Source organism: Apus apus, chromosome 3 (genome assembly GCF_020740795.1).
Source record: "Apus apus isolate bApuApu2 chromosome 3, bApuApu2.pri.cur, whole genome shotgun sequence".
Lineage (NCBI taxonomy): Eukaryota > Metazoa > Chordata > Aves > Apodiformes > Apodidae > Apus > Apus apus.
Window position 1 is genome coordinate 45,054,568 of NC_067284.1, and position 71,405 is coordinate 45,125,972.

Sequence of the window (71,405 nt, forward strand, 5' to 3'; positions counted from 1 at the left end):
CAATATAATGTACCTTTTTCCCCACACTGTTGTTACACAATATAATTGCACACAGATATACAATTATACTGTGTTCCCATACGTGTTCCCATAGCCTTTCCATTAAATTTAATAAGCCTGTATTTATGGGTCCAGTAGGAAAAACTGGATAAAGGAAAGGTTATAGAATATCTTTTATTAGAAGTTTTGAAGAACAAATGAGATAAAAATATGTCAAGGACAGTCTAAATATACCTTTGCTAAACAGAAAAAATGGACTGTTCTACAGCTTCTCAGGGTCTGCTCGTCCTACAGGCCTATCATTTCCACAAAGAAAAAGGCCTTTGCACCAATTTTCCAGGAGGTAGCTTGAGATCAGCGTTCTCTTTGAGGTCAGATTTATAAAAACAGGCTAGAATTTCCTTTAATAGATGCAATTATTCCCTAAAACAATGCCTTCTAAACAAAAATTAATGTATTTACCAAAAGATAAATAAATCAAAGAATGCAGTAACAGAACAACAATGGCATTCTCCAATGTGAAGTTTAATATCCTAAAGATTTTGGAATTTCAGACTTTCTTGTTATTGTGCAGACAGAAGACAGCATTAGACACATCAAGATTCAATCAGAACAGTTAACAGAACTGCTTTCCTCTTGATTTTATATGTTTTTTTTCAAGGCCATTTTCTCCAGAGGAAAGTATTTACAAGTTGTGCTGTTACTATAATGTTGTATTTTGATGGCAGAGTGGAGTTAGGCCGTTAAGGGCATTAGCCCCTTAATGCAGGCTTTAGTTAGACTGATTACATGCAATCCAGTAAAATATTCATGGACTGACAAACATTGTTCAGATACAGGGCTATACTTGGACTATAACTGTTCAATATTTCTGTTCTAAAGACACACATAGAACAAATGGTTTTATAGGCTTAATTTTATACTTAATGTCTTCAGATAAGATATAACTTCTAGGAGGCATTAATAAAGAAATAGAAATTATATACTAGCATATTTTTTCCAGATACTTGTGGTAAATGAAAAACTAATCTATCTATTAGTGCAAGAATTATTTCATGAAAGAGAATGAAGATACTTCAGGCTTTGTGGTTTTGCTGCATTAGGCACGTGAGTGGAACCCACTGATGGTGAAAAGGATTTGATGCTGACATAAAGAATTCAGTGCTACACAGGGACCAGAAAGGCTTGATACAATTTGCTTGTCAGTATATACATAAAGCAACGAACCAAGAGTAAGTAAAAATGTCTGGTATAGGAACTTGTACAGAGAAGATAAAAAACTAAGGAGTAACAGCTCCTTTGTGAGTCAGCCAAGAGAGCATTTCCTGCTTCATCTTTTGTGTTATTAACAACAAAAGCACTAAGTCAAATGTTCCCGCTGACATCTAGTAACAGAACATAATAATATTGGGCAGTTTCATAGGAGGTGACAAAATGATTTTGATTTTAGTGGACAGAATTCACTCACATTTATTACTCTAGCAATTTTTCTTGTAACTATGATGAAAAGCTTTTTTATGAAACAGATAGAAAGTGAAAAATAAGATTACTTATGCTGAAAGAACAGGCAGATTTTTCTCAGTGCCAGAGCTGTGTGTCAGAGATATCTCAGCTGACATTAACAGAGACAAGCATATTGCTACCAGAAGCAAGAAAAGTCAGATGTTCTCGGCATGTCCTACAGTACAGCAAAGTGCCCTGATACATAAGCATATGATGCAAAGAACAAAACTGTTGTTTGTATTATAGCCTCTTTATCACAACTAATCTCAGCATCAATAGTGATTAGAGAAATTACAAGACTCTGAAAGTTTCAAATTAATTCTGCTGCGATGTATGCATTGAGAGCTCTCCAGTATGATGTACAAAACACCCCGTGTCTTGAAATACACACTACCCTTTTTGAGAAGTCACATCCGAATGTTTGATGCTCTTCAGTTTACAAGCATATGTTTTGGTTATAAGTTTTTACCTACTTTATTCAAAGGAGGAGAAACATAAAACTCCAGGATTTTCTGGTCTGAGCCCACCCCATTTATTTCTCCAGTTTTCCAGTTTGATTTCATATGGCGTGCTTGTAACTTCTCATGTGAAGTCATCATCATCAGGGCTTTTCTAGTACAGTAGTGGGTGGAAGAACAGCTGACCAGGACTGCAGGGGGGCCAGGGCAGCAAGGGCATGCAGCCGCACATCCCTCCCACTTACCTGACACTTGTCACATCCGTGTGCCCAGCAGGAAGGGATCTCTTCCTTGTGGGTATACTCACATCCCTCACTTGCTGGGGATGCGAAGGGGAGAAGAGATTACTGTGGTGCAGAGACTTACACTAGTCACATGGCTGTGGCTGCAACTGCTGCTGCGAAATGGGGCCCCAGCATGTTGGATGGTTAGGTCAAAGCAGCCTAGGAAAAGATAACACGGATCTTAGCCAGCCTTATCAGGATGTCGTCAATAATACTTGTGAGTGAAAAAACATGGCTGGAAGACCTCTGTGTGTGAATGTGCCGACTTAGAAGACCGAGTTAGCAAGAATGAGCATGTCACGTGAAAACTGCATGTTCAAGTATTATGAAAACATCCTGCTGGCTGATTAGCTAGATCTGTTTCTGTATGGATATAAGAGAGGATGCACAGAACAATAGATTAGTTGCTTTGCACTGCAAGACGGCTCGTGCCTTTTCTTTCAGCTACGTCAAATGGTGCCCTGTGTGAGGCTGCTGCAAGAGGATCCAGAGGTAGCCCCATAACCTGACATAGAGACATCCTAAGTGGCCACTTCACTTAGATGCTTAGGAATCAGCTCTTGGGTAGGAGCCAGTGATCCTTGTGGAGCACGTGAGGTGCGATATCGCTTAGACAAATTCACTCTCAGATATAAGAGCCAGCAACCCCTACGGAACGGGTGAGTTGCCACATCGCTCAGACAAATCTGTTCTCGGGGAAAGAGCCAGCAGCCTGTGAATTGTGAGGTTACGGCAGAATGGGTCAAAGTGCATCTCTGGAACATAAGTTATATTTATGAGTTTTGTGGTGTTTGATAGATGCTTCGCGGTTTAAACTCTCAGATGCACAGATTGTTCAATTATTAGTCTGGGTTCAAGAGGATTGTACATAGTTTCCAAAAGATGGAACGTTTGACAGAGATATATGAAAAAAGGTTGGACAGGAATTACAAACAAAGAAAAATTTGCAAATGACTGTTCCAGATGATTTATTGGTTACTTGGCAAGTACTATACACAGTGCTTCAAGCCTTACAGCCTGCTGAAAAAGTAATGCAGGGAAAAGAATCAGATCCACAAAAAATTGCGGAAAATATGCATGCAGATGTTACAATTGATTGTGGGGAACCTGAATTGACTGTATTATGAAATAGAGATAACCCTGTTGGACCATTTTGATCCAGGGTCAAAAAATCCCAAAAAGGAGCTGGATCTCTATCCATCACTTACACCGGTAAAGGCAATGACAGCTACTGCTCCCACAATTTCAGAGCTATTACATCCTGCTACAACAAATCCCTGTTTCAGAGAAACTCAAACTAATTTCCCTGCAGCCCCTGTAAATCTTGGAGAGCCAGCCTCTGTATATAATGCTGGTTTGTCTGCATCATCGACTCTCACTTTTATGGATAAATGTTGGGCTGCAGCAATTCAAAACAGGGATTTGGACTTGCTAAAAGACTTTCCCTTTATATATCGTCCGCAACAACCTCCACAATATGATGGACTGCCTTATAGCATGATACAGGAATTAAAACAGTCAATTAAAGATAATGGATTGCAAAGCTCTTTTACAGCGGAACTCATAGATGCAACTGGGAATATATATGTAATGACTAGCTCTGATTGGAAAATATTGTTTAAAACTGTACTAACTACTGCACAATATTCAGTATGGCAAATGGAATATGATGATTTGGCAATGGAACAAATATAGGACAATCTCGCAGGACCTCAGGAACCTTATGTTTCTATTGTGGATAGTTTGCACCTCACAATTTCTAGACAGGTTGAGAATGCTGAAGCTGCTAAAGTGCTGTTGTTTCAGATGGCTTATGAGAATGCTAATGCTGACTGTCAAGCTGCGCTAGCACCGATTCGGGCAAAGGCCACTGACATAGAACAATTTATTAGGGCATGCCAAAATGTAGGAACTGAGAGCCATAAAGCTCAAATGCTAGCGGCAGCACTTGCTCGACAAGGCACAAAGAATACTAAGTGTTTTCATTGCGGAAGACAGGGGCATGTAAGGAGGGAGTGCCCTGATAAAAAAGGCAGCAAACAGCTACGACCTTTGCAGCTATGCCCCAGACGCAAAAAGGGTTATCATTGGAAAAATCAGTTCTATATTTGATAGCAACGGCAGTCTATTGTCGGGAAATGCCCGGAGTGGCATGCAGCCTGGTGCCCCACAGTACAACAGAGCTTATACAGTTATGACCCCTCCAGGACAAGCTCCCTCAGTAAGCCAAAATGAGCAATTTCAGAACTTCAAGCAGCCACCCCAGGCAGCACCAGGCTGGATCTAGCCATTGCTGTAACTATGACAATTTCTGATACAAAAGTAACTTTGGTTCCCACAGCTGTATTTGGTTCTTTTTCTGTTGAATATGTAGGACGTGTTTTGGGGCAATCTAGCTCGACTATTCAAGGCTTATTGATTTTGCCAGGTTGATTCTGTCTTTGAAGGAGAAATACATGTAATGGTAATGGCTCGAATGATACCCTGTACATTAATGGGAGGACAGCGAATTGCTCAGTTATTGTTGTTACGTTACTGGGTACCTGGTACTCACAATCGAATCAGAGGAGCTAAAGGATTTGGTAGCTCTGGCCCGGCGTGTGTTTCGCGGGCACAAAAAATTACTCAAAATCAGCTTCTACTGCAAATTCAGATCAATGGATGGGCATTTTGTGGAATTGTTGATACTGGGGCAGATGTGTCAATAATTTCACAAAATGACTGGCCAAAGGATTGGCCTTTGGAGCCCGCAAATGTGAAAATTACCGGTATTAGGGGTACCCAATTGCCTATGTGAAGCACAAATGTGCTTATTGTACAGGGACCAGAAGATAAAATTGGACTTTTTCAACCGTATATGTTAAACAGTCTCCTGACTTCTGCAACAATGGCACCTGTCACTCGCCACTGAGAAAAATTTAGCAATATGGTCACTGATCTAAAACCCCTGCTCAAACTTACTTGGCTCACAGACAAGCCAGTTCGGGTTGATCAGTGGCCTTTGAAAGGGGAAAAATTGATACCGGCAAAAGAATTGGTGCAGGAACAATCACAAGCAAAACATATTGAACCCTCAACCAGCCCTTGGAACACCCTGATCTTTGTAATCCCAAAAAAGTCAGAGAAGTGGAGACTATGGCAAGATTTAAGAGCAATTAATGCTGTCATGCAACTGATGGGAGCAACGCAACCCAGTGTCCCATCGCCGACAGTGATCCCTATGACTTGGCTTATACAGATCATTGATCTTAAAAATTTATTTTTTACCATTCCGTGACACCCTGAAGATGATAACATTTTGCATTTTCTGTTCCGGAGATTAATAACAGCAAACCAGTGCAATGGTATCAATCGGTAGTGTTGCCACAGGGAATGATGAACAGTCCCTACAATACGTCAAATTGTTGTAGATTCTGCCTTAGCCCCCACACGACAGGCTTATCCATCTGTATTGATTTATCATTACATGGATGACATTCTTTTTGCAGCTGCAAATTCTGACATTAACTGATGCAGCAGCTCACGCCCTCTGATTTTTAAAAGTTTGCCTTACAAATTGCCCCAGAAAAAATACAAACAGTATCCCCATGGAAATATTTGGTTTGGGTAATATCTGAAACAGATCTGGCCACAAAAATTAACCATCTCTCCTAATATTTCAACTTTACATGATGCCCAGAAGTTATTAGGTACTATTAATTGGGTCTGGCCTCTATTTGACATAATGACCCATGAATTTTCACATCTTTTTGCAGCACTGAAGGGGGATTCTGCCTTAACATCCCCTTGTACACTATCTCAGGATGCTCAAAAGGAGTTCCAGGTGGTGGCAGAAAAAATACAACATCAATCAGCAAGCCACATAGATTTGACACTGCCTGTACGCCTGCTAATTTTACATTTGAAATCACATGTGTTAGCAGTAATTGTTCAAATTCGTTCAGATAATGTGTTGTTTCTTGAATGGATCTTTGTACACAATTTACAGCATTAAACCATTCTGACAAAATTAGAGCAACTCCTGTATCTTGTTCAACAGGGTCGCCTATGGGTACAACACCTCATAGGGCATGATCCTGATCAGATATTTGTTCTGATTACTAAGGATCGATTTGAGTTCTTATTGGCAGAAAACTTGGATTTTCAAATAACTTTTGCTTATTATCTTAATCCAATTGATCATCGTTTACTTGCAAAGCGTATTTTACAATCCTTACAGGAACTGAATTTACAACCTATAAAGGTTATTTCTTGGATTCCTATAGAAGGAGCATGAACAGTATTTGTGGATGGATCAGGCAAATCACACAAAGCTGTTGTTGCATGGCTGGAAAATGGCCAATGGCACACCATTGGTCAAACTTGCTACTGACTCAGCTCAAACTGTAGAACTTAAGGCAGTTTTGAGAGCTTTGAAGCTCTTCTCTGAACCTCTTAATATAATTTCTGATTCTCATTATGCTGTTATGTTAATCACACGTTTGCCTTTTTCCTATGTTAAGGAGCTTGGTAACTACCACCTGTTTACCATCTTCCTGACCTGGCAGACTTTGATCTAAAAGATTTATCGGATGGCTTATCACATTTGTAATTTCAGCTATAATTATAGCAGCTACTGCCACTATAACCACAACCACATTAGCAGAGTCTGTGCAGACTCAGTAGCTTCACTGTTGACTAATATAACCAATGAATTAACTATGCAAGTGGATATTGATCAGCAAATTTTAGCTCATTTAGATGCTTTAGAAGCAGCTGTGTCTTGGCTTGGGGATAGACAGGCTGCTTTTGCAGCTCATATGCAATTGTTATGTGATTGGGAATTTCAACACAAAGGGCTCCCTGTTACTCCTCTTCACTGGAATCAAACAACCCGTGACTGGCAATAGATAAAGAGCCATCTGCAAGGCACATTCATAGTCAGTGTGGATGGGGAGGTGCAGGATTTGGCACAAAGCCTAGAAGGACAATTAAACCAAATTCAAGAGTTATCCCAACAGAATGTTCTAAAGGAGTTATCAGATAACATTGAATGGCTCAATCCCAAAAACTGGTTCACAGGGCTAAATTTACGCACGTGGCTTTTTACTGGCTTTGGTATTATTGTGTTTATGATTGTGTTTGTTGTACTCAGACTGCTATGGAAGATGATCATGGGACTGCAGAAGAATGAGGCCGAGGTGCTGGTTGCCTTAATTATGAACCCTCTGCAAAACAAAGAACAGGGAAATGTGGCTGCTACCGCTGCTGCGAGAGCAGGGGCCCCAGCATGTTGGATGATTCGGTCAAAGCAGCCTGGGAAAAGATAACACGGATCTTAGCCAGCCTTATCATGATGTCGTAAATAATACTTGTTGTGAGTGAAAAAACACGGCTGGAAGACCGCTCTGTGTGTGTAAATGTGCCGACTTGGAAGACTGAGTTAGCAAGCATGAGCGTATCACATGAAAGTTGCATGCTCAAGTATTATGAAAACATCCTGCTGGTTGATTAGCTAGATCCATTTCTATATGGATATAAGAGAGGACTCATGGAACAATAAATAAGTTGCTTTGCACTGCAAGATGACTCGTGCCTTTTCTTTCAGCTGTCTCACAGGGTGACTTATTTTCTAAAGCCATTAACTATGCAATGTTACAAGCAACAGGCTGTGGGGAAAAAAGAACAGATTTTTGAAAAATATTGAAGATACAAGCATTATTTTGGCCAGTGCAAATAGAGCTGACACGACACAGAGTGACTGCTGGGAGCTACTAAGCAAACTTAAAATGATGCTACTCCTATGTAATAATTTAGAGCCAATTGTATAAACACAAGTGAATGTACTTTACAATCATGTAAGCCTGAATTTTTATCTAGATCATGTGAACAATCAAATCTGAAGTAGCTGTCCTAAAGCAGACAAGTAATAGTCTCAGACGACAAAACTGGCTGGAGAAATGGAAGCACTGATAGTGTAAAGGGAGTTAAAGTGATCTGCAAAAGGAAAAATCAAAGGCTCTCCACTGCAGTATCTTACTGAAGTGATTAAATTAAGCACAGATGATCAGGTATTTCTCTGTAGTGATGAGAGCATAGAGTTGTTACTGTTGATATGAAAATAAATTAGTCTGCACCCAGCACTGAACCCTTATGCAGGTAAAATCTCATTAATGTCTATGAGAGTTTTTCTTCAGCAAGAACAAGAATAGAGCCTGATGGAACTAACTGGAATGATCACTGTACCACTTGTTCTTTGCTTGCATAAAAGCCCCCTCTAAAAGGATAGATTTAAAAGAGGATAGACAGAATTAAGAGAGTTTTGGTTGGTGGGTCATTTGTTTTTCTAACTTACCAGTAACACGCACAAGTAAAGCAAGCAGTCACCCAATGTTAGAAGAGAATTAAATGAAAACATTACCAAATTTTTTTTTTAGTCTTTCAGCAGTGAAACAGGTGAGGACAATGACCAAATTACGTTACTTTTGGTGGAGAAAAGGAATGAGTCCTAAATACCAGCCCTAACAAAGAATACCCAAGCAACTCAGCTTTAATGTAAAGTCTTATATAGTGCCTTTTGAATTACTTCCTAATTCTTACACCTTAGGGTGTTTACAGAATTACAAAGTTACAAATTATGCTGAGTTACCAGAGTTCCCATGAGGGCCCTATGGTTAACATTTTAAGCTCAGGTATCTGGAATTAGAGAACTAGGTGCAACAGTTAACAAGGAATGTACAAGTTATTGTTGGCTATGCAATGCCGTGAGAAAACATGGCTTAATGAGAGCTTTTCCACCATCCAGGATCATTGTCCACATCTTTATTGTTACAGAAACCAGGTATACAAACCCAACTTTTATTGTATGGTAAAACTGTGATTGACTGAAGAATTATAAAATAATTTGAACTCTCTGGTGAGCACCAGGCCATCTTAGATGAGGTTTCTTAGGGTCTTGTCCCATCACATCCTCATTATCCCCAAAACCATGGGAAGCTACAGCCTGGCTGGGCTACCTGTTCCTACGCTCCACTGCTCTGACCTTAAAACTGTCAATTAACGAACACCGCAATTAATTACCAGTCCTTTCGGTTCTCAGCGCCACTGAGCACACGCGTGGGTTCACGCCAGACGGGCGCTGCCGGCCGCTCCCTGCACAGCTGATGCCCCCACCCCGCCACCTTCCTGGCACTCGGTGCGACTGACCCCGGCCTTACAGCACCCCTGCCGTGTGCCACGGGCATGCCCGCCTTCCGCCCCCGGGGCTTACGGCGTCACTTCGGCGGCGATGCCGCCGCGGGGGTGCCGCGCTAAGCCATTACCTCCCAGGGGGCCTCGCTTCCACTCCCATCTCTGGATACCTACTACGTCTTGCTGCCGCCTCACCGGCACCTCCCGTAGCGCCGTGCGCTGAGGACACGCAATACCGCGAGCGCAGCCCTCGCCCCTCTCGCTCCCCGCCAGCGCAGCGCAGCCGTTAACGGCCGCTAACGGCGGGCGGCGCGCGGCCCACGTGACGCCCGTTGCTGCGGCGACGGGCGGGCGCGCTCAGCTCCTCCCCGCGGCGGCCCCGGCGATGGCGGCAGAGGAGGCGGAGGGCGACGTGGAGTGGGTGGTGGACACCATCGCCGGGTTCCTGAGCGGGCCCGCCTGGTCCATTCCCATCCTGGAGTTCATGGAACAGAAGTGCGAGGGTGAGCGGCGGGGCGGGGCCGGGCCGGGGCGGCCTCCCTCCGGCTGGGCGGCAGAGCCGGGGGATGCCCTCGGCTGAGGGGACGGGACGGGGCTGCGGCCTCGGCGCGGGTGCGGGGCTGCAAGGCAGAGCCGGGAGGTTGCGGGGCGCAGTGTCACGCCAGCCCCTGCCAGGTCCGTGGACCCCCACCCGGCAGCGGTCAGGGCCCGCTCTGCGGCAGCCCCGCGGTTCTGGGCTGGCGGCTTTGGGGACATCGGGCTGGTGGGGGTGGCGGTCCCCGCTGAAGGCTCGCCAGGCCTTGCATAGCCAAAGGCTGCCCTGCCCCACCGCTTTTATGGAGTGGGTGAAAAGTCGGTCTCCCCTGAGTAAGCCAGTTCTCGGCATGTGCCAGTTTGCGCTCATTAGCTCGCACAGGGGATTATGGCACAAGCTTACAGTGTGATACCTAAACGAGTTGGCTCCGCTGCCTCTCGTAATGCCCTGACCTGGCTGGAAGGCAGCTGGAGGCCTTTAATACTTTCAACAGCTAGATGCTTTTCCTCAGGAAACGGGACAGCACACAATTAAAATTGAAGTTTGGCCAGCAGACCAGAATAGAAAGCCCAAAGTTTAATTCCTGCAATTTTGTGAATGCAGGTGGTTATGAGATCACACAGAATCTCCAAGGCTGGAAAAGGCCTTTAAGATCATCAAGTCCAGCCTATGACCTAGAATGAGAAACCGTAAGTCAGTACAAACTCTAAGTTAGTACCTCTCAAAAAGTAATAGTACTAAAAAGTCAGCCGTTATTGGTTCTGTTTTGGAGGTGGTCCTGTGAGTGAGTTTTGCTCAGGAGCAGCTCCCCTTTTATTCCTCTAGAAAGAGCTGAGGGAATCATGGAATAATTTGGGTAATGCCCTGGGTAAACTGAAGTATAGGCAGTGAGAGGTGGACTGGACTAGACCTGTGCCTCTATGTAAAGATGCTGGAGGACTGTACATACGTGGTGAGGAAAGGACAAAATCGACTTTCTGCAGTAGAGATTTGGCTAAATTAGTTCTGCTACTTAAAGAACAAATTTATTACTGCCAAAGAACACCTGGATCATTCCAGTAGCAAAATAATTACAATTTGAGCAAGTGTTAAAACATTGCCTAAGACCTTTAGAAAAAAATGAAGCTTTCCTTTGTGAAAAAAAGGTGAGAATATGATGGCCTGTGATCCGTCCTGGCTTTGTAGACATTCATGCAAGTATTATAGCATGTAGCCATGGACTTAATTTAGAATGATTTTCTGTGGCTGCTATAAATTAAGTCTGTTCCTTTAGTATCACCTGACAGGATGTAGGATTTATTAATAACATTAACTTGAAAATACTGAAGTTGTAAAACAGAACAGCTACAGAACAGCTTCTGTCATGGTTGGTGTCAGTGGGGTCGGCCTTGTCTTTTCTTGTGCAGTTGTTCTTGTTAGGGTCCGTTAAGGACTTTTATTTCATATTCAGTGAAACAGTCACATCTGACAGCTTGCAAACCAGTTGTTTCTCAGTTATCCTGAATTGTTTCTCCCCTTCCCAAGCTTTGCATGAGGAAAGATCATTGTGAGTACATACACCTTTCCCTAGTACACTGGGAAATGAGAAGGGTAAAGCTGCTTGATTCCTTACAGCTAGAAAGCAACAGAGAAATCAAGGCTTAAAGTTTTCTCTTGGAAAGTCTGCCTAAACTGGAGGTTGGTTAAGCATTTTGATTGTCATACAAAGGGCTTGGGTTTAGGAATCAGGGGAATCAATTATCCCTCTCTAGAGCAATGATCTCTCTTTAGAAGGTTGAGAGGAATTTACTGGCAGTAAGAAGATTTATGGAACCTCTGTAAATTTCCATGTAGTGTGAGACAGGCTTATATAATGGTTGCCTCCTGCAAGTTTTTTCCTCCATAAGAAGCTGGAGGGAAAAAAAAGTAGAGAAATCACTTGCAGTAAATGATCTTCCAAGGTATCATGTATGCTACAGAGTGCTGTCAGACAACTCTCAGAAGCTACTGAGGAAAAAAAAAAAGGCTAAAGAACTGTAACTGTGATGCTAGTGTTGCTAAGCAGCACAGTTATAGAAATCTGAAGTTTTACTTGCAGATATCTGTGCTATTGCTTTTATTTTCTATAAATGTACAGTGCTGATTCCATTGCCTTTTTTTGTCCTATTTTGTCTGAGATATTTTGTCAGGACAGAATTTTTTGCCTTCTCAAAACATTTAGTCTTTGAGCTGAAGAAGCAAATTAGCAACATTTTGATTAACTGACAATAATTTGTGATTCCTAAGAAATAGATTTTAAGTGTTGGTAATTGGTATGTAAGGAATTTATTTTTAAACTCTAGTTACTTGTGCCAAGTGTTTGCACTTCAACTTACAAACAATCCTAATGGTTTTCTGTCTATTGATAATTGTTTGCTTTCTCTCTCTCCCATTTTTGGGGGACTTCATTCATTTCTCATGACTTGATTAATTTCCTTTTATGTGTCTTTGAAGCTGCAGTTAAATCTGTGGATAGGTATTTAAGGCCAGAGGGCTTATTCAGGTGTTCCAAAGTACTAACTGAAACATCATTTGGACTTAGATAAGATTGACAGTAGTTCTGAGCACCAGAAGATAAGGTGCAGAAGAAATAGACAGGTATTGCTGCCTCTGACTCCTCTCCCTCCCAGCACAGAGCCATCTCACCAGTCAGTGGGGACAGGGGGAGAAAGAGGAGAGTTCCCTCAGGTTTGCTTACCAGCTCTTGTTCATGAGGTGAAATGAGTCAGTAGCTCAGTCTAGTAGGGAGAACTCAAACTTGACTTAACACCCATCCCCTTTGAGGGGTCTTAGTGAAGATTTTCAGTTTTAACTGGAAAATGATGAGTTGGTCTCCCAGGAAATCTGGGTTCCCTGGCTTATCTTGATACAGTGGTTCCTCAAATCTTTGTTCCTGTGACCAAAGATTTTGTGCCAGAATCTTTAGGCAGATAATGATGACATGATTTAGGAGCCCTGACTCAAGAAAATCCAAGGTCTCTATTCAAAGTACTCCTTAATGCCACTTAACTCAGAGGAGATGCTGACTGCAGCTTGCTTTACTTGGCACTTCATCCTCTTTTTGTTCAGAGCCTCAGAACAGAGAGCAGTTTGTGCTGGTTTTCCACGGTGCTTTCCATGTTGTCCTGCAGCTGTGGAAGGAGGAGGAAGACTTGGAAGCATCCCCTGGCAGTGTGAGGCGAGCTGTCAGCATGGACACTGACTGAGGAGTAACATCCCTGTGCCACCCCTATTTTGGGTGGCCTGGGAGGGAAAGGAGCAGCAGGAGATAGAAGGGAGCAGAGAAACCAAGACAAAGGTTAGGGTCTGCAAGAGATGTTGGGGAGGTTCCCCAGAGGGGATGAGATTCAGAAGACAACAGAGACAGCTAAATGTCTTCACCCTCTTTGATTTGGTAATATGGTGGTCACCATAGGAGCTGAATTTTGTTAGAGGAAGATTTCTGGTACTTCTACCATTTGAATTTATTCCTAGATATTTTTAAAGCTTTTCTTTTCTAAATCCCATCACTAAAAAAATTTCCCCAGTGCAAAAAGGAAAGAAAAGTGAGTACTGTTTTTCCAGATGATGTTACTGAAAAAGCAGGATTCCCTTGCTTATTTAGAGGGTCTGAACTGTTTCATTAGATTTCCATTATTGCATTGCTGTAAGCTGTTAGAAAGCGATGCAAGTACTTTCTGTTTTGGGAACACTAAGATTACACTAATTCTATGTGCATCAGCACTATCTTCCATCAGAGCTGTCATATGAATATATGAAGAATAAATTGCACTCATTCACCAATTTAAGCAGAATTCCCATTCTTCAAATAATTTCAAAGTGTGCAGATGGGAAGTTACTTGTCCAACATATAGTGGCTAATCTTGAAGGGGACTGAGTGAGTCTTAATTCTAAGCCTCTGCTTTAATTGCTAGGTTTTACATTACCTCTGTACATTGTTGACATGATAAAAATATAAATTACCCCCCCCAAACCCTAGTTCTCAGATCCTATTATTTTCTGCTTCTTCCATCTGTTTTGCAGTGTAGAGATGATGAGCTTGATATTTCCAGTCAAGAGTTCTTAACACAAACTAACATGAATATGATTAATGTGGCCTATATTATACAGATGCCCATTTGTCTAAATTAGGATAGATATAATTAAAAAGTACATACTTCCACCAGATTTCCTCTTTGGGGTTATCAGTTTTTATTCAGGCAGGGTCTAATTTTCCTGCATCACCTTAGTTTCTCACTAAATGAATGGCATTTAAAAAAAATGTGGTGTAAGTCATTAATACATTCTCCATGTAAATACATGGAGAAATTTCCTGGTTTATATATGTCATCTGCCATCTTAGAACAACCTTACACAAGTTCATGTTCATGCTCTTATATTAAATCTTACTTTTTTGTGTATGCATCTGCTGAATTCTCAGCTTGCTTAGAAATCTGCTTCTTTTATGAAGATACGTTTTCCCAGTATTAATTATGAAATTTAGTTACCAAAAGTACATGCTTAGCCTGAGTATGTGGAAAAATACATTATTATCCATCATGGCCTAGATTTTCATAGGATTAACTATATTACCTTGTAATGGTTCATCTTTCCCTTTAAGACATAATTTAATTTGTAGTGTGTAGTTAATGTGCTAGCCCTTAAACACCAACTCCAAAATGTGTGTGTTGTTTTGTTTTTTTTTTTTCTCTCCACAGTTTTTGATGATGAAGAAGAAAGCAAGTTGTCTTATACAGAAATTTATCAGGAGTACCAAGCTTTGGTGAGCATTATTCACTATTTGTGGCAGATTTCTGAAAAATCTCTACAATGTTAATGTAGTATTTAGATGAACTTCTACTTGTGTTGTCTTTGTGTGTTAGAATTTTATAATGCTGCCTGTTTTAAGTGTTATTTAGAAATCCTTTGAGTCATACTTGTCATATGCGTTTTTATGCTTAAACACCATATACATAGAGAAGAAACTTTCTCACAAAGTGATCCCTCTTATGCTGCATTATGTATAGTTCATTAGCATTACTATATGTGCTAGCTAAAATATTGTACTTAAAAGCTTGATAATGTGAATATTTTCTGTCAAGTTAAAACAACAAACAGCACGATGTCTGAGAACGCGTACAACTTGTGTTCATTAATGCGTCTGGTACATCTCTTTGAATTAACTTTCAAGTTACAGAAAAAACTACAGGAGATCTTTGGAGCATGCTTAAAATACCTATAAACCAATGCACACAAATTCCTAATTGGTTTTCCGTTTTTTTTTTTGTTTTGTTTTGTTTTTTGTTTTTTGTTTTTTTTTTTTTTTTGTTTTGTTTTTTTAAAATAAGGCTTGGTAATAAATATTTGATATTAAAAAAGCATCAATTAAATAAATACAGACCAACATCCAACCCAAGGGGTTTCAGGCACACAGTGTGAAGCCTTTTATCTACGAGGCAAAAAATGACGAGGAACACCAGTCAGGAACCTGGTGAAGAGGTAGAGAAGTGAGATTCTTGGAAATCAGAGAAACTAACTTAAGTAGTAATCAAATTTAGCAATAAAAATGCTTATTTTTAACAGTTCATGAAAGTCAGTAAAACCTGACCTATTGGAAAAATCAGTTACACTACTGCAGTGATTTTTCTTTGAGTTTAAAAAATACAATGTCAGCAGAAAAGGATAAACAATTATTTAAATAATCATATGATTCTTAGGGAAAAGCCTCTTAGATAGTAATACTTTCTTACAGGTTGAAAAATTATTAGAAGATTATCTTAAAGAAGTTGGAATTAATGAAGAGAAATTTCAAGAAGCTTTTTCATCTCCTCTTGCAAAGACACACACTTCACAGGTAATTTTTCCTTTGTTTAGGGATATATAGATGCAATTCTTAGCTTTATATCATTACTAATATAGCAGAATGGAGATGAAACTTCAAAAAGGTTTTTTGTTAAAACTGTAATTTTCTAAAACATAATGTATTTGTTTATATTATGAACTTTGACCAGAAAAAGGTGCATCTTGAAATTAATGACAGATGTTTTTGTGGTGTTGAACACCTTTTGAGATTCATCTTCTATTTTCTAAAACAAACCTCTAAGTTTAGGCTATTTCTGCCACCTTTATTTGCATTTTTTTCAGTGCTATGTTAGTCTTTGGTCCCTTTACAATAGCAGACAAACTTGAAAATTTAAACAGTAGACATTTTTCCATAAAATAAAATACGTTTTCCTCTGGTTTTATAACAAAACAGTAAAATCTGTAAGACAATCATTGATCTTGAGAAGACAAGGCATGGTTAGGCAGCCCTTCACCTGCTCAAAGGTAGTTTTCAGAACTGTCTCAGTTATATTGGGCAGAGGAGTGGGAGATTCTGCTGCCAGTTTACATTGAGCTTTGCTGACAGATCTTCCCCTAGGTGTGTAACAAGCCCCTTCATAGTGCATATTCCTCACTCAAGCGTATGAATTTGTTCAGGAACTCAAATGAGCTGCAGTTGTAAACTTACACTGGGAAACCCTCCAGGTTTTGTGATAATATTATTGTAGGCACATTGTTCCAAGACATAAACCATCCAATTCTGTTCATGACTATTAGCTCAACTTGTATGTCTGGAAAAATAAACAGATAGGAGAATTAAATATAGTGATTAAAAATGTACTTCACAGGTTTTAAATCTTAATACAATTTCAGGCATACTGAGATGGTTATGATTTCTGCAGGGTTTTAAATTTTGTGCATATCTTCCCTCTTACAGGCCATTTTGCAAACAGTGTTGGCAGCAGAAGATTTTAGACTATTTAAAACAATGATGGTACAGAAAAATATTGAAATGCAATTGCAAGCAATTAGAATAATTAAAGAAAGAAATGGTAAGAAGTGGTAAATGTGGGATTTCACTTTTCTTGATCTTTTTTGCATTATTTTGATGACTATGTAATCCCTTCATAAGTGAGTATAGAATACTGGTTCAGTTCCAGTTCAAGTTAATGGAAAACATTCAGTTGATTTTACTGGGTCTAGGATTTCAGTACTTAGTCCTTGGCTTGTATTCTCAGTGAAAGCTGTCTGTATTACTTTATATGTTTTCAGATACTTCAGTTCTGGTTTTATATCTAAGTTTTTCTGTGAAACTTGACTTAGTTTTTTTTGTCAAAGAATTTGGGTGATGATTTTGAGTGTTAAAGCAATTCTAGCAGTTCATCAACAATGACAGTTTGAATTATGCTACTTGAATAGCAGTGACACTGTCCTATCTGCTGTGTTTACTTTGCAAATCACAATGTAGAGCTGCATATAGAAAATCCATGTAGAAAGCAGAAGTTAGGGCCTTCATCTTGGTCATACATACACACTTTTAAAGAAGAGAAAATACTTTACACCCAACTTTGCTGCTCTGTTGGTGTTGCTGAAGGGATTTTCTTTTACCCACTCCTTTCTTCCATGTCTTTAGTTTTGCCTTCTATTTTACTTTCTCCTCTCTGCTCGAAGAATGATGCCAAACGGAGGAGTTAATTTTCTCATGAGTAATGCATAAATTTTGCCATCTTTTTCTTATAGGTGTGTTGCCTGAGTGTTTGACAGAGGGTACTGATGTATTCAGTGAAGTTGAACAAGAAGAAATGAAAATACTGAGGGAGGTGCTCAGGTAAAAATGAATCAGTTCTGCTTCATACATTATTTTAAAATAAAAAAATGAAAGTATGAAGGGCCTGACTCTTCCAGCCTTTTTCAGGAAACTGCCTTCATCTTACAGATGACATAGATGTTCTTGTCAGAATCCTGCCTAAGAAAAAATTAATGGTGCTAGACGGTGGGTGTATTCAGGAATATTTAAAGACTGAGACATAACGGCTCCACCATGAGGAGTGGTCTTGGTGATGCATGGAATGAAGTGCCATCATTGCCCTTCTCCCCTGAATCTCCCAGCAGACCTAGAGTTAGATCTGGGCAGTAGGAGCACACTCACCTCAGTCCTGTGAGGGAACACCCTAAACATTAAAACCTTGGAAAAGCCAGTTCTGCTTTTGTGGTAGGCTTTAATCCTTTCTTTATTCCTTACATTCTTAGTTGTGTTCAATGACTGTTGCTATGATCTAAGAAGATGTGTGAGGACTGATACAACTTCTATAGATTCTCCTGCACTCCCAGTTCACACATGTATAAATATAATCTTAAATAATAGCAGAATAATCCATTCAGGTTATATTAAATTATGCTATTTTCCCTCTGTATTCTGGAAATACTTCCTGTCTCTAAACCAGCAAACGGAAACATGGGACCCATAAGCCCTGGAAATTCTTACACAGTTATATTTGCACAGGGAATGGTAGACTGAGGATGGTGGGTTCTGTGTGCTTATTATAATTCTTTATTTCTTTTAAGAGACCCTTGTAATTCAAGTTATGGAAGTATTCAGGAGACTAACAAATTCACATTACCTTGTAATTGTTTTGATAGTGCTCAAATATTTAAGCAGTGCTAAATTTACCTAAAAGTTATTGATGCTAAAAATGTCTTGAATATTTACTTGTATTTTGTGTTACAGGAAATCAAAGGAGGAATATGACATTGAGCAAGAAAGGAAAAGGACTAATGAAGTGAGTATCTTACCTTTCCAGATGAATTATGCTGCTGATTAAGAAATACTCTGATATCACTGTCCTGGATTATCAACTGTATCACTCTTTAGGGCAATGTGTAGCAACCATCCTAAGCAAGCAAAAGGTCTGTCAGGAAGGTCTTACCAATATTTCTTTTTGAAAGGTCTGTTCTGTTAATGTTTTTTGATGGTATCATTGACACTAGTGCTACACATGATACCACTGACCACCAGCCATGTGGTGGAGCTCATATGATAAGCATATTCCCTCCTCAGTATCTGAATTGTAAAATCCTGGTAACGGATGTCAGCCTTTCAGACCCAGAGAACATCTGAATTACTAATATTGTCAAGATCAAAGAGACTTCGAAGTATAAGCTTCTTAGAGATTACAGCATTCATAATCCTTCAGGAATTTTAAGGATCACGTCATCCTCAGTGTAGTTATTAAGTCTGCACAGTACTGTCAGAACCTAATCATCAGGAACCAGAAATCCTTTCTGAGTTAGACCATCACTTGGTCTCCACCAGACTAAGCCCTGTAGAAAGGTAACTGAATGTAAATGGGGACTGGCTGAATTGCCAGTTGTTCAGCAACTGAGAAAGAAACTGAAATGGAAATTAACTACAGTGGAATCGTGGCAGTAAACCCTTTCACTGGAAAGACAAAAATAGCTGGATTTGTAGGCTTTTCAAAGGGGAACAGAATCACTCTTCTGTCATTAGGAAACTGAGCATACTGAATCTGAAAAGAGAAAGGGCTGTTTCTGCAGCCCGAGCTGACAAAGGAAACCACTTGGACACCAAATGTAGCTACTGCAGAGGTCAACACTATTTCCAGTTCTACTCCCCAGTTCAAACCCCTGATAGGTGCAGGTGACAGCTGTGCTGCTGAGTGCAAGTCCTGAACAGTTGAGGTATTCTACCAAATTAAACCTTGCCCCCAGAGTCTGACACTATAGAAAAGTGGTGACAAAACTCTTATTTCCCATATTACAATGATAGATTCCAGGAAATGAGTCACCTGCTCTACTGGATTTCTTACAAATCAACAGGGAAACCTGAGCTTTGGCTTATTTTAAGAATTCAAGTTCTTTTTAGATGCAGGCTTATCCAAATCTTTATAGACCAGCCAAGAATATCAATATTCTTGACAAACAAGCCAGATCGATAGGCCCCAGTCAAGTTCACCTGGACAGAGAAGGTAACAGTTATTGTTCAATAATATGTTTTTGTTAGAAAATGGTTTAATACCATTAAGATAATGGTAATATTTTGATGAATGTTGGGGGGGTTCTGATGTGAATTAGATTTTTGACGAACAAGCATAGACATTTTCTGGGCAAATCCCATCTAGCTTTACTACTTTCAGATGTGGGTTGCATGCCAAGACAAGTGTAGAAGTGTAACAATAGTGTCAGAGATTATCCAGATCCATTATTTCCATTCAGCTGTTTATTTGTCTGTTTCTGTGGTAACTTCAGTGTATGCTACTGGTTCTCTTATTGTATGATATTTTTCTGGTCGACAGACATCTAATTGAAAGTCACAGGCAAAGTGTGACAAAAAACCCCTTACATTATCTATTTTAGCTGGGAAACAGAATACCAATTTACTTAATATTCTAAATTTTCACTGTTGATTAGGGAACAGGTCTTGGACTAAAAAAAAAATAAAATTGCTGATTTATGACTAGATCTAGTAAGAACCTTCCTGTTAGTAAAACAAAACAAGTACTTTGCTTTTGTTCACTTTGACACAGCAATATGTAGTGTAAACAACACAATTTTAACTGAAAGTTCTTTTGGGAGAAGTTGTTCTTTATGGAGCTTTCTTTGTGTTGACAGTTTACTGCCTGAAGTACAGTGCCAGGAAATGTAATGCTTGGTTTTGTTTGTTTTTTAAATTTAAGGCACGTGATAAACTTAAATCATCAGATGTAACCCACAGTTTTCCAGGAAATTCAAGAGAAGCTGTAAAAGTAAAGGCATCCTCTGAGGGAGCTGGTGGTTCTGAAGAAACTCCAAAAGTTTCATTAGGTAATTTTATGGGGAAGTGCAGTGCTGAGTGTGGAATATCATACTATTTTCCAATCATAGAAGAGTCCGTTCATATCAAGATTTTCAGAACTTGGCTGGATAGGGCTGTGAGTAAACAATCCTAGCTTTGACATTAGCCTTTGAGCAGATGTTTGCAAAGGGTGACCTGCCAAAATGCCTTCAAACCTGAGTTGGTTTATTACTCAATGATGTTATGAGTCATCTCCAATTGGATGAGAAATACAGGAGTCTAACAGCAGTTTTCAACTTTCAATTTACTGTGCTTATGGTGCTGTTGCTGGTATGAACCCTATGTTCCCAGTAGTTCCCTTTTGAAATTATGCTTTCTCTCCCTGTATATGGCCTTTATAGATTTAATATATAATTGTACAACATTTCTTGATAGTAATCAAGTATTTCTGAAGGAACCAAACTTAAACTGTTAGTATTCATTCAAGCTGAATTTTCAGACCACCAAACTGAATCTTTTTGCCTTTGGTTCACTCATTTTAATATTTTAATTTTGCATTTTTATTTTTGGGTAGGATTGTGACACTTAAAAATTTAAAATACCGAATAGAGCTCTTTTAAGTAGTCTTGAACTTAACCCAAGTTATGTATTGAAAATTGTCTGAATTGTTTTATAAGTGATTATTTATGGGAGAACAAGCCAGTGCTTTTACAGAGAGAAAAAAGGAATCACTGATTGTGATGGAGGTGCTCTTGGGATGTTTGTGTTGCAGCTAAAGCACAAGGGTGCTGACCTGATCAGCAAAGCAGGAAAATTCTTAGGTGATAAGAAGCATGTATATGTGTGTATACATGCACACACATCTAGGTATATATGTATATATACAGACATGTATCTATGTCTATAGGTTAACATAGGTAGTCTTCAAAAAATGCTTGCATCTCAGTGGGATTTGCTTTCTTACGAGTTTGTGAAAACATTGTAACTTAATTTTCTAAGGTCACTACCAAGAATATAATTCCGATGTTGGGAAATAGTAGTCTGGGCTGGTTTTAGTTGCAATTTTTTCTGTGTACAAGTCTTTGTACACATCCACGCTGGGAGTTTTCATATCACAGACACTTGAGCTGGGTACTTAACAGCCTTGGTAGTACCTTTGGGGCATACTTGCTCCTTGGTTTTTCGTTTGATGGCCATTAACAGATGAAGTGGTTGTAGGAACCTCTGTTCTTTTGAACTGCATTAGTGTCTTTCTCATTACAAACATTAAAAAGAATAAATTGTGTCACTGATCTTTTAAGTATCTTTTTTTTTTTTTATCCCTTCTGTCATTTTGCTGAGATTCTGTTACATTTATTTGAGCTGTTCTTCTCTCCCTTCCACCCTTGGAAGCATGCAGCAGGCCTTGTAGGTGTACTCATCCTTCTCTTCTCCCAGCCTGCTTTTACTCCTCTTATTTTTGCATAGTTGTGCCACCTTGCAGCGGCACCACCAAGCTACATCTATCCTGCAAATACTCTGCCTGCAGGACTTAATCCTGTGCTTGAGAGACAGGAGATCTTGGCTCTCAGGACTCAAGCCTTCTCAGCAGCGAGTGCAGCTCTTCCATGTTGTCCAAGTGCCTGCTTGCCTGGTGCTCAGCATTCCCTTGCTCTTTAAATAGCAAATAGGACACAAGTCTATAAAAGTTTAGCTCCTTGGAAATCTTCATTGACCTTATAGAAATGGCACCTTGAGGCATCGTAGCTGTCTGTCCAAAGAGGGTACTGAGAAAGTTTGTCACAGCTTATCCTCTGCTATCACCTTTTAGAAAAGTGGTTTTGGGTAGTGATGGCAAAAATAAAGAAGTATCTGTTCTAGGAATCTACTTCTTCCATACCCTTTTCAAATCAAGGACCAGCCTTCAGACCAGTCTGTTACTGCCTGCTTCCAAAACATGGGCTCCCAAATAAAGGTTAATCTTGAATAATGGGATCATGTCCTTTGCTTGACTTGCTTCCTCTTGATGCTAGATACAACTCTGGAAAAAGAAACAGCAAGAACTTTCTGCTAACACTTTGTGACCCTTTGGGGTGGCAGAGGATCTGCTCTGCTCTTACCTCGCTGGGTCCCTGACCCTCCCTTCCCACCAGACCTGTGCTCAGATCCCGGCTCCATGTTCTCACTCCTTGGGTTGTGTTACCAAGGAACAGGACAGCTCACCTTTCTTGACCCAAGTGTGTGGAGGAATCCCATATCTAGGGAGTGTCAGCTGTCTCAGCAACACAGCCCTAGCGTGAACCAGTTCTCATAGTCAGGAAAAGGAAGAGCTTTTTTTCTTTGTTTTTCATTCCCTCCAGTCTGGCATACATTTTTCTTCCTTCAGACACACAGAGGTTTCATTATCTTTTGCTCTTTCCCCTTCCTCTTCAGACCCAAGATTTCAGTTTGTGGACCCCTTAAAGTTTTCCACTCTATAATAAATTCAAATTTAATGGTAGCTGCCTTGATTTTCTTAATTTCAGTTTGGTGAGCCCCTTACAAATAGTTCGTAGAATAGAGCTTGCAAACCTATTTCTCCTGTACTTTGACCACCCAACTTGCTGCACTACAGAGAAAGCAGAAGGGGGAATTTCATAGTAAAGGTAATTCTTGATCTTTTCAGCATCCTTGGAGAACACTTCCTTTCCTGATACCTGCAGAGCTGCTTCAAAAGTTCCACTTGTGTTTGCAAGAGCTGCATGTATCTCATGGAAAAGAAAGATGCAGCATCTGCTGGAGTCACCCTGCTTCTTGTATTTTGAGAAGATTCTGAAGTAACTATCCTCATGTCAAAAAGTGTTCCTTAGTCACCTGCAGTGTGAATGTACATATGGACAAATTCTCAAAGGAGAAACAATGTTACATGGCAGTAACTAATTCTTTGAACTGCGTTGTCTTTTTGTACATTCATTGTCCACCCTCCTTCCCTTCTCTTCTCGGGAACTCTGCAGGTTCATGGGTTAAGTGACACTGAGGGTGCTGTGGTCACAGCTGCAGGTACTGCTAGGACACAGACACCTCCAGCTTAAGTGTTTGCCATACAGACAGCAACAGTGTAAATTCACATACACACCACACATGTCAGAGAACTGCTTTCTGGTAAGTGGCTCTCCTGAATCATCACGTTGGTGATGGGGTAGGTATTTGGCATGCAGTCTGTGGGTTTTGGATTTTTTTCCCCTCTGCTTTTTAATCAGACAGCCATAGTGTGAGGATTTTCTCTATCAGTTTTAACTCTGACTTCTCACAGAGCCTCTGAGAACTTTTATCCATCACACAAAGACATTCTTTGGAGCATCAAGACTTCCAGCAGTTACATATCAGTGAAATGCAGATTTTCCATCTTGACCTTTGTTTTACTTGTCCTGATTTGTTTTCCATTCTTTGAATAACATTTCCTCTCCTTTGCTTTTCTCCCTACCTTTTCAGGGTCATGTGTCTTGTAATTTTCTGTACTGAAGAAAGCAGCAATGTTGAAACAGCTAAATGTATATCCCTTGCTCTAACTTAAAGAAACAACCAAATGGTATTCACCCTGCACTAGCTCCAGTAGAACCACTTTGCCATCTATCTGGTAGAGACCAAGGAGAGTACTCACACCTTTATACTTATGCAAGTTATTTCTCAGCATTACAGCAAAAATCCATAGTCTGGCACTGTGGAATTGTAATCAGCTGCACCCTGTTACGTGGATCAACTTGGATGTACAGGATAGGCTCAAACTTGACTGACACCGTAAAATTTATATTTCACTACCTGTATTCTTGGATATTTTCAGGCATATTTTTAAACAGTCAAAAGCTGCCTCATTTTTACTAAAAGTATAGTAGGAGCAGCAACTTACCTTACTCAAGCCAAGGCAAGTTGTAGTAAAGTTCTGAGAAGAGACCCAGCTTTACAGTCTGGTGAGGGGAGAGGCTGTGACTCTGACGTCAGTAATGGTGATCAATGCCACCGCAGACACCACGGAGTTGAGACATGAAGGGCACAGCTGGAATCGGTATCAGGCTACTTTTCTTTGTCAGCACAGGCAGCATTGGTCCCAGAAAGAAGCAAGAGTTGAACAGGTTATCATGCAGGACTGTTGTCTTGCACAAGGTGAGAGGTTTGGTCGGCAGAGGGAGGCACCAGAAGCTGCCCCATCCTTGTTTGTGCCTGGAGCTCCCCTAGTAGCCACCAGCCTGCCCCTCTCGGGCCCTGAGTCCTGCCAGTGTCCCAGACCTGCTGGCTCTGCTCAAGAGCTCTTGAGCTTCCCTTCCCCTCTTCTGTACAAGTTCACTTACAGTATCTTTTCCATTCCTTTGTTGTGAAGCTGAACCAGGATACTTGTATCTTGGAGTTGGCCAACATGCATCTTACGGCTGCTGCTGACTGGCTCACCTTGCCGAGACAGAAATTGGAAGTACTATCTCCATAGGAATTGACTGTTGGAACACCAGATATGAAATTAGATTCCAAGAATTTAAAAATTTATAATTCACTGCAGTACAGGCACTTACAATGTAAAGCATTATTTAATTGCATTCACAGTGCAAATACAATATCTATGTTTTTTCAACGTTTTATTAATAAAAACATGATATATGTGATTTTTTTGTTTGTTTTCTGTTTCATCAGAGGAGACATCTGGCTATTGGAATAAACACCAGGTTTTGGGGGTTTTTTGGGGGGATATTTCTATTATTTCTAAATGTTTTCTACGTAAAATTGTTACTTAGAGGCATCTCAGAAGTCTGTGAGAGACGACTTAAAACCACTACGCCCATCACCAAAAGGAACAGAAACCACCCCTCAGCCATCTTCCACCCAAGGGAAGGAAGACAGCAAGAAAAGGTCAGCTGGAAAATGTTCAGAGGACGCAGCACAAAAGTGTGGGATGAAAGGACCTGTAAGTTGGAAACAAACAAACAAGAAAAAAAAACCCCAAACATAGAACTAGAATGCAAAAAGACAGGATTACCTTTGAACATATATTTTCTATTATTATAATCAGGTGGGGTTGGTTTGGGTGTTTGTTTTCTTTGTTGCTTTGTTTTGTTTTTTAAACCAGCATGCAAACACTAGTTAGTATTATTCACCAGTTTAATGTTCATAAATTCAGATCATCATTCTAGGTTTAGAATCAAATCCAGTTTTGTCCTGTGATAATTTCTCAGCTCTGGCTTGAGACTTCCATGTGGACTTTTTTTCTCAGCTAGTAATTTTGGAGGCAAACATGATGTAAATTACTTTATCTCACATAACGTGCACACCAAAGCTTAAATTAAAGATGTATTTAAAAAAAAAAATAATTGCAGGATTTATCAGAACTTGAAAAACAGGAGCTGAAGCAACGAGAGGAATACCTAAAGAAAAAACGAGATACTCTGATGGCTACAAAGAAAGAGTCAAGAAACAACGTCCTGTTACCAGCAAACACTGACCAGAAGGAAGAGGAATCATCTCCAAAAGAGGTGAGGGATTCAAACGTTTTTAATTATCCTGGCCATTTTAGGAAGAAACACAGGTGATTCAGTGAAGATGTCAATGTTGCCACTGAATATTGTGGCAAGATAAAATACAAATGGGTGGGGAGGCAGAGGCAGTATTTCCCAGTTACTGTTTTTGCACAAGCTTATATAGGTTAGAAGTTTTAGTGACTAAGTTAGCATTATTTTGCTTCTGTGTCATCAAATCCTCATGATTAATTTAAGTTTATATATGGCTAAAATGCTGGTTTTCATCTCATCTGTGACCCGCTGTTTGGATTCCCTTAAATCTCTGGCATTTTATTTTTTTTCTCCAGCTGAAATGGAAAAAAAAAACATTTTTCTTTCGCAAAGTCTTATTTTAGGTAAAAAATTTGTTCTTTTGTTGTCTTTTGAGAGCTAGTTTGGAAAAAAGGATTAAATACTATTGGGGAAAGAAAATACAGCCATTCAAAAAAACCCAGAATCCTATCACAGGATAAAGCCTTACTGCTGTAGAGGTCTTTATCAGAAAAAAACCAAACCTAAAATCCTTTTTTTTGTTAGTCATTGTTATGGTTAATATGACTTAATACATTTACCATAAATAGGTCTGATCTATGTTTATATGAAATGAAATACTTGAAAAGGCAACACAAATGAGGAAACTAGTAGAAGGCCTTAAAACCCCCATGAAACAATTGACAGTTATGTTTAAAACAAAAAAGTCATGACTCTTGTTTAGGGAGCGTGTACAGAAGAGCAAGGACCTTCTGTTCCCTCAGGGACTTTTCAGAGTTGCAGAGCATTTTCTTATGCTCAGAACATGCCCAAAGTGCTGTTAATGGGGAAACTTCCAGAACAACTAAGCACCAGCAGTTCAAGCAGCTGAGGTCAGTCCTCTCAAAAAGATGGCTGCAGTGTGGCAGAAAAAAGGCCAATTGATGTAAAGAGGAAGTTGTCTGCATCCTGGGATCCACTTCTCAGGAAGCGGAATAGTGATACTTGAAACAATTCTGGAGAGCATGTGAGGTTGCATGGCTGGCTCCCTGTTGGAGAAGCCGTGTGTCAGCTGGGTCTGGCTCCCACGCTTGGGTAGCAGTCAGAGTGGGAGGTCAGGGCACCTCCAGGACAGCCAGGCAGGGCACTGCAGTGTCTGTTCACTTTGTTTTTTAGGAAATGTCAGAAGAGAAGCAAAGATTGCTACAGAAGAGGAAAATGCTTGCAGAAAAACTAAAAGAAGAAGTTATTAATAAGCGGTAATTTTCAGCAGCTCATCGCAGTATAGTTTTAGAATAAATTACATAATCAATAATTGAATGGATTTGTTTTCCAATATCACACTTAGTTTTACAGAAGTTTCAGACAAGCATCTCTGTATTTTATATAAAAATATTTAAAATTACACTGCAATACACTAAACCCACTTACTTTTTCAGAATGCTGGAAACTCACTGACTTTCACAGGGACATGTTTGACAGTCTGGTCATTAATCACCACTGTGGCAAACAGCTTTTCTGAACTACTGGCCTCAGCCACTTGACAAAGCTGATACTGAGACCTGTTAAAATAATATGTAAACAGTTTTGAGTTTTAATTTTTTTATTTTAAAAATTATAGAACTCTGTTTCTTTTATTAGAATGTTATTAAAAAAACACTATTTTTCAGCTGTGCAATGTGAATAAAGTCTAATTTCACAAGGAAGTACAACTGTGATGCTCTCTTTTTGAGAAACAGGTAACGCAGCTTGAAGCCAAAGCATTAACACATCAGCTCTGGATTGTTGTTTTATATACTTTTGGGGCACTTTACTGAGTCCTTAGGTCCAGTTTTGCTATAAATGCACCTTGAAGTAAAAATAAAAGTTGAAATTGGCAGTATTTCCAAGTTTGTTTTCGCACAAGCTTATAGGCTAGAATGTGATTAAGTTCGCTTTATTTTGTTCCAGTATCATCAAAACCTCATTATTAAGAAGAACTAAAATGCTGTTTTTCTCCTTTTTCTCCTCATCTGTGACCTATTTAGACTCCCTTAAATCTGTACTATTTTCTTCTTCCACCGGAAGTGGGGAAGACATTTCTCTTTTACAGTGTTATTTTACAGAGGTTAACAGATTTACTCTGTTGAAAAAGCTGAAATACTTCCAGTTGCAAAGTAGCTCAGGATGTCACCAGCAACTCATTTTCAAAGAAGAAATCTTTAAGTCCGCCAAAGCCAAGCCAGTCAACAAGGCTTTTAAAGTGAAGCTACTTAAAATGAATGAGGGGCTCCTCTGCATGATGATGTAACACCACTGAAGGCAACACTACACCAACATTACAAGAAAACACCCAACCCATTCAAGTTTCATGTAACTTTTTATTAAAATAGCATTTGTAACTGATACATGTTGGCAGATGTTCCGTCCTTTTCCAAAAAGAGCGGGTGCAGGAGGAGCCCCAACAGGGAACACCTGCAGGCAACAACTCCAGGCCAAGGAATAGCATTGAGGGGGGCAACAGCCCCAGACAAAAGCCAGTTAAAAAGAGAGCTGCACGTCACCTTCTACAGGGATTTTAGGGGGGTTTTATTGGTTTTAAAATGGGACATCTATGCCACTTTACAGTCTTTTTCTAGTAACTATAAAAATTCATGACATTCTTGTTTTTGCTGTAAAAAAACCTTGTGTTGGTCTGAATGTGTTTTTAAAATACTTCAGGGAAGAGGTGGGGTGGTGGGGAGGAGTAGTTGGAGACCCTCAAAGACCTTCTTTTGGGTGGCTGCTACAGAGAAGCAGGACAACTCGGATCCACAAACCAGGGGACAGCATTTCAGCCCCAGGGGAATAAAGGCACATACTCTTAACTCGCGTGAGTGGCGTGTGCGCTGCTGGAGGAAGTTACTCCTGGTTACCAATGGGGAGCAAGGACTCAGCAGGAAAACCAGATGTCAGTGGAAGAGTGAGGAAATGCTTCCTGGGATCCTCTGCGTTGGGAGCGGATGGGGCATTCCATCACACAGATGAGAAACACGAAGTCCCCTTCTTGGGAGCCCACCACAGGCAACACCACTGTCCCCAGGTCCACGCACATCAGCTGTCACTGTCCTCAGCACGCTGCTGTCGAGAGAGCTCGGGCCTTCCCTTTGGGATCTCGTCTAGTGGTATACAGTGACTTTTAAAAGCATATGGATAACTAGTCTTAAAAAAATCCTAAAATGGCCACATTTAAAATTCTGAGTTAACTTACCATGTACAATAAACCAAACCAAAGCAATAATTATGGAATTACAGGGTCACATTTTAATTCCTGAATTTTACAGTTCAGCATTAATATCACCACATGTATACAAATGGTGTAAAACAAGTACAGTGGTATTTTTAATACAAAATAAACTTCTGTTTTATGGAAAAAACTATACTTCATATCTACACAGACATCCCATCTTTTTGCAAACAATAGCTAAAATTAAAATTACCTACAAAAATCTCCAAAACAGAGAAACTGCTTCAGTTTAAACTATTCCAGGAGAAATGGACCCATAACACATATTACAAGAGTGATCTATGTGGTGGATTGCAGCTGGTTTCGAATTTTAACATTTCTGACACATTAATTGTCATTGGGACATTTCCTCTCACTTTGCAGTGATCTCAGATCACATATGGGCAAACTAACATTAAAATATTTACAGTTCACTCGCTGCTCTTGAAAATAAAACCTGGACTGTTTGCCTCTATCAACTCACCTATTTATATTGCAGTTTGCTCACCTACTATGTGGAATGTGCTTTTGTTTTTTAAAAAAGCAGCTTTCGTGTCACACCCAGACTCAGGTGCTGCTTGTTGGTTCTGCCTCAGAGACCGATGTTCTGTTAATTCCAGCTTGGTCCAAAATTACTTTGGTGTTAAAACGCCCTAAATTCACTGTTACGCAAAACTCATTAGTGTTTCTTATTATCACCTCAATGAGGCAACTGAAGTTCAGGAGCAGGAACTTTCCTTGCTGCTCCAAGGAGACAGCTCATTCCACAGCACAAAGCAATTCCAAGGTGGTACCTTCCACCCTAGGAAGCCAAGGGCCAGTCAGATGTGCCAGGTACAGCACTGCTTGGACACCAGCAGCTCCTGGAGAAACTATGGAAGCCATTGCTCCTTGGCATAGATCTTACTGGATGTCTAATAGAAAAAAAAACAACAGAAGAGCAAAACCATCCGTTTGAAATCCAGCTTCCATTTTCTCCTCTTGAAAAAGACAAAACTTATTTTTAACTGTTTTAAACGACTGAACATGCACTATAACTGCAGTGTCCCTCCCTCCAACCATGAGAAATGCGGTTTCATTGGTGATAAATGGTCCCCAAAACTTGGATTGTTCTTATGCAAAGTTAGTTTTCCCTTAATTTTTTTTAAAAAGAGGCATTGCTAAAATAACAACTGACAGCACCATTACAAAATTAAGATTACTGGGTTCAAAATTTAAGCTTGAATTTTTTTCCTAGTTCTGTTAAACACTGAGGAAACCCTGCAATATTTTTTAAAAAGTGTTTACCATACCTTTCCCTCCCCCTGCCCTCCCAACACCTGAGACTTTCCTTGCTAAGAAGCCATCATCCAGGTTCTGTGAATACTAACCCACTTTTTTTTTTTTTTTTTTTTTTTTTTACAGCCCGAATGGCAGACTCCTTACTTACTAGAAAGATATTAAGTTCTTGGAAGCTTTGTGTTTACAGAACTAACCCTTTCTAGCTGATACACCGAGTTTCTTTTGCTACTCCTTGTATTATCTTATATACTCTTGGGAGAAAGCTTTCAGAATCAGACTCTTTTTAGCTCTTAAAACAGTTGCAGCATTTGAAACCCCATAATAAAAGTGTTTATTCCAAAGTTTTGGTTTCATTTATGAACCCAGACGAGGTCTTTTCCTTGGAGATGTCTCCTCCTCTTCATCATCATCTTCATCATCAGGATAATCCACTAGGCCAACTAGACTTCCCTGCCAATTAAAAATAAAATTAAAAAAATCTCACGTTGACAAACCCAGGAATGTGCAGTTGTAGTACAGAGCCCCCCAGCCAGCCCATCCAGGACATGCCAGCCTGCGGAGGGTTTCTTGGTGATGCCTCTTCCATGCAAACTTGTCTTCAGAATGTTTTTGAACTCCAAGGTTAAAAAAGTACTAGAACTGCCTTGCTCCTCTGGATCTGGCCTCAGAGTTACTTAAAAATCACTTTTTAAGCCCCCAACTGGACAGTTGCAAAAATGTACCATGATTCACTGCACATCCATTTGGCTGGGAAGTATTAGCTGTGTGCAGCACAACTTTTGACCACACTTCTCCACAGCCTTTCAGGAACTCGCAGGCTAAAGATGAAATGAATGCATGACCAGGTAAGCCATAACACAGGCACCACTTACTGTACTTCATCTGCTTAAAAAGACCTTATTAATTCCCTGATGTGGGGAGGCACTAACATAATTCAGAAAAAAAAAAAAAATCACACACACAGCAGCAACTGGACAGTTAAAGCTGAGGAGTGGGAGCAGTTAAATTAGGAAGAGGATGCAAAATGAAGCCAATGGATGTCAGTCCCACCTGATACTTCCTTAGACCTTCCCCAAAACTAGTAAGGGATTAGATAAGTTTATAAGTAAAGAAGACACCCTTCCTAGAGGCTAATGCTAACTACCCGAGCACCACCCGTCAAGTCTTGGGACACCGCTGCGCTGCCCAAGCCAGGCCAGCAGCTTTTGTCCAGGTTCTCCCACCTTGGTGGCTGTCACTGCTGTGGTCAAGGTGGTGTTCTTTGAGGAGGAGCCGTTGGAGCTTGCTGGTGACGTCTGAGCTGCCACGGATTTACTGTTTGCACCGTTTGCACCATTGGCTGTGCTGGCTGAGTGGGAAAAAGTGAATTTGAATCCCCCAGCTGAAGTCCTTTTTGGAAGATTCTCTTTGTCTTCACTCTCCTTAGCTGAGGGACAAACATTTTCATACTTAAGTATCAGCTGTACACCAGGGAGTACAATCTACAGCACAATCACAGAGTAAAAGCTGCCTTTTTTAAAAAAAAAATAAAAAAAATCAGTTTAAACTAAGAGCTCACCACCTGACCTCATCCACAGCTCGCCAGCATTCCAACGAAGAATGGGACACAAGTACACAAAGTTTTGCTTCTGAATGTCATCTAAACTAGATGCACATCTGAAGCAATATAACTTGTTATTTTAAATCCTAAACTAGCTTGAAAAGACATGTGAGGAATTAATTACTTACTGACATGGAACACCCTTACTCCTGCTTAGGATACAAAGCAGAAGCAACTGGTTTCTTTATGTAACACTCCACATATCTAGCACAGAGCACTGCTGCTGCTGACAAGCTGGAAAGAGTACACACCTTTTTTAGTTTCCATAAATTTTTCATAGCTATCTGGAAAATCATCCTCCTGTTTCGACTTCTCAACTGGAGGTACAACAGCTTCACCTTCTTCCTCTTCGTCTTCATTGAACCACATTTCTTCATCTTCCTCTAAGGCTCTGGCATCTCTGCGGAATCTATTGCTACGCAATATAGATGGAACACTGTAAGAGACACACGACACGTCATTCACATTTTGCTGCTGGCTCAGACTCACCCAGGGGTCAGAAAGGTTTTCTAAGGCTTTGAAGGGAATTCAGAGTGTCTGAGAAGATGGTCCAGCTCTGTCCCTGCTTCTACAGACAATGTGAGCTGCCCCCAAGAAGCCCAGCTGACAACAAGGCAGGCTGAACACCAACTCTGAACAACAGAAGAGGATTCTGCTGTTCCTAAGCTGGGAGTTTTCCAAATGAAACATTTAACACCACAGAATACACCAACTGGCTCATACCTGTTCAGTTTCTGGTTCTGTCGGTCTTTTTCTTGCTCATATTTTGTCTTCAGTCCCTTGAACGTCTGAACATATTCAATAGATTCAAGTGCATTATAAAAGTTTTCAACTATATGTGCAATAAGGGACTTAATATCCTCCTGTGTAAGAATAAAACAGTACTTCAGTCTTGAACACTACCATGCATAAGTTCAGCAAGCTTCAGAGTTTAGTTTTAAAAGGAACTGATTCACTGTTCAGTCAAAACATTGTAAAGAATAAATGTGAAGTCAGAATTTTCTTTAATAAAAAAAGCTGAAATCTCAAAATAATTACTGAATTTCCTACATAGAGAGAGAATACACTCAGTACTGTCTCAGTTCTATTTGTGATAGTTTGACTGAACCAGGATGCGTGCTGTCTTGGGTTAAGCCTTCTTGAGACAAACAGGAGTGTCCCTGTGCCCCGCTCTCCCCACATTTATGCTCTTTCTAGTCCTCAGCAACAATAGCAGCACCCATGTGATGAGGCACCTTTTAGCCAGTCTCCCTTTCATGAGTCTCACCCTATCTCAGATTTCAACTTCCATACCCCACTGGCAAAAGCCACCTGGAGACACTCAGCATTTTCTTCCTGCTGGAAAAAGACAGCTGTTATGACATCCTATGACTACAAACTGCCCTTCGTTTTCACAGACCAAAGATTCCCTGAGAAGACTCCCACACATCAAGGCATTTACAGCGAGGAGCTCAGGAGCTGTTGTAAGTCCTTGTTTTCTGCCTCAGCAGTACAACAAACTGGGCGCTCCTGCTTGTCCTGTCTGTCCTGTCCATATAGACACTGTTCCCACAAACTCTGCCTGTGGAAAAGCAACTGATCCAAAGCAGACACTGTCCGAGAAAGCACGTGTGGGTAATTTTAAGGGACAAAGATAAATCAAATTTGAACTTAAACGAGTCTCATTTAGACCAAATAATACCCAGATTTACTCACATGTAAAACATTTCACTTAACTCCTCACTTTTGAGTTTAGTCCAGAAACACTGTCAACCACTTAAAAGACATTAACTTACAAACACCACCTTTTTCACAGATGTAAACAGAGCCCACACACTCTCTGGAGGGACAAGCAAGTCAAACAAGCATGAAGCAGCTTACTGGCTCGTTTCTATTTGGATATTCACCTATGGGATTTTTAGTTTGTGATTTTAAGTAGTAACACACTATTTCACGTGACAGATATGCATTTTGTGTTTCTCCCTGAGATGCCACAGACACAGGAGCTGACGAAGCTGCTTCACTCACCACTCTGATGAACTCAAACAGCTCAATCACAGCCGAGTTGAGCAGATTGTACCTAGTTCCATTATCCAACAGAGCATTTATAACTGGTTCGAATAGGTTGCCCTTGGTGATGTAACGGTTATAAAATTCATCTTTTAAGCCAATTATCCTCCTCATAAAGCGAAGAGCACCTGGGTGAAGAAAGAAAGGCAAGTATTTAATAACTACGTGCCAGGGCTCCAATCTGCTTCTCTTGGAAAGAACTGAAAAAAACCCCTGATGTTACTGAGAAGATGCACCCAAAACCCATGAGCATTAAAAATCACTTCCTGAGAGTTGAGAAGGAACATTTACTGGCAGGAAATCTTCCTTTTAGTCTCTGCCTTTTCTGTGTATTTGAATGTGATCACAGACCCTTAATTTCTTTTTGAAACCCAGTAGCAATAAACTTCAGTGCACGTGAGGTTAAATTATTTGCTCATTCCTGTGTTCTTCTGCACCTCCCAGAGACAGCCCCTGTTCTTTCAACATCATGGTCCACAGAGTTTCATCCCCTCTCCACAAGGAGCACTAGATTTATGGTGTAATTTAAAAAAGACAGTATTTCCATTTAATGGAAGCTGATCACGACTGATCCTTACTGTCATAAAGGCTTGAAAAGATGACTGTGGACTTCAAAAGATTCAATTCTCCTCCCACCATAAACTGCACTGGTCAACATTAACCAACATCTGCTACCTATTTTTTCATAATTACTTAATAGCTACTCATTAATAAACAGGAAATTAACATTTATTTTTCATTTAAGCATACATCTCTACTGGTACACATTCCACACAGTGCATGCAAAGCCCTGAAGACAGAAATCACAACAGCTCCATACTCACACAAGGCCAGAAATGTGTGTTTTGAATTCATCAAGACCAGTACTCTTCTTAGCAAATCTTTGTTCATAATGTAATTCTTGATGTGATATGTGTGGTGTTCCACACAAAAAGTAAGCAGCTCCAAAATTAAGGCAAGTAGTTGCGCTGTTTGGTAATTATCTACAAGAAAAAATAAGGCTTTAAGTTACACTATAACAAACAAACCAAACCAACAAAATAAGGACTGTCATACACCAAATCACCACCAAGTTCAGCTGCCATTAGTTTCTGACATGTTTTGAGTGTCACATGGGGTTGCTTTAGGAAGCAGGACACTGGGGCAGAACAGAACACGCACAAATTTGGCTTTTCCCCTCCCCAGTCACAATCAACACCCTGGATGGGCAGTGGGGCTTCTCCCAGGAGCAGCCAGTTAACTAGGTATGGCAACCCAGATTAAAGGTATGTAGTTAAAAGAAGAAAGCCAGGCCTGTATTCATACAAGCCTAATTAGCAACGTCTTTTCATAAGAATCAAAAAACCCCAAAATGTAAAAGATCAGCTGTGGATCTTCAGTACATTTTCCACTAACACAAATTTAAACTTTCAGCAGCAAGATAGGGGGAAAAAAGTGAAACCCATTAACTCAAAAGCAAATAAGGATGCCCCTTCAGCTTCCTTTTGTCTTAAACAAAGCAAAGCACCTACTTCTATTACAATAAAATAATTTTAAAAAAGACCTAATTATTATTTTTTTAAATTAAAAAAGCATACACAGCACTTGAACTTTTGTCAGCCCTTGAGTGGTCAGGCAGTTGGCCTAGATGATCATTGTAGGTCCTTTCCAAAGGAAATATTCTGTTCTATTCATTCAAAACAACTTTCAAAACTCAAGGTCAATTAAAACTTACCTGGACAAATTGTATTACTTTTAGTGGACCCAACTACTGCATCTGATAAATAGAAAATAAAAACAAAAATTAGGAAAGGTTCCCAAAGCACTGTAAATATTTAAAAGATGGGGATAAACAATCAATTCTACCAGCTGTCCAAACTTTTCATGAAATCAGAAGTTTCTGCAAGCTATAGGGAAAAAGCCACGCAGCAAGAATGTGTGCCAGCTGAAATTTCTATATTCAATTTATACGACAAAGTTTCCAATTCAACTAGGTGAAAAGATGTAATCTAATACTTAGGAATAATCCTAGACGAAAAGAAAGTACCTATTCTAAATCTTTGAAATTAGTATTACAGCTATTCATCAAGTTTTATTTTTGTATAAAACACAACATTTTTATTTATTTTTACTGAACACTTAATGTAAGAGCTGGCTAAGATGAGACAGTTGCTTTTACCAAATATGGATTGGTTTCCTTTAGCCTCTTGAAGCACTCAGAAAAAAGTTTGACTCAAGAGTTAAAATTCTGTTTCCACAGCACTAGAGACAAACTATTAAGAGTTAGCTGTGAACTCCAAGGGGAGGTTTCCAATTAATTTACTGTTACCAAGAACAATAAAAAAAGAAACAAGATAAAGGAGCTCCAAGTTGTATTTCTTTGAACAGGTATCTTCCAGCATTTCTATACTGCAGCCAAGTGAAAACTAAGTCTCTGGAGTCAACGACCCAAGCACTCCCGATGCCTGGAGTCATGTAAACACCAATTAATATAACACTGCTTTTGTAAACCTTTGAAAAAAGTAGCTGCCAACTGGTCACTCTCTGCTTTACAGCAAATACTCTGTAAAATTATACTAGCAAAACTAGTACACAATTAACAATACAAATCAAGCAGATGCGCATTTTACAGCATAAAGATAGATACTCATTCAAAACTGCAATAAAGGGCTACTAAAACTTCTGTCCATAGAACCTCCACCTCTGGGGGAATAACAGCTTTTGGCAAGCATATTCCCAGCTTGCACCATAGCCTTGTTCCTGCTACCAGGATTGCCACTCACTGGAAAACACTGCAAGACTTAAAAGGGAAAAAAAACCACATTAAAAGTTAATGTTACCTTTTTCACATTTATCTTCTGATGTATTGGCCAGAAGTGGTGCAGTAAGAACATGCATACAATGGTTGTAGAAGAAATTGAGAAATTCACTTTTTTCCGTTTTCTAAAACAAATATAACTTTATTAAATACTCACAGTTGTGTATTTCCTTTTAAGTAAGAAACAGTAGCAACATAAAAGATAGTCTACAAACAATTCTATCAACTCCCTCAGGTCTGCCTGTATCTTTTTGGTTGGTCCTGCAACTTTATCTTCACTCAACTAAGACAAATTTATTACTTTAGGGAAAATATCCAAGACGCATCAACCCAACCTCTCTCTTTCACCAAAACCCCCCCACCACGCTGCAGACACGCCGTTTCCCTGAAGCATAGGACCGCTCAGTTTAATGAACACGTGCACAATACCACACACACACACGCCCCTTTTATTATCATCAAAAGTTACTGACTATTTTAGCTTATTTTTTTGCTTAAGTTCACTATCAGACCATACAAAACATTGTCAAAAAAGAATAAAAACATCTTTTGTTATCCTCCGATCACAACAACAGCAATAAATACAAGGCTTTTATTTTTGCTGAGACAGTAAAGTGTCTTTACCCCTTTGCATTTTCTTACATTAGCTGTGGCCAACATGTTCTCTGGGTCTATCAGCGTGCGCAAGAGCCCCATGAGCTGAACGGCTCCCCCGAGCTCAGGGTCAGTATCACAGATCATCTGCTCAATCACCACGTTGATGAGGAGAATATCCTGCAAAAAACCAAACCAGACCCAAAATAATCAGACACGGTTTCAGCAGGGGAATGATTTCATCAGCAAGACCTAAGTGACATTGAAAAATGGGAAGAGTTGTGTTTAGACACTGAAGTTGTGTCAAGCACAACCCTCCTCAACCAAAATCCCTGTCAGGCAGAGCTACCATTTTATTCCTGTAAACTCATGCAACACCAATATGCTCAGAAACTACAACTTAAATCTACTTTTTTCCTGTTTCTACTACCAACATTTTTGGGCTAACTGTATTCCAAATGCTGCAGAGGTTTATGTTGCTGGTTTGTGGGTTTTTTTTAATGTTTGCTCTAAGATGAGCACATTCAACAAACTTCAAAACATTTTTACTTACATCATCACTCTGCTGAGCCTCTTGCATTACAAATTCTCGGACCATGGATGGACTAAATTCTACTAGATAAGAAAATATATCTGTAGCAGCAGATCTAACTTGCAGATCATCCATTCCCTAATTAAAACAATAAATAAATAAATATATTGAGTAAATAAAATTCTGAATTTATCATCAAGTAAAGCTGCAAAGAATAAGGAGTTATAAGTTTTGAAGACATTTTATTACAAAAGTTTCTGTGAGAGACACAGTAATACAGAAGAAAAAAAACCAAACAGCAAAATCTTTTCCTCCCCGTTTCCCTCCTTAAGAAAGAATTCAAAGCTTTCTGTGAATTTGATAGCCCTAATTTAGGCAGGAAACATTTGTATCATGCTATTTGTTAAAGTCTCTAAGACATAAGTGTTCTGTATGTGTTATCCAGTTTATTACTTTGTATAAAAGGATCAACTATACAAACCAATTTGTACAAAAAATTCTGTACTCACTTACAGGCAACACGATATAATCATTTTTATTAAGGTTTGGAATGTTCTCTTGATAACTGTACAATTTCTAAGGAGAAAATATTAACCTAACTGGAACTATCTGGACTGGCCTAACTCTAGGAAAGAATAATGAGATTAGGGTTCATCTAATTACTCAACATCTATATGACTTCTGTGCCTCTGTAACAGTCAGTGCCCTTCGGTGAATTCACAGGTTGTTACTCTAGAATATAAAAAGTCCCTTGAATTTGTAATTTCTGAGTAACAACAGGACTGACATAGGAATTGCAATGGTCAGGCAGCAACAGATGCTTCAATCAAAGGAGTGAAAAAACTCATGTTTTCACATTGCTGATTAAGACAGATTAATCTACTTTATGCCTCTGAAAGGACAGGATTATGTGATCTTTCAGATAGCAACAAGCTAACAGTTCAAGATTATCTAAAAATACTTCTTGACACTGGTCCAACTACAACAACAAAATAAAAAAAATGGAGCAGCCACATGAAAAAGACCATCTTTCAATTTTTACACTACGTTGTCAAAAGCACTGCATTGGCCACAGACTTTTATCATGCAAAATAAAAAATACTACAGCAATAAAGTCAGGCCGCTTCTGAAAACTGTGGACATCTTTTGGATCCTGAATGTTACAATAAACTTCAGCTTCCAGCAGTGCAAAGCTGTCCAATCAAACTTACACAAAAATGCTCAGCACATCTGAAAAGCTGGTTATATGGCTGTGGGGTTTTAAAAATTTTATTAAAATCAGCTTTAAGTTTTCACTTACCATTACAATTTCAAGAGCTGGGAGAATTCCCAACTTTGCCAAAGTTTTGAAAAATGCATCTCTGTTCTGAGGTTGTAACGTCTGAGAAAATGCACAGAATTCCTTGAAAAAGTTAACCTATGGGATGGGAAAAAAGATAAATTAAGGTGTATTTGATTCAGAAAACCCTCTGGAAGTAGGAAACCGTTCCAATTTGTATCAGAGTTTGTGTATGTGCTGGTATGTGCTTCCCTAGAAAATTATATTAGTCCTTTCTCCTCCAACCATTAGCAATACCAATAAAGCAAAAGGAAGTAAGAACAAGCAAAACAAACAAATTCAAAAGGTTGAAATTTACCTCAGAAAGACATAGTCACCTTGTAGCTATTTTATCACACCTAGCACATGAAGGATTCATAGTCTCATCTGGTATGCCTACTGTTTGAAAGAACAAAGATGCTTCCCTTGCTGAAAGCAAGATTTGAACAAGGCAATTTTAACTGATAAATATATTCCCAGGATAAATAATGATTGTTAGATATATGTTAAGGGACTACTGGCAACCCTTGGTCACAGGACTGAAAAGGTCTTTTTGAATGAGTAAAGCACAGTGAACAAAAGCAGTGTTTATATGACAAATATAAGTGATATGGCACGTTAAAGAGTACTTGAAAGAAAGTGTACCTTCAAGTCCAGGGTATCAGCTCAGTACTAGTACTTTCTCAACAATAAAACAATTATTTAAAACAAATAAATAAGAGCTTACCTTGCAAGAAGTATTTAATGAGTACATAAACAAAGAAAGAGCTACAATGGAAATTATTCTAGGGTTACAGAAATACCTCAACAACTGCAGAATCAACAGAAGAGTTTTAATATTTCTACTCAATCTCTGTGGTTTAAAACACTCAAAGAACTACCAAGACCCCTGACTTACCAATTCACATCGTTTGTCATCATCTGTAGCTTCATCTGTTAATTGTGCAAAAACTTCAGACAAAAATTTCTCATCTTCCTGTGTAACACAAGAAGAATATGACTTACACAATGCCTCTTAAAAGTAAAAGCATCCATCTTTATTGGCTCCCACAGTCAAACTTAATTTAATCTTAACTACCATGCTTAATTACTGGCTCACTTGTTAGAAACAACCATGCAACAGCAGATTTGGTAGAAAAGCCTTTTTTTTTTTCTTCTCTTTTCTTTTTTTCTCCACACCTAGACTATCACAAGAAAGGGAAATGCAAGAGTACACATTCAGGAGGGTAATTTCCAGCATACTGTTTCAGTGCTTATTCTGGGCAGCAGAAGCAGGCCCGGGAGAGCAGGACCACATGATACACTGAACATAGCTGGTGATCATTAAATCTGCTTTCTGGACAACCAGTCTCCGAAGAACCTGTCACTTCCACCTCTGGTGATGTACATCACTTCCCACCCTGCACACTCCCCGTATGATCTGCCACGTATCCCAATTAATCAAAATCACAGAAAACAGGTCCTTGTTCCAGGCACTGGGACATTCCCTTTCTTGTTAAGCATTTCAGTTACACCATTGCTTAATACTCAAGAGGTACAAAAAAAAACCAGGGTGAATATCATCATCTCAACTGTTTGGGCACTTCCTGCCCTCTCTCTGCATCAACTTCTCTGCACTCATTAGCATTGAAAACAGGATTCGCATTCTCTCAAATCAAATGTCTGTTACCTTTTAAATACAAAATAAATCTTAAAGCAAATCATAACACTATGCTACACCATTACAAAGTTATGCATCACTGTACTGATTTAACTCTCTAAACTTTACTTATGCATTGAACAAACATGAACAGGATAGCGGCCGTCCCAATAAATATACATATAATCATTAAGTTGCATAATGTAGAGGGTGTTTACTTCTCTACTTTTCTGTGTGCTTTATTAGGCCAACATTATACAGAATTTTTACAGTTACAAGAATGCCAGCAAAAGGCTCACATAATTTCTTTCCTGACAATTTTAGGATGTAGGGAAAGAAGTGCTTCACAAAAAATAATACCTGGAATGAACATTAGAGAGAGTATAACATACATTCGCTTAGCAGTTTATTCTAAGCTTCGCTGGCTTTAACAGCTTAATTAAGCCTGTAAAAAAAAAATAACTGTACCACAAGTAACAACAGATAGGATAGAAAACCCCCACTACAGAACACTGGGCACCAGAGAGATTTCCTGCCTGGCTAAGGCTGCCACAGTGTAGTCCTGATGTCCTGAAGCACAGGATGGCTCTGGGACTGTTTTCCAGGTTCCCACGTGCTGCCCTTCATCCACAGCAGCACTGGGATCTCCTGCTTGGGGGCACATCTAAAGGAGCTTTACTGCAGTAGTAAACACAAGCTGTTACTCCTGTAACTGCACTCTTGAAGAGAGCTTTGCCAGTGTATTCAGGGTAACAAGACTCCCAACATGTTCACCAATCCCAAAGGAGCTTTAGAGTTGTGCCACAACAAAAATCTGATTTACACCAGAGGACTGCAAAAATGGTCCTGAACCTGAGGTCCATGCTACCATGGATTGTACTGAGTTTAGACGGTTCAAACAGTCTGCACTGATAAAAAGCTTCATTCCTAAAATTAATTAAAATACATTGTGTATAAATCACATAATTTTGTGTGTCGCCTATCAAAATAGCATGATTCTCCTGAATGTCTGGACACTTAATACTGACACAGATAATACTTTTACTTGGTGGTTGTCATTCTCCCAACTGTGGAAGTATTCAAGGGCAAGTTGAATGGGGCCCAAGCAACTTGATCTAGTGGGACACATCTCTGCCAATGCAGGGGGGCTGGATCTAAATGGTCTTTCAGGTCCTTTCCAACCCAAACCATTCTATGATGATGGTATTTTCCTCAAGCATGCTATCAACATCCCTTCCATATACGTTTCTTTTCTTAGTTTGTAGTTCTCAAGACAGCTCAACTGATGGAAGTATCAATGGTATTTGTAAATCATCAATTACAGTCTTTAAAACAGAGAGGCAAACCTATGTGCCATCAGATACTCCCTCTACTATGGCAAAGACAGCAGTGACAGAGTAGGAAAAAACTGTCAGAGGATTTCAGAACTTTCTTCAAAGAGTACTAGAGGTAACAGGAAACTGCAGTTTTCTGTTAAGGCGCAATTAAATTTTCAGTACAGTAAAGCCTAAATGAAAAATAAAAAACTTTACAACCTTAAAAATCTCTAAATAAAAGAGGAGTGTGGCCTCAGGAGAATCATACTGACATTTTTCTTAGTTTTTGAAAATATGTGCAAAAAAGTAACAAGGAAATCTGTATTTAACGCAAAGTAATTAATTTTGCAAGTGGGATTTACATTTTAGTTTCCTTCTGCTGTTCAACCAAGAAGAAAGTATAAAGGAGTCAAAAAGCTTATTCATGCAATTCTCTGCAATTCCTTCATGTCGACTTTTTTTCCTAGTCCTCTATTGCATTCTTTAGAAATATTCCCTATGGTAATGCTGTTTCTCCAGTGCCTGTATCTTTCCACAGTCTTAACTACCCTCCTCTTCTCGATACCTCTTCCTATTTTGGAGACTACCCACACTCGACAGGTTTGCGATGTTCTGTTCTATACAAACATACCATTTTCCTAAGGACACAAGTCATGAACAAAATAAACCACATTGTTATTCATCTGCACAACAAAACATGAACTGAAAATACCCAAAATGTCATGAAGTTCATCCAGAGCTCCTTACCAAGGCTTCTTCCACAGTCCAGCTAGGTTGTCACACCCAACGACTTTTAAGCCTGCTTCTGACTGCAAAGTACCCAGTAAGTTTTTTTATATAGTAACATGTTGGTTATTAATTATTACTTTTGGATATCAGTATGAAGAAAAAGCTCCAAATTACTTACTTTATACTACATCATGAACGTTTGACATAGCAGTGTAACAGGAATGGTTCTGAACATGCTCTTTTGAATTACAGATTAAGAATTTTTTATAAAGATGCCACAAACATCCCTGATAACACAAAAAGCTTGTTGTGAATCAAGAACAACCTTCAGCTGTTTACAACCCATTTAAAAATATGAGCATACTCACCTGAAATGTCTAATTTTAAAACACAAAATAAAAAGTATCAGAATAGGAAACATTCAAAACATTGTGCAAGTAAAAAGCATGTATGATTACCCTACAGAGCATTAAAGATCTGTAATCAACTTTGAAACTACAGCTAGAGGTATCTGTACACAATCCACCTACACCACATTAAAAAACACTTACCTGCAACATACTGACAATCTCAACTTTGTTGAAGAAAATAAAGGAAGTGAGGGTAGAAAGAAAATTCTCTTCAAAAACAGATGGTGTTGGCAAGATGATGTCCTGAATATATTGTACCCTGTAAGTCTGGTGTATTTTTTGCCTGAGTTCAGAGTCTGTTATAGGAATAACCTCCTTAAATTTTGCTGTTTTGGTCAAGAACTCCCTGTGCCGTTTTGGCTGAGCCAAAGAAGGATCGTACTCAAGGCATCCAACAACATCCATAATACACTCATCAGAAAACATCACCTCAAACAGAGTTGCTTTGTTGAGGAACAAAATTCCTCTAATGATTTCATACAAATGATGCAAGCCTTCGGTGTTCTCTAAATTCTCACAGACTTGGAAAAGCTGTAGCAGTTTTTTAATATAGCCTTCATTCTCCAAGGCCAGTGCTAGTTTTTCTCTACGGATGGGTGAGGAGAGAACAGAGGTAACTAGGTCAGCAATCTCTTCAAGTTTGTTGAGTTCACAAGTAGGAAGGTCGATCAAGGGACTAGTTTCAGGCATTTCTTCTATGTGTTCCTCTTCTGACTCAATAAGGTCCTGTGTGACTTCCACTGAAGGATCCTTCCCTTGAACCTAAGAGGAGTTGCACAATTACTGTCTCATCCCAAAACATACATAAAAATAATAAGACCAATAACTGAAGTAATGTGTGTAAGCACTTCATACTTTCAGTTGCCCGGAAAATGCCTGGCTGTACAGAGGAGTAAGCTTCCTGCCTCTCAATTCTACAATCACCATTATCCTCAGCAGTACATTTGTCATAAAACTAAAACAAACCAAAGCCCTAACAGCATCTGTGCAGCCAAGAAGTCTTGCCATGTGAAGATCACCCTCTCAGATCGAGCATCAGCTTAGCCACTGTTTATGACGTGCAAATGTTTGCAGTTACTAGGATCACTACCTTTCAACAACAGCACTTAGAACCCAAAACATGGTAAGAATGCATCTAGATTGCCTGGTTTGATCTAGGAAACTGCTAGGAATTCTGAGTTCTATGTTTCATCAGCTTTACACTGCATCATAAAAGCTGCGAAGATTAAGATCAATTCCAGCCCAGGTTTCCTCTTTTAAGTTCACATCAGTGCAACTCCATTGACTTGTTGCTTTCAGAGTTGAAAGTATAAAATCTGAACTGTTTTGTGATAAAACAATGAAAGTTGAAATATCTGTAAAACACAAACAGTCAATAAGACCTAGGTCTTGATTAAAAAAATATCACTGCAGGTTTCTGAGCTCATACCGCACTGCCACCTTTCTGCTGAAATATCTAGCTCCTTATGCATTACAACACATTTTCAGTTCCACCACTCTCCAACAAGTCAGCTCCCTAAGGCTGCCTGGGAGGACAACTAAAATGTGTTATGCTTTTATTTAAAACAAAAAAAATCCTCCAAAAAACTCTCCTAAAATGCGTAGCACCTGAGCTTCACCTTACACTGATTTTTCAAAAGCATGAAGTTCAATTGTGAAAGCAACAAATTCTGTTCTAAACAGTGGCAACTTAAGACATTGCAACACAAACAGATGACGTCATAGAAGATACTAAAACACCTGGAAGAAATAGTATTTAAAGTGAACTGTACCTGGCAGATTTTTTCCCAAATTTCATCACAGCCAGCTTTTTCTTGAAAACTCAGTGCTAAATCATAGTTTTCTGCTTCCGACCAAACAATCAGGGTGTCCTGGTTAAGACAAAACCAAAATTGTTTCTGAATCAGGTCTACACAGCATACACATCTGTATTCCCTTAGGTCATGTCTTAAGAATGGTTTTAATTAAAGTTACACTTGTCAAAAAAGAAGGTAAGACACTAAAATATTGTATCACCTGTTCTACCATAGGGGATATCAGCTCTCTTTTTTGCTATTTTCTGAACACTACCTTACATCTTATATATTTAAATATACTTTTTTCATATCTAAACCACTTATAACAGCATTTTTCTGCAATCTACTTCTGAGCTAACAGTCTTGAAAAGGGAATGCAAACATTACAGATCAACCTGCGATAACAATTTAATTATTTTCATATTAAATTAAGTAAAAACAAAAAAACAAGATTGCAATGTTTTCTCCTCAGAAAGGGTTTAATACAGCTTCAGACATGTGAGAAGTAAGGCCAAATGTTAAAATATTCTTTTCTGAATTAAAAGACAAACAGCCTAAATTCCTAGTAAAACACCTAAGTTCCTAGTAAAGTCACAAACATCTTGCTAATAGGTATTTCTATTTAAGCACATTTTTTTCCTCTGTTACTCCTGCCTCTATCAATTCAGCTTGTGCATAGTATACCTGGAAGATTCACTGGAATTTCTGGACAGACTGAAAAGGATTTTTTAACAAGGTTTTATTAGGACACTTGCTGCTGTACTGTAAGGAATATAAGCCTGTGCTCTGACATTCAAATGTATAGTTCAGCATCCAACAGTAAACTCATCTTCATAATAAAATGTTCAAAGGGAACAGCTCTCTGCTAACCCTGCAGTACATTTGATGAGCTTCAGAAAAATGGTCCAACACTGCCAAGCCTGTTGACTTCCTGAGCTGTTACCAGACCTTTATTTATTTTTTTAAACACCAGCAGGTCCTTGCTTAATGGCCAATACAGTAATTACCACATTTATAAAGGTCAACAGTGTAGCTTGTGTTTACCTTATGCATCACTTATATTGTAAATAAAATAGTCTAAGTGGTATCTTTGTCTTAGCAACCAAAACCAAACAAATGTGTGACTGGTTTACAGACACGTGATACAACTTAAGAAACCACAGGGGCAACAAGAAACAGACCCTCCTGCTGCCCCCTCGCATCTTTACCCCAAAAGGACCTCTGGGTTCCCTTTGTGGGCAGCAATAGGTCAGCTCCCAAAAGATAATCACATGCCACACTTAACAACAGCATTACCACAAGCTCAAAGCTGGGTGGTTTTTTTGTTGTTGTTGGTGTTGCTTGTTTTTTTCCTTTCTCATTTTTATGTATTCCTTTAGAGAAAAAGTTTTTCCTTTCTGGAAAGAACTGAGCTCACTGCACTATGGTTTTAATGCTGCTCCTGAGAGCTGTTTGTTTACACTACAGTGCCCTGTATTACACTTGCACTTTTGTTCTACAGGCAGGAATATTAATAGCTAGTGTCCCTGATTTCAGGCTCCGATTCACGTGCACAAATGGCACAGCTTCATATAGCTGAAATGGTTTTTGCTTACAGCTGTCCACCCTCATCCTCAGCTCACAGACAGCTGAAGTTCTGTGTGCAGTGCGCCAAGTTAGAGTGAGCAGTGGAACTGGGACTCAAGGAAACTGGGAACTGAAAAGACTGATCAGCTCCATGATCTGCTTTTCTTTTGGAAGTCAAAATCTGAAATGTTTATCTTGAGATGTTCTGCGAAATTACTGACTCCCCAACACTCAAAATCATACACTTCCAGGTGAGTTGAGAACAAACAAAGAAGGACACATACATGAAAAAGCCCTACTCATAGCCCAGTGATTAAAATAAGAGATATACTGCAGTAACTTAAATGACTGCATGCATCCAGAGACTGCACTCAAAAATTTTGTGAGAATTCTCGAGTTACTGAATGGTAATGTGTTTCAAACCGCACTGCCCACACAAAGCAGAAGTTACGTAAGTTCCTCCAAAAATATTTCTGAAAGATAGTTTAATCAGACAATAATTGCCAATACTAGTATCAGACCTACTCATCTCATATACAGTTGCTGCATGGCCTAAGACAAACCATGAAGAGCACAAACATATTCCTCACATGCGAACCAGGCAGGGAACGAAAGTCCATAAAAACTACTCCAGCAAAATGAGGTATTTCAATTAAATCGGTCCCACATCCAGCCTGTCACACATCAATATAAATATTTGTGCTGGCATGAAAGGGAAAGAAGTCCCCTGGCAACTACTCAGGCTGGCTTTAGAGCACCCCTGCAAATGTATTAAATCCTGGCCTCAAGTAACTCTGATTTTACCATAAGCAAATTGCTCTGTTGTCACGAATGATGGCAACTCTGCAAAGTCAGTATTTGCACACATTCTTCACCTGAAATCTGAAAACGCATAGAGCTCACCTAAAGGAGAGTTAACATCTGAAGGCAATGCTAACAGTAGGATTTCTGTAGCAGTTTCAAGTCTTAGAATCATAGCACTGAAAATTACTGCTAGAGGAGGTGGAGGAACAAAGTACATGCGCGGATCCGATTTCTCACTGAAGACATGTTCTTCTACCAGTTTTGCCAGGGAACAGTAACCTCAAGCAGAGGGTGGAACAATAAATGGGTGTGGTAACAACTTTTTTAAGTTCCTGCAGAATGCATGTGACCCTGCACTTCAGCCAACACAGGGTGTCCAGCAGAGGTATGTAACTCTCCAAAGCCTATGCCCCAAAATTCAGGGGGGTGTAAAACTCTTTGGGCTCTCATGTTCTTTGTGTACATGGAATTAAGACATTCCTTTATGCTGCATGCTGAGCTTTTCTGGTGTATGCTGAGCACCCTGGCACCTATGTCCTGTTTCTCTTGAGAAAGCATGTTTCATACCTGGACAGAACCTAATTCTGCACAAAAGTTAGCAACCCCAAGCATGATTTCGGAAGGCAGATAAAGCCTGCCCTGTTTATAGTTAGTGAAAAGTTGCAGTACTCTTAAGCACAAGCAGTTTAGCATTGGCACGCACAGACTCATACACAGCAACTAAAAATCAGTTGGTTTTCTTTCTTCACAGGATGCTGTTATGCAAATCACAACAAGCCATCACAGTCCTCTAAGTCCACTCCAGTAATTTCTATGAAGACAGATGTTCTTCATGCATGTTTCCATCAAGCTGCACAGTCTTGTGGCTTTCCCCAAACCCAAGATGCTCAGTACTTTAATGAAAATCTGCAACTAAACTATGGCAAGTGGAAGAGAGAGCTCTTCTCCACACTGCTGTTCACCTATAAGTGTTTGCCCAGGGCTGATCAGGACAGCCTCTGAGTCTTCAAGCTACCTACAGAAACAGACTTCAACATTCAATAAAGGATTCTGAGGAACAATTGCTTCTCTTTCATCTCTGGTGGATCAAAACATTTTGCCCTAAATCTTCTGAGTTTTTAAAAAATGGATCTGCTCCTGAAATATTGAGGCTTGAATACTACCACCTTCTAGAGACAAGAGCAAACTCTTACAAACTGAGAAGCATGGGAATGCTGTATTAAGGTCTGCTTTTTGCTACTCTACTCAGAGGAAAGCACAAACACTTGAGAAAAAAGTTCTGTCAACTCAAAGCTGTACGATTTTAGAGGTTAGACAAACCTAGAACTGGTCTCTGGAAATCATCAGTCATTATTCCCCTTCAAAAAACATGAACATGAAAGCAAGCAAGCAAAAAAAAAATCAACCCCAAACTTCCTCAAAAGACTGAAGAGTGAAGCAAACTCTTTCAGCCACGAGGACATAAAAGCATTAGAATCAATAATAAAAGCCAACCAAAACAAACCTCATCTTGAGTTTTACAAAACTACAACTTACAAAGACTTCCACAAGAAAAACTACAAAAAAAGCCACTTAAGTCACTTGAAACTTTGCTACCAATTAAGTAAAGAAGGCTTTCAAATCATCAGTTGTAAGAAGTTTCAGAAAACAGGCTGCAAAGGGAAGAAATTTAAAACTTTACAGCAACACAATCTGCATTCATGGTTCATTATGTATTAGTTTCCTCTACTAAACAGGAAGCAGTTCAGGGCTCTTGACTTTCAGAACCCCGCAGAGCTCCACAAAGGCTGTCCTCCTTCCTCAGAGTGGTCTGCCCAAGGAAAGCCTTGACTGTCACCCACTTGACTAAAATCACCAATATCTAAGGAGGGAAAAGTGGAAACCACCAAAGCCAGCCTTCTGAAAAGCTAGGCCCAAGAGTCTGACTCTCTCCTACACTAAAGTCAGCCAGCCTGTGATCAGGAGCTAGATGAGTCTCTTCCCTCAAAATCCTCCTAAAACAGCTTGTCCCCTTTCCTCTAGGGGAAAAAAAACAAACACAGACAAAACAAATGAAAGCCTTAAAGATTCATCTCTTCATGATTTAGGAAGCTACTGTTTTCTAGTGCTGAAACACTTCTGGATACCACAATGACGAAGAGCAGTATAAAACACTGAACAAAAGGAACAGAGAATCTACTGCAGAACAAAGGAATAGACAGAAAAAAACCCCACTAATAACCATGAGAACAATGTAGGCAGAGACACCAAAAAATAATGCAGAAAAAGGAAAAAAACAATAAAAGTGGTAAAAGCAAAAGGGATTTAGTAAGCTAATTTTTTTAGTGGATCAAACAAAAATGACCTATTAACATAGCTCTCAACTGTTTCACTTCTGTTTTGCAGCAGGCTTACCCCCAGGAAAGGCAACCCTGCAAGTAAGTCTCATCATGGCTAGTCACTTCACTGAGGATAGCAGAAATTTTCAAGGCTTAAAACAAACAAAAAACAAATGTCCCACAATTTTCTTCATGTTATTCCCAGAAAAAGAATTCAAGTAGTAAATACCCTGTAAGAGCTGGCCAACTTTTTGCCTTCCTAATGTGGCAATTGCTTTATACAGCCTGAGATGGGAGACAAAAGTGTCACATGTATATTTCTAACTTTTTATCCTGTAATGGCTTCAGAATTTATCCAAAATGCATATATTCTCTTCAAAGCCTGAAGTCCGAGAGGTTTTTTTTAGGAGACTCACATTTTAATTTTTAGAACATTAAGTATTATAGCACCGACGGCTTCTATCAGGTTTTTCACCTCTGTGAAAAATAACGCCATGCTGCTTCGCTTTTTTTTTCTTCAGACAATTAAGACGAGCTTGAGCATACAACAATTACTCAGCATCAGTAATCAGAAAAAATAAAGCCCAGGAGTAATACTTGCCTGCTGTTTTTGATATGCAGTATTTGGATTTATCTTCGATTCTAACAGTAGTGAACCTGAAAAAGGCATGAAGAGATATTTACTGAGTTTAACAAATTAAGCATCTCCACACATCTTACAACACCTGCCCACGTGCCAGCCAATATACGGCTCAACTTAATCTGTATCTTCCAGAAAGCACAGAAGAACCATCTTCTTTAAACATATTTCCATAATGTAAGACAAGTAAGGACAACATTAAACAAAAGTATCTATAATAAAATGTGCTTTTATTTTCTAATTTAGACCAAAATTCTCTAGTACTGTTTCTTCTCCTGACACCTGGTGTAACAACTAGCTTGTTTAAAGGCTGTGTACTAAATCTGTACAGATCTGCACCAGGCAGCATGCTACCCAGCATAAAAATGTTGTTGCTCACAGAAGACACGTGGGCCGCTTGCTTTTATTTCCTTCAACTGCCCTTCAGAAGTGAATCACCTAGATACTATAAACCCAGGGACGTTATCTTATGTATGCAAGCAGTGTATGTATCCTGGCAACAGCTACAGACTAATTTATACCAGTCTTAGGTGGTTTATTTAGCACATTAGCACCTGTCGGCTGACAAAGTGGCAAACCTATACCCTCCCCCCTCCAGAAGAGACCCTTAAAGTGACTTTAAAGTACAATAAAACATGAAGAACGCCACACAACTCGAATAGAATCAGTGAAATTCTGGGGGGAGGGAGGAAGGAACCACCAAATTAACTTTTTACAGTAGGAAGAAGGGGAGAAAAAGAGCACTTCAAAAGGGAACAAAATTACTCTGAAAGGAACAAAATTACTCCGAAAGGGAACCAGACGCCGTCACATGTAACAACTTCATTTCTATTCAGTCAGAAGTGCCGCAGCCGGCTAGGGTATGTGTAAGGGGGGAAAGTGTAAGGGCCACCACGGTGGTGAACACTGCTGCGGCTATCGGGGGAGAGGAACACGGCACGCAGCCGCGAGCTAAAGGAAGGAAAGGAAGGAAAGGAAGGCAAGAAAGGCGGCGGGTGGGGGTGGGGGGGAGAGGGGGAATTCCTCCGGGGTCTTCAGGGATAAACGCGGGGGAAACGGGGGGTGGGAGCAGCAGCCAAACCCGACGGCGGCGGGTGCCAGCGCAGGGTAGGAGGGCAGCGAGGAGCACCGGGGCCGGGCGCGGGGAGCAGGAGGAGGAGGCCCGGGCCCGGGCGGCCTAGGCCTCCGCACAGCCCCGGCCACGCTCTCACCATCCGACTCGGCGCGCACCAGCAGCGACATCCCCTTCAGCCGCTCCACGTAGGTGGAGGAGACGTGCCCGGTCCCCCTGTCGTCCCATTGCCGATCCTCGTTGAGGGTGTAGACCTTCACCCGCCGACGGGTGTCCGACATGGTGCAACCCCGGCCTCGGGCCTCCGCGCCGGCACCCGGGCCCAGGCCCAGGGCCCGCTCCGCCTCCGGGGAGGGGGCGACGAAGCGAGGAAGCGGGGCCGCTCAGGGGCGCGGCGGGGCCTTTAACGCGCCGCTTTTCATGGCTTCCCCGCCGGCGAGAGAGCGAGGCGGCGCGCCCGGCTTCGGGCCCTGCCTGGCACCGCTCCGCAGCCTCCGCAGCAGCTACCGCAGCGCCGCCGCCATCTTGTAACCCGACTCCGGCCGCCCCTCTCCCTCCTTCCTCCCCGCCCGGCCACGGGCTCCCCTCGCAGGGGCTACGGCGGCCGGGAGCGGCGGCGGCGCCGCGGCGGGACGGCGGCCGCGGGGCGGGGCGGGGCGGGGCGGGCCCGGCGCTGCCCCCGCGGCTGGCGGGGCGGGAGGGAGGCGAGCGGCGGGATGGCGGGTCCCTGCGGTCGCCCGGCTCCGTGTGCGCTGCTCCTCGCCGGCGGCGGCGGCAGCGGCGGCAGCGGGGCGTCGCGGTGTCACTCCGTAAAAACAGGCTTAACAGCCCTAGGTAGTCAAAAAGATCTCTCCCCAAAGGTGGTACCAGCGCAGACGAAGCGTTCAGAGGCGCGGAAGGGGCCACGACACAAAAAGAGTAACTTGTAGGACTACAACGACGCAGCTTGCAGCGCGCACAGGGCCTAAAGGTCTGGAAGAAAAGGTTTCCCTCGCTATACCAAAAAAAAAAAACAATAGCAGCAAGGTCATTCTGTGGCGTCTCCTCCAACCCCTTACCGCAGCAAAACCTACAACACCCTGCCGGGCACTGCTCGGCACGTTCCCACGTTTTGCACAGCTTTGTAGAAGGCTCAGGAGCCGAAGGTGAAGCCGCTGGGCCAGGGAAGCGCCCTTCGTCAGGCCCTTTCAGCCTACGGGGTCAGACCCCTTGCCAGGCCGCGTGGAGCCTGCAAATACTCACGTTCTACCTACTAAGAACCAGCTACACATTTCCTCTGTATGAAGAATAATAATAATAATAATGATGATGAAGAAAATAATTACATTTCAGCGTCGGCATGGGAAAAGGACACACAAAAGCACGCAAGAAGTCAAGCTGTGTGAAACAGAAGGGACTTTGGGGAGGTGGGGAAGCTTGAAAGTCTCTCTGAACAAAATCTTTCATGCTAGGAAGGGCAAGGGAGATGGGAGGGCAAGTGCTCCCCAGGCCAGGGTGTGTCTCATTCCCAGACAAAGCAAGACTTTTCTAGCTCTTGCTTAATGGCAAAAGCAGTTACACCGGTATAGCACTTGCTTACAAGATTGGCATTGCCCTGGTGTAGGTTCAATCTTGTTCCAGATAAAGGGAAAATAAAAAGTTTACTACAGAATAGGCCACTCTAAGTAACCACGTGCAACTTTTCCATGTTAGGAAAACATTCTCCACGGAGATTTAGGAAATTTACATCTATGTAACATTTAAGTCTCAGCTCTTGCTCTGACAGTCGTTTTAACAGGCTTCCCAAGATTTAACACCATTCAGTGCAGTTTTAAACCAGCTGCACTGGTGTAGTAGCTCAACAGCGAAGAAGTCTTTTTACATTCCTGAAGAGGCAGCCTCACGCATCTGAGGACAGGTCAGTCTACTTATTTAACATCTCCAAGAAAGCCCACCTCTAGGAAAGGTTGAGAGAGAAGCACCCTTTAATGGGGTTCTGCAGAACTAGGGTTCAACCCCATCAAGCCCTTATTTTCATTTTTAACAGGAGCCACTGAAGACAGACACTAATGAGTTTTCTTAGCAGAAGTGGCAGCTGTAAATAGACCTCTGAGAGCTATAATATACACTTCTCTTTAGCTGAAACAGTATAGGAACATACTTTAGGTTATGTGCATCATATCATTATGGATAAACAAGGCAGTTAACTGTACAAAAGGTCACACTATGTTGGTGATTTCACTAACCCTAGTTTGAGAGGCACATCAAGCAGTTTACAGCCGGGTTCCACACAAACCTTCCCTGCTGCATTTTGGCAGCCTTTTCTGCATTACATGGCCTGATCCCCTCAAGGTTTTATACATCAAGCATATTTTTGCCTCAGTGAAAGCTTAGGAAAAAAAAACACAAAACCACACAGAAAGAAACACAAACCCCAATGGCCACAGCATATTGCTGCTTCAGGACATCTGCCACTTAACATTTCTCTCTCCCCTCTTCAAGACTTAGATATGCTCTTTTGCTCTTCAAACCACGTGCATAAAACCAAGTATGACCTGTCCTACTCAAGGTGCAATGCAGTACTTCTCCCAAAACACAGAACAGCAAGAACTCACTGCAGAATATTCTGGAGCAAATTCTTATCTATCACAATGAACAGCTACAGTAGGAGATACACAAGCCAGAACTGGCACAAAAAGCAACTTCTCTGCTTAAGCTGTGAAATAAATCCATGACTTCTGCAGGCAGGAAATCAATGACCTCTGTGGAAAAAGGCCACCCCAGAACACATGCAGATTGACTTCCTTGGACACGTGGGGCTCTTTTCTGCACAGAGCGGTGCCCAGGACTCCACAGCCTGGAATGTTAGAAACAGCAGCATGATCTCGTCATCCATACCAATAAAAAACAAGTAAATTCTCGGGGGCTTTGTCTGAATAAGATATGCAAGACTTCCCCTAACAGCTCTTACATATCTGATTTAAAACCAGATTACAACACAAGACCAGGAAAGTGATACATCTGAATCCCTGTAGTCTAAGACTCAGAGAAAGCAATGGCGTTAATACCTGCCAGGAGCTCCTCTCTCCCCATTACCACAAAGCAACAAGCTACAGCTGTTAGATAGAGTTCCCTGTTTTCCATCAAAACAAATAATTTTGTTAGGGTAGGCTGCAGATAGAGCCAGTCATCAAGTGTCACAACATGGAGCAGCAGGGAGCTCTAATTTTTTTGTTGTTTTCAGAAGCAAGACAGACAACTCATTCCTAAATCACTTAAAAATTTATTGGGAGTGAAATTAAGAGACTGTATCATTCCCTCTGGCATGTAATACTACAAGAACAATTAGGCTGGCTCTGAACGCTTTTTATTGCAGTACTTGTAATATTTATTGCCAGCATTTAGATACTCCAGCTCCCAACACTTTGCACCTGTGTGAAAGTTTCAGACTTGTCAAAAACACATTTCTGGTTCTCTTGACCTGGTGTAACGCTGCAACTACCCAGCTTCACTTTCCAAAGCAATTCCTTTCAATGACTCTGTTTAAGATGGGCCATTACAGAAACTAATTACCCAGAGCAGTAGAGACAAAAATCACGATTCCAAATATGAAAAAACAGTGACTACAATAGGGCTGAGCTCCCTCTCTCAAGCACCATTAACCTACCTGCTCTCTGATCATAGCTGATATCACCTGAGAGTTGAGTATCTCTTGCCGCGATCCAACCTGCTGCTACTACTGACGGCTCTCGGGTGAACCTGGGATGTCTGAAGCCAGAACTGCCTTCCCTCCAGGAAGGTTCAGACTACCACACACTTACTCAATTCTTGGCATCGAGCTTCTCTCCTCAGGTAAGAGCAGCTGGTTTGTGCTCCTCCCAGACAGTTCCCAAGCGTATTTTTTTTCCGCCCCTTCCCATAGGGCCTAAAACTTGTTACGAGCACAGAAAGTCAGGCTGACTGTACAGGTTCTGCCACGGGAATGTAAGTCTTTTTCCTGCTTTATAATTTTACAAACAGAAAATCCCACAGCACTTTGATATAGTTGATTTACTGAGACCATCACCTATCATACAAATCATTAATACTCCTCTTACTGCAGGCAAGAAAATACCTTTACAGGAAAGAATGGGATTCTTCTAGCTCCTAAGTAATTGATTTTTAGATTCAAATGCAAGCATCCTACTTGCAATGTGCTAGCTAAAAAAAACAAAAAAAAAGTTTCTAAAGTTAGTATTTTATGTAGTATTTTAGTAACTAGAGTATACATCTGGTCGGCTAGAAAAAAAAGAGCCTTACAGAAATTATTCTTCATCAAAAGAAGCTAAACCTTGGAAAACCACTTAGACTGGAGTGTTGTTTCTGAGAACAGTTATAAGAAATGGAAATGTTTGAGTTTCTGTTTAGGAACTTCAACATTGGCCAACATTTCATTAACTCTACGCAGGATATGTAACAAACCAGGTATCACTCAGTTAAGTCCTAGTAAGCAAGGACATTCAAATTCTTACCAAGAAATAGCAGAACACAGTCCTCAAGAGGAAAAGATTGCTAGGGAAAACATCAATCAGGCAGACAATTACAAACATGTGGGTCAGTAATTTTTTCTTCTTTAATATTTTAAGTTAACATAAAAAAGAGGCAGAACAATTTTTACTATACATTCACATTTCTCCTCTCCCCAGGGTTTTGTTTTTTCTTTCAGGAGGTCCAGAGGTCACTTGTCATCAGGTGGGAAGTTCATTTTCTTATTAGGTCTACATACAAATTGGTGAACATCAAGAAGGGATACATCTTTGATTTTCTAGGTCTGTGTATCTCACAGTAGAAAAACAAGTAGTTCTTGCGAGCTCCTGGGAAGTGTTCTGAAGTCGAAAATACCAGTGAATCCATTGATGGAACATAATCAATAGAGGAATTCTGACACTCTCAATGAGGAGGTTAGGAGGATGATTTATCACATTGTTTATTTTAAAAAAATACTTAAATGTTTTCATTTTATATGTTAAAATTCAGTTTCAATGAATGCAGGTAACAAACTATGATGTTTCAGCCAGCTTCTTTCTCTTGTCCCCCTTCTGCTCAGGTATTTTAGTAAGTCTGAACACTATGATAGTAGATGATGTATTTACCTGAAACAGTGTCAATCATGTTAAAGGTGATACTTCTAAGTCTTGAGCAATGTTTTGCTCAACATTTCAATCTTGTATGCTGGAAAGCCAGTATAACTTCACCCAGCTGTGCCTCTCAACTACTGTCATATCTCATCAGCCAACTATATGGGAGAATTCCTTCTCCCAGGAAATAATTATTAAACACTTGCTTCTCATCTTTGCATTTTTTTTGAGTTGATGGCGAGAAGAATCTTAAGCACTGAAATGTAACCTGCTCTTCAGTCTACACATTCCCATGCTCTTAAAATCCCACTCTTGCTACACAAGATAAGAGCATTGCTTGTTTTTCTTTCAAATGAGTTTTTAATAAATTTGAAGACTTTGAAGTTCTACGTCACCTTTAAGCATAAATAGTGTCTGTTTTAAAGACATGGTTCACTACCATTGACCTGCAGATTCTTGCGAAGACATCTACAGATTCTAGCAAGGGTTGCTTGTATCTCCATGAACTTTTTTCCTGAAAGAGATTTAAAATACTTTGTAACCAACCAATTATTCCATGGCATGAAATTCAGAAACACTTCTAATAACATTTTTCTTTAGTGAATTTTAATTTCTTCTAGTGTTGTGAATCATTCCTAAAAGATTCCCATAGACTGTCTTTAAGTTATCATCCACACACTGCAATTCAATTTGCCAGTCTCACTGTGCCACTGCTCTTGATTTTACAATTGGACACCTTCCTGTTCTAGTAGCTTCCTAAAAGGAAAAAAATGGTACACAACAGATTTGGTTAAAGTTTAGGCATAAATCTATTGACAGACAAATACATGCTGGGCAACTTGTTCTAGGGAAGATCTTTGGGCATTCCATTAATTGACAGGAGATCGACTGAGAAGTCTTCACTAACTGACTCAAAACTTTCAAGAAAGCAGCTCATTTTCCTTCTCTTCCCCTACCCTGCTTTTTTTCCTCTTTTAAAAAAGTAGTGGCAAGGTAGAGAAGAGGGAATGCCTACAGAGATGCTGTAGACTAACAAGTAAGTTTGTTTTGGAGAAAGCAGGCTGTGTAGGATGCCTGAAACTGTCAAGGTGTTTGAACCAATTTTACACAATCAAGCTCTTTAAAAGAGCAGCACATGCTAACTTACAACAGGGTGCAACAGAACTGGTAAGCAGTACCTGCACGCCACTGAAGGGCAGCTATGGTATAAAACCCAGACTGATACAAATCTGCACAATAGTTGTAAAGAAAGTACAGCAGAGTTGCCTTAAGCTGTTCCTATGGCCTTACCTGTCACCGGGATGAAGTAGATGACTGTGGAAGGGTACCTCCCAGGACAATGCTGTCTTTGTCAGCTAGGGTTTTAAGCACAGTTGTGGCTGGTGACTGCAAAATTTTGCGCGAAAGCCTCATTCTACCATCAGTCGGATCACGCCCAAAGTATTTAACCTGTTAAGGAAATAAATCACTGACTCAACAACTTAGAGAGCCAGAAAGAGCATTTTCCTTAAAAAGTGGTGGATATCCCTCCCCCTGCCCCACCCTGGTTTGATATTAGAAAAGCCATGAACAATAGGCACTGTTTAGCCTATATTGCTCTGTCAAATTAATATAGTGCCTGGATAGTGAGATTATGGCACTAAAGACATTTGAAATGATCGAGCCCTTAACCAGCACAGAAAGGAAATCTGCTATGACAAAATATTTTCCTCATAAATACAAAATAAAAATTTTGCTCAGATTCTAAAATATGAACGGCAGCTTTTTAGCATTTTAAAGTTAAAAAAATTACCTGAATTTCTTGTCCAACTTCCAATCCCAGGGCACTAGGATGTTTAATCTAGAACACAGTGTTTTTCAGAAATTTTTATTTCAGTGTGATTAATTTTGTTAAGTTAGTTATAGAAGTTCATTCTTCTAGGAATGCTTCATGCTGCACTTCAGACAATCATAATGGCTTAACACTACCTTACAAATAACAGGTTTCTAAATGTTCCATAGGAAAGGGTATTGCAGATCTTAAGAACCTGATGATGTGCATAAAGGCATTGACAATAGGATTGCAGCAAGCATATAGGTATAGGATGTTTGCAGATTTAAGTACAAGGCTTAAGTACAAGTGGCTGAACAAAAGGGTGTTGCTAATCTAACACAGCTTTCAACATGAAAATGAACTCTAGAACAACAGCATGTGTGCTCCAGCTATGGCAGACATTGTTTAGTAAGAATTGATTAAAAAGAAACATAAGTGTCTAGTTTATATTGTTTAAGCATGTATTACCTTTCTTTGATCAAGCTGTGAATTATGAAGTAACACTGGTGTCATGTTTGGATACAATTTTACCATCACTCCAGAATCTCTGCAACAGAAACCGGAATGGTTATTTCAAAATACATCACTGACCCCCAAGAAAGCATAAGCAAACTTTTCATAAACAAGATTTTACTCCTCCCTTTTAAAAAAATCCTACATCAACCACAACTTGTCCACTCATTCTCCCTTAATTTGAAGTGGATGGAAATTACTTATTTCAGGACAGTATATTTCAGTAAGAAGTCCCATCCAAAAAGTGCATCTAATTTTTGCAAGACAAATAATGGATTGATCAGTGAATAGCAAATACCTGCATGTCTCTCAGATACAAAGATGAAAAACAGCCTTAGCTTTATAAATTATAGAGACATTCTAATAACTAAACAAGCAGAAAAAAATAACAGCCTTATTAAAGAAACAGTATCTTCAACAGACAAAATACTAGGAATGATGCAGGTGTCAGTGTTTGGCATCCTTAAAAATACATTATTTTACATTGTATTTAGGTACCAGGAAAATAGCTATGCAAATAAATTAATTTCTACTTCAACTCCAGAGAAGTTTTTATACCTTATTTCAGTTATTGTTGCTGTGTAAACTGCACCAAATTCCAGATTAACTTCCTGCTGTAGGAGGGGAAAAAGAAAACAGTAAGACACATATTCACAAAATGTAAGTTGAAAAAGCTAACAACAAAAGTCTGTCCTTACATCATCTTTGCAGATTTCACCAATAAATTCTCTTGCTTCATGCATGGCACTAGGTGTGGGGGCAAACACAGAATAGGTCTCTTCATCCAGCTGACTTACAGTTACACCTTAGGAAGAGAATTTAACCAGAGGATTTAGGTGAACATTGATACTATTTCAGAAAAGTTACATTCTGTAAAGACCTTCCTACAGGCAACTGATTTTGCACAGACTCCTTATGATCTCAGAGTCTGATTAATTCCAAATACTCTTCAGATTAGGCATCAGATGGCTTTACACATCACTGAAAGGAAACACGTTACAGATATGTTTGCCAAATGCCTGGACAAACCTGTGTTCCATGTAGGAACACAGAATTATTTTTATAAATCTTTTATGACTGGAAAAATTCTTGAAATAATTCAATTCTTATTAGAGGTTCTCAGCTTCCATGAATGAATTTCACAGAGATTGTTAATAAAACTAATTTACATCAGCTATTAATGAAAGCTGTAAAGTGTTTCAGAACCGGAACATAATAAGACTGCATGATGAAATTATGTGCACCTCTAGACTGACCAACAACTGCAACCAAAGGGAAGTAGGATTTTTTCTTTTTTTAAACTCCTTTTCTCTACTCCAGTCCCCTGAGAGATGCTAATCAAGCCAGACAGAGCATTACAAGTTTCAAGTCCAAAACAGTTGAAGCAGAACATCTACTTGATGCTCTACAGATATCAGTTTGTTTTTTTTTGTTTGTTTGTTTTTTAAATTTTTAGCTTGCTAAAAGCAGGGAACAAGTGAAGAAGTTTTCTATACTAAGCAATAACGGGAAGAATTTGCACTTTCAAAGAAGTCCGATGCATTTAATACTATCATAGCAGAAAGTCACCTCTGCTACCACAGCTGAATTGGTTGCATATTGCCTTCATCAGGTTGGAGAGATGCTAAGGGGGGGCCATGTCTACTTTCTCTGGTTTGAGTAATTTGAAAAAAGGTTTTTAGTAGTGTAGCCTCTCAGAAACACTTCTCACTTTACAAATTAATTTCTGAGGGCAACCACATCAAGCTACAGATCTAGTTCTAAGTGACCCATCAGTCTGTATTTACCTTAATCAAAGCAACAATTGTCCTATTTAGGAAATGGTAGTGAAAAAGGCATCAACTCTGAATTGGGCACTTGAGCGAGGCAGGCCTTTAACACCATGTAAACAAATAAAATTAATGATTTCAAGAAATGTAAGAAGGTCAGGAAACTTGTGCTGCACTACTCTCTACTAGTTTAAGCCCTTGTACAGGTCACTCCTGCAGTGTGACAGCCAGTTGGGTTTCTAACATATGCCAGCATGTTAACACTGTATACAGGCTCTTTGCAGAATCCTACAAATACAGTTGATGAGCACTGCAGGAGAGAGCTTAATGTTGTCTCAACCACAGCAAAAAAGCTTTAGCTTATAGGAAAAGAATCTGCATAGATTTGATGTCACTTCAGCACACTCATGACCAGACTTGCTTCACTCCACATCTTCCGTTCAGCACTATCTGCAATACTGTTCCTCAAAGAACCTTTAATTGCTTCTTCTGTAAGCCCTGAAAAACATCACCTGGTGTTCACCAAACTTCTGGGAATTCCTGCTGCAAGAAAAACTGCACACACTTGATTGTTGCTGCTGAAGGACAAATGCCAGATCTATAGGTGGTCTATAGGACAGTTTGGGAAGCTTAACTTTCTTACTTATAGTTTCTGAAAGAGCATGAAGATGGCATGATTCAGCAACAGCTGTGCCAGTAATACCTGTGCTACCAAGATCCGCTAATTAAAACTCCACACTAGTAATATTCATATAGATAAGAGAAGCTAGTAACACATTAGGATAAATTATCAAAGGAAGCAAGAATGTCTTACCAGTCTGTGCTTGAAGTTTTTTCAAATTATAGGCCCCAGGACCAACAAATCTTAATCTTTTTGATAATGGAACGTGGATAGTTTCTGAAAGAGCATTTAAACACGGTTTGAAATGCTAAATTTAATAATCTTGAAAGCTATCACAAAAAAAAGTCACATTCATTTAGGTTTTAATCTTATTTAGCTACTTGTATGACTTGGTTAACACTGATGTAATTACATTCAAGAACTGAAGTAAATGAAAATACAGAATGCAAGTGTTTTGATGAGTGTAAACTAACTGAAACCATACCAATACTGACATCTGCATCCATTCTAGTGTTGGGAGCTTCACATAACTCCAGTTTGATTGTTTTCTGGAGAACAGTGAAATGGTAAAGTGCTGCCCCACATGGCAGTAAACCCCCAAAAATTCACCTCAAAAATCCCAAAGACAAAAATAACCCCAAGGGGCAGGGGCATTTATTAAAACAGCTGGTTTAAGCTGCAGCTTATTGTTGAAAAGGTGACTATAAGTGACATGAATTAATATAAACATAGAACTAACATTACCTACAACTGGTCCACTTTCTTTTCTGTTAGGTCTGGGTTTTGCCAGTGTTTGGTTCATAATTTGTAAGATCTCCCTCTTGGCAGCTGTGAGGAATAAAAGGGGGCAAGGAGAATGAAAGAAAAATACAGCTTTGTGTAAGATGAAAATAAATCTATGCAGTTTTTAAGTACATAAGAATCTGTTCACAAAATCTGCCTGCTGCCTAACTAAACACACATCAGGTTGTGCACACTTGCTCCAGCACAACATCCTGCTCTGTGTGTAGGAAACGTACACATCCAGCACATTTATTGATTTTATGCAGCCTAGAACACTACATACAGTTCTATGCTTCAGTGTATTATTTAAATAAATCAGAAGGCTGATAAGAGCAACAGGGCGTGGCTTTGATTAGTTATGATACACTGCCCTAGAACTGGAGTTATTCTGCCTGAAGTGATTAGTAGTTCTTACATTTTAGTAAGGGTTTTCTCATTCAAACCTTGCTATTCCAATCAAATTGAAAACTTTATCTTACAGTAAGTTAAATCCATATTAAAGCTTGTAGCTTCAGTTTTTCATATGGCTCTGTACATGTCAGAACACAGACAGCAGTATTTGTCAATAGTAAATATAGATGAATTTATGGTAAATGAGAAATAGTTTGTTGTTCACATTATACTGCTGAATTTAAAAAAAGGTCATTTAATAGGAAGTTTGTGTGTTAGTTCAAATTCATTTTGGTGTCATGGTAACTCTTTACATATGTAACTAGCAACAGATGCCTCCTCCCTTTCCCAGCTTTCACCAGTCAAAAGCAATCCAGATTTTGAGGGCATTTCAGCCTTTACTGCCTGTTTTATTCACAGGGTATTGAGCTGTTAAGATTTTAACCATGAACTCCCTGAGATGACATGGACTTTACTGAAGTTTTAAGAACTCACTGCTCAAGACACATTTAAAAATTGGTCTGAAATTACTTTAAAGTTAGCTTGGAGCTAACCACCACTTTTACTGCTTGAACAATAAAGAAAAATTTATTTTCCCAACTTACCATGTACGGTTTTAATAGTGTGACAAAAAATTTATAAACCAACGTGCTTAGTAATACTATATTTGCATCAGTCAAGTCCAAAATACTGCATGTAAATATTTCATAATATATTCCCCTGCTTTGATGTTGCTCTTTTGTATAAATTCCCTCCCTCGCCATTTTGCTCTGTCACTAATTTTATTGCAATTTTTCAAAATGAGTTACCCATTGTACTCTACTGGTGACCATTGGTATCACACCATTATTGTTCTGTTTTTATAAAAGCAGGAAATACTTTCACTGACACTAGGTCCTCAAGTGTGGTGGGAAGGGCCTGGATTTTCCGAGATTGAATGCTCTCCTCTGACACAAAAAAGCCATTTATTTCTATGAGGTGCCCATATTGACACAAACATCCAAACCAGACCAGTTTTTTTGAAGCTAGAAGGTTTCTTCCACAATTAGAACAAAAAGTTTAATAAATTACTAATTTAGTTTCATGAACCCTAGAATTTAATACAATATATAATTTAATATGATCAAATGGGTGCAAACACTAAATATAGACCCACCTGTAGCTTGTTGAATAGCTTCCATGACAATTTTTATTGGTATTCCTGGCAGCTTCAGATCAACCTAAGGTGAAAAAGAGGTAACTGACAGCGTGTAAGGAAAGCTTTTTAGATACAGTGTTTCATTTTAGGAAGTTTCAATGTTACCATACCTGCAAGGCAGTTATTCCTTTATTAGTACCTGCCATCTTGAAGTCCATATCACCATAATAATCTTCAATTCCCTACCAGCAGAGAAAGAAAGAAGGCAAATTGGAGTAACTTTATCCCAGCAGTCTCCAGTCTTATTTTACGAAAAGCACACTCTGTGTTTCAACAAGCCACAAAGTAGTTCTGCAGACTTGGAATTACTTCTGAGACTAACATGTTTCCTTTCAGCCTTATGTTGCTGCTCATGTGTAACATTGCTCCCCTTACAAATTAAGAGCTTTAGTGGACTAGTTCCTGAACAAGAGATCCATGGTTGATTTTGTATTATCAGTGGCTGCCACAGGAAGAAGCTGCAACATTAGCATAATAATGTAAATTTTTTTCCTCCCAGTAACTTTGCTCATTCTCCATCCAGTGTAGTGTTTTGCAGTAAAAAACTATTCAAGAATTATTAATCTATTTACCCCAAACCAAAATTCACTGGAAATAATGGAATAATTTAAAAAATAGAGATATGAATGGATGTTTCATGAAGACTTTTTGAAACAAGGGAGCAGTTTGGGAGACAAAACAGAGAATCATAGAATCACAGAAAGAACTATTCAAGTTGGAAAAGACCCTTGGGATGACCGAGTCCAACCACCATCCCTACACTACAAAGAGAAGACAAACTATTCAGTACTTCCAGTAAAGTGTGTTACAGAATTAACAGGGTAAAATGTTACAAAAGAAGGTCATAGAGGGTATTTTACAGAATTAATCAGCAATAAAAGCAACAATGCTAGAAACACTCACCAGGATGTCTGTCAGCAAACGATAGTCCTCAATATTTCCTTTTTCCAGACCACATTTAGTAATGAGACCTATTGCTACACCTGCTACTGCACTTGATACTGGAACTCCTAATAGTGGTGAATAAAAATACATTTTTATAACCTTTTGTCATTTCCAAATTCCCTAACACATCATCATATGAAATGTAGCCTTATAAGTGCCATATTAAGTACCTGCATCCATCAATGCCAAACTTCCACCACATGCAGATGCCATTGAAGAGGACCCTGTAAGAGTTAGAATACAAGTAAAAAAGAAAGTATTAAACATTGGTTAGAAGTATCTGAAACAAAACTTGCTAGTGATAATTCTTCAATGACAGTTTGACAATTAACTTGCTGCTAGCTAGCAAATACTGTGCAGCAGCATACATACAATAAATATTTACAATTAGAAATTATCTGCACTGAAAGTATTTTTAACATGAAATGGGTAATAGTTTGAATCTTTTATGATACCAACACCAAAAAAGCTCAACAAGTATAATTATTAACATTAAATATTCTAGACAAGGAATCTGTGGGTTTTGCAGGAAGCTGCAAATGGAACTCCTTCCCTTTCTCCACTAAACCCTTCCCCCACCCAACTAATCTCCCTACAGTGCTAGGAACTGGGATGTGGACTTCAAGGGAATTTGCAGAGAGGTGAGATGGAGAGCTCTCGTCCAAAATGGGGAGATGGGAAAGGGACAAACACAGACAGCTGAGAGAAATTCTTTCTTAAGTCAGTGAGGATACTGGCTGTGATTAAACCCTGAAGAACAGATCTCAGTACATGCAGATTTATTCTCCTCGCTCTGTAGCATAAAAATGCCCTCAAATACCATTTTAAGCAGCTCAGAATTTATGTTGACATCTTGTATTGATACACTGCTGTTATCCAAATGGAAAGAAAGTTCCATTGTTCATGACCATGTACATCCTTTTAAGTATTTCAGGTAATAGAGCTATCAATATCAATAACATTAAAAATGAAATGCATTACCTAAAATGCCTACAGCTCAAGTTGGTGAAACTCAAGCTTTCATTAAAAACAAATTTAGTCTCTGGCAGTAGGTTGAAAATAAGCAAATCATAATACCATTTGACTCTAAGACTTCAGAAGTAACTCGTATTGTGAATGGGAAATCCTGGGGAATAATTGGTTTCAAAGCTCTTTCTGCCAGTGCACCTGTGTAAAAAAAACAAGCCACAGAGTGACTCATAATTAAAAACCATCAGATAAAATATTAAAACTTACAGCACAGGCCTTCTCTACTCCGAACTTACCATGTCCAAGCTCTCTTCTATTCATACCAGTAACTTTGCCAATCTCATTAGTTGCATAAGGTGGAAACTATGAAAAAAATGTGTATACAAAAAATTTACTAGCTTTTTTTAAATTTAAGAACGTACACTTAGGAAAAAGAAATATTTGAAGTTTGGGTGCATCTCAAGGTAAAAACAAATTAAAAGAAAATAAAAATCAAACCACCACATGACTCTTATCAGTCCCTCAGTTTGCAAACCAGGACCAGTTTGGGTAGTAATTAGTAAATGTTTTACTTCCACAGAACAAAAGAGAATAAAGCAGTTGCAAGGTAGTTGAACAACAACACAACAAGCTTATTCCAATTAAACTTGTCAGACAACATATAAGAAGTCTTGTTTCTGTCATACAGATAATGGAACAAGATATGCTTGTTGCCTGTATGAAATACTTTGGGTGAGTTCCAAAGGCTGAGAGAGATCCAAGATGTAAAAGCACTTTCTTAGTATTGGTGTAGTATGTCAGCTGAACATATTAATAGAGTTTACTAAAAATAAAAGAGCAGGTTAATCCTGCTTTTAGTAAGAACCCATTCTCAAGGAGCCAACATAATGTTAGGATACTACAAAGGCTGCATAAAATAGCAGTTTATGAATTATCTAGTGCTTTTTAGCAAACCAGTGCTTTTGCCCATAAACTGTCGTATAAATTCACATGCAAGTTAGAATTAAAACATTTAGCAAATATAGACAATTTATATCCTCAGAAGTGATCAACTTCACCTGTAAAAGCAAGACATGAAGCCCCTCTGTGAATCATGCAGAAAGCTGTGATACAGTAAAACTCTCACCTCATAATGCAGCATGAAGTTTTTATCTTTTATTCCACTATTAATTAAAAACAAGAACCATGTCAAAAAGAGCAACCAAAAATATGCTACATACAATATGTAATACCTAAGAATATATTCAGATATGCTTACAGACCCAGCAAAAACAATGAATCAACAGATTTTCTGATCACCCGCATTTTCCTTCAGGTTTTCTATGTAGTAAACAAACTGAAAAGCATAGTCTACAAACAAAAAACTTCATGGGTTAATTGTTAAAACAGTTTCCCTAGCTGTTTAGAATAGAACAGGCCCTATCACTTTTTCTTTAGGCTGGTTTTGGTGTGTCTGAAGGAAAAAACCCAAACTTCAAGAACATCAGCATCTTACTGCACACACTGCAGTAAGGACTTTGAAGTGTAAGAGCATAGAAGGAAAACTGAAAATCTCTACCTGCAAAAAACCCTCTCATTTAATTAAAGAAGTGTGCTCAAAAAAGTACCACAATACTTCATACTCAGCAATAAACACAAAAAACCTAACCTGTAAAGAAAGTTGTGTCAAGACTCACATAGTTTCTTACGGTGGCAATCTCTCATTCATGAAGCAACCTACTGACTGCTAATTAAACCCATTACTTAACACAAACTCACTTCCAAGAATACCAAAACTAGAGAATATAGACAAACACCTCCAGGGCAAAAAAAGAAAAATTACCTAAAGCAAAGCTGACATGCTAAAACGTAAAAGCTCCCACACTGGTGGGATGAGATCACTGAACTGGGAAGGAGTTTCCCCTCCCCAAAAAATTGGCCCTCAGCAATAAAAAAAAAATAATTAATGGCACAAGGACTTGCTACATCATAAGTTCAAGTTTCCTATCTCTATTAAAAAAAGAACACAAATGTTTTCACCCTCTGAACATTTTTGTTTTGAGACAAAATGAAAATATTTAGACAGGCTGATTCTGTTGGGGGGAAAAAAAGCCAATTCAACCACAGTAATATGCTTTTTATTTGTCAGCCAAACTGGACAAACACAGCAGCACTTCACAAGCTACATGCATCAAACCTATCCAGCAAAACTTAAAAACTCTGAGAAATAGATTAAATTAGTAGAATACGTATCAAGTTCCAAATGTGATGATAAATACTTGGAAGAAAGAGAATCAACTTTTGTCAATGGTTTTACTTAAAGAAGCTTGATATATGGACACAGTTTTACAGATTGAAGAGTGAGTCACTATTTTCTCTTGAAATCAATTTTAATTTTACTTGTAATACTCTCCAATTTCAAATATGCCTCTATGGAATTAATATCACCTTAACAAAAAGCAAACGCCATTTTTCAGTCCTAATGAATATAAATATATTGAAGTTCAAGAAACTTCAATCAAATGTGCTTAAATGCTCACCTTCTTTTATTGCTACTAACAAACCACCAAAAGATATACATACCTCACTGCTGTTGAGATAACATCTGATTTTACACTTGATTCTATGGAGTCAAATGTAACGGTACAGAGAACCTAAAATAATAAGACAGAGGGTAAATAAACTGCTTTGAAACACTTCCATCTTTCACAACTTTTACTTGTTTATGAAGAATCAGAAAGAATTATTTCAGCAGCAAATACAATGCCATCACCTACCACTTCTGCAATTTTTTTTTCCTTCATCATACAAACTTTTATTAATAACCTGTAAATATGATAAAATCTTACAAGCAATCACATTTAAAAACATTAATTTAATGCCTCCTAACTAGGTAGGAGCCTAGAACAGTTTGTTCATTAAGTAACCAAACTGCTCAGTTCAAGAGCCAGGGCCAGATGCAGCCACAGTGCTGTGCAAAAGAGCAAGCCCATTTATCACAGGGACTTGCAACACGTGTTATTTTTAGTGGATTATGAGGGGACAAAACTGAGGAGTAAATCATTGTTTGCAACTACCCCTGTAATAAGTCAGGTCAGTGGCTGACAGTCTGCTAGAAAAAGAAGCTCTAAAATATCGGAGACCAAATCTTGAATACAATCTTGATTCAATCCACTCAACATTTGATGCTTCTGGCAAAAAGGAGGAAAAAAAATCCTCATTAATGTGATGTTTTGGTTAAATTTCCCTTTTTAGTCCAGATTATGTATTTGCTAGCAAGTAAAATTCCTTTTAAATTATTTCTCATGACATGCACGATTTTGCACTGCCTGACATACCAGGGACTCATTAACCAAGTCACCCATTTTTCTAAAAACAAACAGGATTGTATTTTGCATGAAAAGCTTTTGTTCCAACAACTATATTTTTTAACAAAAATCTACGTAGACAGATAAAAATAGATATTATTTTGGATTTATCTTATTAACAACCAGTTTACTTTAAGCCATCCTGAATTGGAGTTTTCTTCTCAAACCACCTCCCACCAAGACAAAACCCAACCAACCAAAAATGCCCCAAATCTGCCAACCTGAGCTGAACAAGGAGAATCCTTACAGCTCCTAAATTTGGTAACTAGATGTTCTTCAGGAAGTCTGAAGGCACAATAATGCATAGCAGACTCTGGACACATACGCTTAGAATATTATCTTAACATCTGTACTGATCGTGTACCAAGGAGCCAAGCTTTGTCTACTGTCTTAACAGACTAAGATATATTTTAATTAAATTGAAACAGTTTACTAGTTACTACTATTTTAATGCAAAGGAAAATCTGTATTTGAATGAAAAATACAAGTATTTTTGCTTGTGATAAACTGATCTATAACTTCTGATGTTTAAAGATACTACCTGTGTTTGACCTCTCTGAAATAAGGCTGATCCATGAAGCATTTTAAACATGTTCACTTCACATTTAATATCTCTGAGGGAAGTCAAGTCTCTCCCGTCACACCTAAAGTTACAAGCAGAAATTATGAGGTCAATTGAACGATAGTCTTGGATAAAAAATTGACAAATATTATTCAGTAAGAGTTTGATACACGCACCTCCTATATTCATTCAGCACAAGATTTCTAAAAATATCCTTTGAAACCACATTGAAAGATTCCATGATTTCATAAGGCTCAGCCTCTGGAAATTTTTCTGAGTATAAAAAAGAAAATGCACATTAAGTTGAAAACTGGATGTTAAAGAAGTTTTACAAAAATAGCTTGGCCAAAGGGCACAGTGTAACCCTAAGTAGCCCTAGCACTATTTAAGCATTCTCTAAATATTAAGAAAGCAGAAAAAAAAACATACCTTTCAGCTGTTCTTCTGTTTCAAGCCTTATTTTGTTAACTGCTTCATCTCTAGAAATCTAGAACACAGGAATTGCCAACAGTTAACGTTACAGGGCAGAACAAAAGAGGTTTGGGTTGCTGGGTTTTTGTTTTAAAATTGTGTAGTACTCAAGGAATAAGGGACAGGATCACCACGCAAATTCAAAGATCAATGTACTGCAAACAGTAGTAGTAAATTCTTACTGGTAGGTAAGAATTTACAGCATAACTTATTATTACCTTTGCACATACATGCAGAGGAAGAGAAGAGCTTTTATCAATGTTGGCTTAAAGAAACTAAGTCGTACTACTGTTTCATTATTAAAAATATATCATATTTGAATTGATTACTTACTTTATCATGGCTAGAATCTGTGAACACCGCATAGATCTTGTTAAAAGCAAGTCTTTTGAAAGAAAAGAAAGAATTTTGGAAAACAGCTTAAAAACTACTTCTATAATTAGATGATTTTGAGGACTAAACATTTGTTTTCATAAGTAGTATGAAAGCACTAGACTGACACAAAAACTACTAGCTCCAGCTGTCCTTCCTGCCTGCTTCTCCTGCTGCTTCTCTGAAATTCGTTATCACTTTCACAGCAAGGCTCACAGAAGCCAACATACCCTGATCTCTCTCGTTCCCACTCCACAAGAAGGGCATATTAACTTACAATACTTTCACTAAGTACTTTTAATAAGTACAAGAGAGCTGAATGCCATGTTTCGAAGTTTCTATAGCAGACACAGCAAGTAATCCTGATTATTCAAAACAGGCCAGTTTATTAAACAAAACCATCAAATGATCTGACCAGAGCTCAATTAAAAAAAAAAAAAAAAAAAGAATTTTGAATCACTTCACAGAATTTAGATCAACATTATTTGTTCTGAACTTACTTCTTTGCATATTCCACAATCTCTTCAGGAGCAACAAATAACTTCTGAACAGTTCTCTTGACAACACCTTGCTCCTTCACTAGTTGTTGAATTCCCTGAATTATTTGCTGGGTATGCTTCACCCCTACTTTGATGGCATGACAGAAGTCTTGCTGCAATATATTCTCAGCAGTTGCTTCCAACATAACTATCAATGGAAAGTTAAAAATCAAGTAAGTAATTTTATTGTTCAATAGAAATCTAACTCAACTGAGGAAGTACAGATTACCTTTAAACTGCATAAATATCATGGAATATACTTTACCTAACCAAAAATCAAT

General features: G+C 39.3%; 3 protein-coding genes across 7 annotated transcripts in view; 1 reads left to right on the forward strand and 2 right to left on the reverse strand.

The window, feature by feature from the left end:
• The first annotated feature begins 9,789 nt into the window (after window positions 1-9,789).
• CFAP36 (cilia and flagella associated protein 36) lies at window positions 9,790-27,736 on the forward strand. 2 transcript variants are annotated; one of them, XM_051616039.1, is made up of 10 exons: window positions 9,790-9,918; window positions 14,666-14,730; window positions 15,700-15,801; window positions 16,708-16,822; window positions 17,511-17,598; window positions 18,499-18,550; window positions 20,465-20,591; window positions 25,302-25,471; window positions 25,881-26,036; window positions 27,207-27,736. In XM_051616039.1, the coding sequence occupies exons 1-10, from the start codon at window positions 9,801-9,803 to the stop codon at window positions 27,291-27,293; spliced, it is 1,080 nt and encodes a 359-aa protein (XP_051471999.1). In that variant the 5' UTR covers window positions 9,790-9,800; the 3' UTR covers window positions 27,294-27,736. The 2 variants fall into 2 exon arrangements, with proteins under 2 accessions (XP_051471999.1, XP_051472000.1); XM_051616040.1 differs by lacking the exon at window positions 9,790-9,918 and adding an exon at window positions 10,602-10,639.
• Window positions 27,737-29,289: 1,553 nt separating this feature from the next.
• Window positions 29,290-52,297, reverse strand: PPP4R3B (protein phosphatase 4 regulatory subunit 3B). 3 transcript variants are annotated; one of them, XM_051616037.1, is made up of 16 exons: window positions 51,875-52,297; window positions 50,625-50,680; window positions 45,312-45,410; window positions 43,681-44,301; window positions 40,344-40,421; window positions 39,428-39,544; window positions 38,149-38,265; window positions 37,644-37,775; window positions 37,024-37,126; window positions 35,919-35,960; window positions 35,029-35,187; window positions 34,163-34,332; window positions 32,879-33,018; window positions 32,407-32,570; window positions 31,779-31,981; window positions 29,290-31,005 (listed from the first exon to the last, which is right to left on the reverse strand). In XM_051616037.1, the coding sequence occupies exons 1-16, from the start codon at window positions 52,014-52,016 to the stop codon at window positions 30,910-30,912; spliced, it is 2,439 nt and encodes an 812-aa protein (XP_051471997.1). In that variant the 5' UTR covers window positions 52,017-52,297; the 3' UTR covers window positions 29,290-30,909. The 3 variants fall into 3 exon arrangements, with proteins under 3 accessions (XP_051471997.1, XP_051471998.1, XP_051471995.1); XM_051616038.1 differs by having other exon boundaries at window positions 31,779-31,903; window positions 32,407-32,591; XM_051616035.1 differs by having other exon boundaries at window positions 32,407-32,591; window positions 51,875-52,296.
• A 4,007-nt stretch (window positions 52,298-56,304) lies between these two features.
• Window positions 56,305-71,405, reverse strand: part of PNPT1 (polyribonucleotide nucleotidyltransferase 1) — a 20,271-nt gene continuing 5,170 nt past the window's right edge. The window contains exons 9-29 of one of the 2 annotated variants that reach the window (XM_051614341.1): window positions 71,086-71,272; window positions 70,547-70,598; window positions 70,172-70,229; window positions 69,919-70,015; window positions 69,722-69,824; window positions 68,396-68,466; window positions 66,960-66,996; window positions 66,130-66,196; window positions 65,942-66,031; window positions 65,035-65,088; window positions 64,823-64,929; window positions 64,030-64,101; window positions 63,878-63,941; window positions 62,293-62,376; window positions 61,741-61,824; window positions 59,856-59,962; window positions 59,716-59,771; window positions 59,113-59,191; window positions 58,624-58,671; window positions 58,122-58,280; window positions 56,305-57,345 (exon numbers count right to left, since the gene is read on the reverse strand). In XM_051614341.1, coding sequence (XP_051470301.1) covers window positions 58,125-58,280; window positions 58,624-58,671; window positions 59,113-59,191; window positions 59,716-59,771; window positions 59,856-59,962; window positions 61,741-61,824; window positions 62,293-62,376; window positions 63,878-63,941; window positions 64,030-64,101; window positions 64,823-64,929; window positions 65,035-65,088; window positions 65,942-66,031; window positions 66,130-66,196; window positions 66,960-66,996; window positions 68,396-68,466; window positions 69,722-69,824; window positions 69,919-70,015; window positions 70,172-70,229; window positions 70,547-70,598; window positions 71,086-71,272 — 1,673 coding nt within the window. In that variant the 3' untranslated portion in view covers window positions 56,305-57,345; window positions 58,122-58,124. The other variant, XM_051614342.1, reaches the window with a different exon arrangement.

What these genes read in the sequence shown, in the direction of transcription:
- PPP4R3B (XM_051616035.1), bottom strand. Translation starts at nt 52,016, where the DNA reads ATGTCGGACACCCGTCGGCGGGTGAAGGTCTACACCCTCAACGAGGAT. An exon ending in ACATGTTGGCCACAGCTAAT is followed by an intron (nt 37,127 to 37,643) that starts GTAAGAAAATGC and finishes TATTTGTTTTAG; the next exon opens with AAAACGGAAAAAAGTGAATT. An exon ending in AGAAGATAAATGTGAAAAAG is followed by an intron (nt 35,961 to 37,023) that starts GTAACATTAACT and finishes TCTATTTATCAG; the next exon opens with ATGCAGTAGTTGGGTCCACT.
- CFAP36 (XM_051616039.1), top strand. Translation starts at nt 9,801, where the DNA reads ATGGCGGCAGAGGAGGCGGAGGGCGACGTGGAGTGGGTGGTGGACACC. An exon ending in CAAAGACACACACTTCACAG is followed by an intron (nt 15,802 to 16,707) that starts GTAATTTTTCCT and finishes TCCCTCTTACAG; the next exon opens with GCCATTTTGCAAACAGTGTT. An exon ending in AAAGGAAAAGGACTAATGAA is followed by an intron (nt 18,551 to 20,464) that starts GTGAGTATCTTA and finishes TTTAAATTTAAG; the next exon opens with GCACGTGATAAACTTAAATC.